A 72,089-nucleotide genomic window follows, 5' to 3' on the forward strand; every position below is an offset into this window, starting at 1 on the left:
GTTACTTGGGATATATTTTTTCACTTCTTTCTCATCCTTTCCCCACATTTTCTAATTCTGAATTTCTTCATTTATAGTTTGTTTGTTTTGGGGGCGGGGGGACGGTAGGCAATGGAGCCTGCTATTTCATCTAATTTTTTCAACAAATATCTCCTGAGCATGTACTATCTGTCAGGTCCTCCATTAGGCTCTGGGGATGCAACAGCAAACAGAACAAACATTGCTCATACCTTCATGGCGCTGGTTCTAAGAAAGAGGGAAGCAAAGAAAGAGAGAAGGCAAAAATCAAGCCAGAGAGGTTGTTAAACATGGACCGTGTAGGGTGACTCAGGCTAGGTTAACAATGTTGCTTTCATACTAGGAATAATTGCAAGACACTGAATATTTGATCAGCAAATAGAATTTTTTAAATCCTAACCCAAGGATGTGTTTTTCTTGATTTGAGAGAGAGAGAGGAAGGGAAAGAGAAAGATAGATGAATAATGGTGTGAGACACAAGTATCAGTCGGCTGCCTTCCATCACAGGGATGGAAACTGCAACCTGGGTATGTGCCCTGACGAGGAATTGAACCCACGACCCTTTGGTGCATAGGAGAATGCTCTAACCAACCAGACCACACCAGCCAGGGCGAGCAGCTGGTGGAGTTTGTAAAGACCACTGGGGAGCGGATTGTAACAGCACAGTGGGGAGAGGATTGTAAAAGGACAACATCAGATATGGATGAGGCAGTGGACATTTGTTTCACGCGTTATCCAGGTGAAATGTCATGGTAACTTGATCAAGGTGATGAAGAGCACTTTAAGAGATATAATAGAGTGGTGATGGATTAGGTAGAAAAGCTTTCAGTAAATGTCAGTGGTTCCAGGGTTGCCCAGTTGTTTTTGGGGCTGTGTTACTTAGTGACATAAATAAGTCTGTGGCTTGGTAAGCCTGGAAGTGAGTACCTTACTTGGATGTTGTACATGTTGTTTAGCATCAGAGAAAGATAACTCTGTTCACCTTTAAAAATGAGGTTAAAATATCTTAAACATTGAATATTAATTTGTATTTGTCACATTAATAGCTAAATTTTGCTGTTTCTTGTGAGATAGTCACCTGGCATCTATTAAAATTAATTAAAGTGGGTCATATTAGAATTCTTGTTTATGGAAGAGAATATTGAGGGTCAGAGTAGTTCAAAAATTAGGTCAAGGTTTTATAAGTAAGAGTAGGAGTGTAGTTAGGAATCACACCCAGACTGTTTAGTATTTGAGTTCAAGTTCATAACAACCAAGGCTACATCTTCCTACTCCCAAAGAAATTCTATTTGGCTCTTTTCTATCTTGACTGATGTGCTAATACTCATACTTTGCTTTCATCAATGTTGCCAGATCTTGATTAACTCTAGTTTCTTTTCTATCAAAAAAATTCTTTAGATTTTCAAATGCAAAGGGATTCATAAATTCAGCCAAACTTCTGCTTTCAGTTATAAGTGTTTCTCCTTGACTTAGCTACAAAGAAATCCCACAAATGAATTTGTAACAAACCTCTCTTATTTGTGTGCTGATAATTCAATTTGAAAGAAAGCAAAAAAGAAGGAAACTTTTATTTTTTCGACTCATTAATCCTCACAAAGCATGTCCTACTAGGACACTGCAGAGTACTTTAAACCAGGTCATTTTAACTAAACATAAATACAGAACAAATTGGATGTCCCCTCGGGCCTTTGAACTGACTTGAATCTAAGATTGTACCCAGGCCTTTGGTTTTATCTGTGCATGTTCTTGGAGTGGAGCCAGATTCTCAGCAGAAACACACATTTGCAGGAATAGGACCAGCTGCAAAAGGTTTTGAAACTATGAACACTAGCACCATATAAAAGCTGAAAAACACAGATGGTCTCTGAGCTATAATTTCTTGACATCTCCAAAGGCTCATGTGTGTGCCTACACTACTCACTGCTATGGGGATGCTGGAAAGAAAGTTAGCTTTGGAGCTTGACTGGCTTTGCTGTCTGGTCTGCCATTCAGTTGTGGCCAATTGATGACGTTTATCCTCAGGTTTATCAGACCTTAATGGGTTTTGTGTGTTCCTGGAATAGAGCAGAATATCAACATATATAGTTTTGTTCTTGTTTTCTTGACTTTGCATTACAGTGTTCAGAAGTATATCCTTCTGGATATTCATTTCTTTAATCAGTTTTAAAGTTATTTCTCCTTCTATAGCTTTCTTGCCTCTTCCAGTGAGAAATAGCCTTCACCATAGCTGTCATTTCAATGGCTGTATCATTTTGCACCATCGTTGTATAGACGGCTCATCTTTTACAGCAAATAAAGCATTCTGATTTGTAGAGCATCAATGAAATAATCTTTCAAATTTAGTCAAGCTGGAGTGATATTGCCTCAAGTACCAAATTCCAAAAAGACTGGAAAGGTTTTGGTGTTAAATGTGTGTATGCGTGTGTGTGTGGGGGGGGGGGGGGGGGGGCGGGGGCGGGGGAGAGGGGGTTTTCCTAAGTCTTATGAAAAGAAATGTATATAAACAGTTCAATTGGGAAAGACATAATAGATTTGTTCTTTCAGGTATGAAGGTGGAAAAGGTCTCTTGCCATGTGGTGTCTTCTGAATTGAGGCATATTTATGGATTTTTGTTTAAGATTAGCTTATCTCACTGACTTCTACAACTATGTCCTGTAATTTCAATATGCTTCCCAGTTTAAGGCCAAGTCATTACCCTGAGGCCAGAAATAGAGAGGGTACCATGTCTTGCGTCAGCAATGTCAACATCCCCCTCAAGCCTACCTGTTTATAACACACATAACAAATGACAAGCGTCAACTTTGGAAGACTACAGAGGAAAGAATTTAAATTAAACTATAGAAAGCCTCTCTACTTTCTTTTTCTGGGTTTTGAGCTAAGTGGGGTGCTGAAAATGCAGACTAAGGTATACCAGAAGCCTTTCAAATCTGTCCAATAATTCACAGTCATATAATAACTTAAGACACCTGAACCAATATTGATTAAAAACACTGGCTTCCTGCTGTACTGAGTGTTCTGGGGGTTAACAGAACTTTCTAGCATATGCAAAAAACATTCACAGCTGAAACCCTGGGACATAGAAGACTTTCAAAATCTGATGAATTATATGCCAACCCAAGGCCCTTGTAGCAGCAGACTAGCTCACACTTAGAGGATAAATCAAAGCATTAATCGCTCTTGCCAGTAAAGCAGGTGTTTTGACTGCCTTATGGTTCATTTTCATGCAAAAGGTTGTGGGATTCAGAAATCACAAGAGAAGGCAAATAAATGGAGTGATAGGACTGATCCCACCAGGCAAGGAGGCCCAAATCAGCTGTGTTTGAATATTAGGAAATATACCTAATAGCAGTGCCTCCTTAAACTCTAGCTCTCTTCCCCCTCCTCCTCCTCTTTTCCTCTCTCTCTCTCTCTCTCTCTCTCTCTCTCTCTCTCTCTCTCTCCCCTTTCATGATAAAGTATTCTGGCAACAATAGAAGGTTTACAGTGCTAAACAACCATGTTGCACAGGACTTGGCAAAAGGATTTTTGTTTTTAAATGATTTTAAAACAGGAGATACAAACTGTGTCATCTGGTTCCAAGATGGAAGGGGAGGAGGAGGAGAAGCAAATTCTCCATCCCACTCTCATTTCAAAATTTAATGATGGCAGATAATATCATCAAAAAGTTCTGAGAACATAAACAACTCTTAAGATATTGGTCTATTAGAGACTTTATATTTTACTAGAGGCCCAGTGCATGGATTCATGCACCGGTGGGGTCCCTCAGCCTGGCCTGCGGGGGTAGGGCCAAAACTGGCTCTCTGACATCCCCTGAGGGGGTCCCAGATTGCGAGCTGGCGGTTCTCTGGTGATATACTCCAGAATTGGGCTCCCTCCTCTCTTCTCCCAATATTATGTCACACTCCCTCTGTATCTGTCTCGCTTCTTTCTTCTCATTTCACCCTAAGTTTGGCGGTAACTGAGGATTTATGGGCATTTAGCTGCAAAATGCAATTATTTAGCAAACAAGATTTACTTAGCCTGGAATTTAGTCGGCCTTGGGCAAGACCCTGCTCAATATCAGGCTCCTGCACAGGCCCTTCTGCCCAGGTAGAGTCCTGTGGAGGTGAGAACCTCCTTCTTCCCACCTGAGCTCCTTCTTCACCTCTTCCCCTACCTGGAGGTTGCCTGCTGGCGCTACTGTCCACCCAGAAGGAGGGAAGCCATGGCCAGTTTCCCAGCCAAGAGTGTTAGCGGGAAAATTCACTGCCTCCAGTGGAAATCGATATTACGTGGATGGGCCGGTGCGGGGTGCCAGACATCGATGCTGCATCCAGTAGGTCCTACATGTCTCATCATTTAGCTAATTGAGTCAAAAAGTTTCTGTAAGGGCTAGGTCCATGACCTCTGCAATGGGCTAGAGGCCCGGTGGAGAGCCAGACCCGAAGTGGGGAGCCTATGGGCAAGAGGCCTGGTGCACGATTCATGCACTGGTGGGGTCCCTTGGCCTGGCCTGCGGGAATGGGCTGAAACAGGGTCTCTGACATCCCCTGAGAGGTCTCGGATTGCAAGAGGGCAGTTCTCCGGTGACGCAGGCTCCCTCCTCTCTGGTTCCGGGTGAATCACCCGAGAACCACAGTTGCCAAGAAACCACAGCTCAGCAGCTCCTGCATTAGTGTCTGCCCCCTGGTGGTCAGTGTGCATCATAACTACCAGTTGGATGGTCAGAAGGTCGGCTGGTTGGCTGGTCACTTAGGCTTTTATCTATATAAATAGTGTGGCTGAATTTGGAAAAATAATTTAAAACTTGAATATTTTCAAATTTATGGTTAATCTGACATCTCATAGAAAAGCAATTTTGATTTCTTACTTTGGAATTTTGCTAGATTTTATAAGTGTATAGTCATTGATGTAGTAAAGAAGTTGAAAAACATAACTAAAATTACAGTTGTAAAGTCTCTAGTAGATGTTATGGTTTTTATTCTGTATAGTAGCATACTTTTGGATAAATTCCAAAACTACATGACAACTAGTTAATAGGCAACTATTGATGCTGGTGCATTTACATTATGAAAGCTATTCGAAGCACTTTATCTGTGCAGTATGTGGCAAATAATGTTATCATCTCCATAAGGAAACAGGCACAGAGAGGATAAGTAATTTGTTCTAATTCTAGAGCCTGTAGGCTCATCTGTAACACTCTCCTGCCTCTAGATAGTAACTTATTAGATTCCTGGACCTCAATATTAATATTTTGAATTTTTACACTAAATATATAGGTCGTTTACAATAAAGATCTTTTTAAAGAAAGCAAGCTGAGTAAGAAGTTAATTTCGTAAGCCAAATTATGTTTCCCACATGACTTTACATAGAACCTCTAGTTCATAATGTAGAATATAATCTTGCTAGAGAGTTCATAATATCTTTCCTAATAACAATTCTTAAAGAAAACCTAATCATTTTCTCATTTTTCTGAGTGTTCTAGAACCTATGGTTCAGGAACAGGAGGTGGCCTTGAGTGAAATAAAGCTTAAAGGTGGTTTGGCGAACACATTAGCTCAACTTTCAATCCGATATAAATCTTGATTAATTTCTATGTTATAGGCTGGCAAGAACTACGAGGATGAGATTTGTATGCAGACTTCTAGAACTGTAAATGTCCAAGGGGATGAAATTGGTCACATCCTCGGGAAGTCCCTTAGTGCCACACAGGCATTCTATATGAGGAATCTGCTCAAAGCCAGGAATTTGCTTGTTGAATGTACATCCCCAGAGCAAAAGTAAAGTTGCTCACATAATACAAATGTTTTGTGATTTTAGGTTAGGAATACACCACACATCCCTCACAACAAAAGGGAGACGGAATTCTTGAGTTGGAGTGATTTCTTCTGGTGTTAGTATTTCACCTTTCATTACCATCTAATGGTTGATGAACCCCCTTTGATTGACACATTAGTTTTAGAGTTGTAAATACATAATATCCAATCATACAGTGATCATGTCTTACTGGTCTGATACATTTTGGCTCCTTTCAAAAGAATTCTTAACACAAGCATTCATGGAAAGAACTCAGAGTTCCCTGTTCAAATCACCTTTAATTGAAATTGAATATGAAGTTTAGATCTTATGTACTTGTGCATTTTTCTGAGAACATGATCTATAAATTGCATATTTTTAGAGAATATATGTTTCAAAAAGTAAGAAAACCTAATGCAGTAATTTTGTAAAACTCTGCTCTTAACCATTTATTCTGTGTTACTAATACATTATAACCCCCTTGAGGGCAGTCTAATGGTGGTCCATTAAGAAGAGACTGCAGTTATTGTTAATAGTGATTTTTCTTTTTTTACTGATGAATAAAAGCAGACAGATATGCTTTCTCTATTTTTTTACTGTGATAAGATGTACATAACATTTTGCTATTTTAAGCATTGAAAGTGTCCAATTCAGTGGTATTAAGTATATTCACATTGTTCTGCAAACATCACCACCATCCATCTCCAAAATATCATCACAAGAGATTATTTTAAAAAAACCAACACTTTGATAGCATTCCAAGTTTTAAGTATGAAATAAATGAACCTTGTTATTTTGGTTAAAATCATGATTTCCTAACTGATTTTAGTGTTTGTTCTTCTGCCAAATAAAGTTTATTCTCATGTATAAATTATTTCTGAGATTGTATTATAAGATGGCCCAATATGAACACTTATTTTTAAAAAATGTTTAAATTGAGCTCAGTTTAAACTAACACTAAGCATGGATATTTTTCTAATAATTTAAAAAGTCAGAATATGACTATGGTTTTAAGAAAAATTCATTCTTTGATTAAAAAACAAAGACAAAGATGAGAGTATATTAATTTGAAAAGTCTAAGAGACTTACATGTCTTCAATTAGCATTATTTGGTATCCTACATCTTTACTCTATATTAAAATTTTATAAGTATATAAAGTTTTAATATCTAATCTGATTGAATTACACAATGGATTCTTATTTAAAAACAAAAAAAGTCTTTTTTTACTAACAAAAATACTGTAATTACAAAAAATGTAAAATATAAATAAAAGTGGAAAGTAAGGGTAAAAGCCATAAGCCTGTCCACACTATCTAAAAGTGTACTTACTTTTAGGTGACATGGTTACAATTTTTAAAAATGATATTTTTATAAAAATTGTATCTTAACTTGTGTGCTTAAACCTCATATTTTAAGTCAAAATTTAAAATTCATATTCACACATTGATGTTAAATTATTTTAAAGTGTGCTATGGACACAGCTACACAAATTGTTTTTCTTCATTCATTTAACAAATATTTATTAAAACACATAATGTGTCCTTCTACTGTAATTAGTACAGAAAACATACCCACTCTCTTTATTGTTTATATAGCACAGAAAATATGGATGTAAAGAGAACAGATCAAGCATTAGTTGACAATTTATGATAATGAATTGAAAGCCACCCCGAGGACTTATGGCAGCGTATTTATTTCTAAATATGATTTAGAATGCTTTCACAGGATTGCACGTGGACACTTCCCACAATTAAGGTTGGTCAGGAAAATGATTTGGAAATTTGCTCTTCTAGAGCATGTGCCAGAGAATAGCTTTTAAGATATAAGCTTCAGGGAACTACTGTGATGCCTCAGCATTTGTTTTTACAGATAGTCTTTCTGCAATTACATTAGCTTTGTAACTTTATTTTTATGCAAAGGCAAATTGGTCAGAGCTATAGAAAACAGAGTTCCTAACTCTACAAATAATCTCTGTAAATAATGCATCTAGGTAAATTAAAATGTGAGTTGTGGGAGTATAGGACAGACATACATTGATTTTTCTTCTAAATTTGAACATTCAGGGAGTAATATACATGTATTAAGAATATTAATATGAATGACAATCCATCCAACTGGGCTTTTTCTAGCAACATTAATAGCCAATTTCAAACTAAAGATGTCATATATTCTTAACAGAAAATTTTATTTTGGGAAGGAAAGAATGATCAAGAACAGTTTAAAAAATATTTACAAATGTTTGGCTTTCTTATAAGAAAATAAAAATCTTTGAATAAAAGCACCAGTTCTCTAGGGGTATGAAAATCTTAAGTAGATTACATTCACAGCAGCCTGCATTTCTCACCGCTATATACCTGCTTCAATGCCTATAATTGTTGACTTACTGAACCAAGAACAATTCAGAGACTGTGTTGTGGGCCAAACAAATACCCCACATTCTAGTTTTTAAATTGGGTCTAATGATAGCCACACATAGCAGTTTAATCAAAAACATTTAGCAGATACAGCTACTAGTCTGTGAAATTGAATGTTAGCTGTTGACTGCCATCAGTTTTGTCTAGGGCAGAAAGGAGAGAACAAAAAGTAATGTACCCTGTATACTAAACGAAGAACCGCCAGTTCTATCTCTGTATTCATTTCCTAGGGTAACTGTAACCAGTCACACTAACTTCCTATCTTAAATAACCAAACACTCCTTATCATTTTGGAAGCTGGAAGTCCAGAATCAATGTGTCGACAGGCTGTGCTCCCCCCCAGAGGCTCCAAAAAAAATCCTGGAAGCTGGAAGATGCAAAAAAAACTCTTCCAAGTTCTGGTGACTCCAGGCGCTCATGAGCTTCTAGCTGCAGAGCTCCAATTTCTGCCTCTCTCTTCACATGGCCCTTTCCTCTTCTCCGTATCTTCTTTTTAACTGTCTCTTCTAAGGACACTTGTCATTGGATTTAGTGATACAAATAATCCAAGATGATCCATCAAAATTCTTCACTTAATTGCATCTGTAAAGACTCTTCAGTAAGTTCACCGTTACAGGTTCTAGGGGTCAGGATGTGGCCATATCTTTTGGGGAAACTAAGGCAACTTCTATCACTACCCAGACTGTTACATTAGGCAATATATGAATTTAATAGTCATGCTACATTGTCTTTTGTAATGGCTACCTGCCTGTCTTCTCCAAGACAGTGTGGTATGCGCAACTAAATTGTTAAATGATAACAATAATAACTGCAGTAATTAATATATATTGAATTTCATTATGTACAGAACACTGTTTTTTTTAAACGTATTTTCTCCTCACAGCTCCATCAATTAAGTATTATTATGCCAATTTTCCAGATTCAGGAAATAAAGACATACAGATGTAAAGTGATTTGTTCAATTTACATAGAGGAGGAGATGTGATTTGAATCCAAGCAAGCTGACTTCACAACTCTTACTCTTCACATCTACATTTTGTAGCATTTTAGGTAATGTAACTTGAAGATTATCTAGGGCGAAAAATTGTATTCCTCTTCATACACTCAGATCTCCAAAATTCATAAAGTTTGAGACCACAATACCTTTATTAAACTTTACCTTGAGAATTAGCCACTATATTTCAACTATGGATAATATTGAAATATCTTAGAATCCAGAGCTAGAAGTGTCATTTTATTATATATGGAGAAAGAAACTTTTACAAAAGCAGAGCCCTAAGTTAATAAAAGTTACAGAGTAAATGAGAAATTCTGGAGAAATAAATCAGTCTCTGGCCTGATGTAGAAGCCAGTATTCCTTCTCTTTGTATTTTCTTTAAAAAAAAATAAATAAAGGGAAGGGAAAAAACACTTACTTTTTATAGTCAGAGGGAATGTGGCAGGCTTTTTGCCCCTACGACTTAACCAATATGCACCTCATTGCATACCCTCAAATGTACAACGTGACATTAACAATTCCCATCAAGAGGCGGGGTCAGTGTTACCTCCCCTGAGCCTGGGTGGAACTTCTATCTCAACCAATATGGCAGAAGTGATGCTCTGTGTGTTTTGAAGCTAAGTATTAAAGGCAATACAGCTTCTACTATCAGTTCTTGCTCTCTCTCTCTCTCTTTCCACCCAACCCCATCTCCCCGCCCCTCTCTTTCTTTTCCTTTCAGGTGGCCATCTACTGTTAGACATATTATCTAAAGAGCCTTCAGATAATACCAGTCCCAAGTCTTTCAGTTTTCTCCCAGACAGAGAAGCCATTCTTACTGTTAAAAGTTCTTGGACCACAGAACCACGAGAAGTATTAAAAGGATCATTGTTGTTTTAAGCTACTAACTTTTGGGATAAGTTATTACACAACATTAGATAATTAACATAGAGAAATATATCACCATGCCATTTTCCCCATCTATATATATAAAAGGATAATATGCAGTGTCCCCTCAGGAGTTTGGGAGAATGGAAATTTAATCACATGTTATGATATGTGCTGACCACCAGGGGTGGCGCAGAACATGGCAGGTGACCAGCAGCTGCAGCAGGGTGCTAAGGGAGTGAGGGAAGGAGGAGGCAGGGAGGTGGGGGGAACCTTGAGGTGGTGGCTCATGGGCAGTGGCAAGGAATGGAGGAGGTGGAGAGGCGGGGAGGTGGGGAACCTGATCGACCCTGATTGCCGGCCAGGCCTAGGGACGCTACCCAGCATGAATTTTGTGCACTGGGCCTCTAGTATTACATATTAGTCTTTATCTTTCACTTATCAGTTTTCTTTTTTAAAAAAATCAGGTTTCTATTATGTATAGCCTTTAATGCATTCAAGAAATATTTATTTAGCATTTTCTATGTACGAGGCCTATGGTAGCCTCTTATGACATGGTGATAAAGAAGACAAAATCCCTGCTATTACAGAGCTTCCATTCTTGTTGGTAGAAATACAGTTCCTCCTTTGACTCTACAGTAGTACATACCTAAATCCAGAAACATTGTGCAGATTCTGCCACCAAGTAGAATATTCTAGTCATGTTTTGTGTCCTAGGTCAAGTTTCCAAGGAGCAGAGCCCAAGAGGTATATTTGTGTGTAATTTATTAAGGAAATCTTCCAGGAAGACCCACAAAGGGAGATGAAGAAACAGGAAAGGGAGGCAAAAGAAGCCAAGCAACGGTTCAGGTTTCAGACCATGCCTCAGCTCAGCCTCAGCTCAGCCTCAGCTCAGCCTCAGCCTCAGCCTCAGCTTGATTCTGCAGAGAAGGTCTCTGGGTACATCTGCACTAAAGAACTTATCTTTCTCAGAAGCATAAGAGCTGGGCCTTTATGCTCTTTCATCAATCACTCATCTTAAAGGGGTGTAAACTGCCAGGGACTTCTGGATTTTTCTGTATTTGGACAATGTAATAACAGCAATGCAAGAGAAGTTTTTGGAAGAGACTATAGCACAATGAAGCCAGAAAAAAGATACACATAAATGATAAAAGTTGATCTCAAGGGATCTGGAATGAGCATGGATATCGTCTCCTTAATTAATTGAGTATAAATTTGGAGGACAGAAAAGGAAATATATTTACAGAATAAAACCTGTAGAAATAAAATTGAGAATGAGGAATATAAATACAGCATCAATCTGCCAGAAAGTAAAATATTTTGCACCTTCATAAGGAAGACATAATTTGAGACCCAAAGTATATTTATTGCTCCATGGATGATTCTGTTCCTTTATTTTTTACTTAAATTTATTTAATAATATAATATGGCCTTAATTTTCAAGTTGAGTCAAAAATAATATAGATAGATGCAGGGGCAAGGCAAGGAGTACATCCACGCTCCTGTGTACTAGGGGTATTGTTCGTTCTTTTTCCAGTTTGGACTAGGCATAGGTAGTTCTGATTATGGTTAGTTTAACTTCTGCTACTGCTACACATCAACTCCTTTCCACACCAAAATTTTTTACCTCTCCATAATCTATGCGCAAGCAAAACTGGCTCCTCTTTTGTTCTGCATACCCGGGATAAGGAGGGGGACCTCCGAAAGTGTGTTATGCATTTATTTACTTATTTTAATGGGGGGTAGTTGTTGTTTTTTAAATCCAAGGCAAATTTAAATTGAGAGGTAGTAACTGAGTATAGAATATTGAGAAATGACCTATAACTAGCTTCATTGGTTTCCAACTCTTCCTGCAGTATGGTAAGAATAAGGCTCAATACTAATATTAGGAATTCATTTGAATTTCCAACCAATGGCCTTACCCATGGTCTTTGCTTGCTTTAATGAATGAAAAAAAATCTTTGTGTCTGACTTTATTGAATGACAAAGAGTTTTATTTGACTATTCATTTGCATCCAAATTAAAAAGAATATATCAATAAAAATCAGTCAGTTCATAAATCCAAGCACAACAGATGGAGCTTAGTGTGACTAAATACACGTAGTTGTGTGAGTTAGCTATGGCTGCTCAAAGGATGGCCACGGTTTTTGTGGGGCAGGAGAGTAGCATGGCTTTCCTGGGAGCTATGCTTTAGCACTCACAGTGCAGCCAGGACTGCGTCTCACCTGACGCTCAATTGAGGAGGGTCCATATCTAAGCGTTAAGTGGTTTTCAGCAGGATTCAGTCCAATGTGTGCTGAGCAGTTGAACACCTCAGCTCCTTCCTTGCTGTCACCTGGAGGCCTCCTCAGTTCGCTGCCTCTTAGGCTTCTCCCTATTGCTTGTTCCTTCACCAAAGCCAGCAAGAGCCGAGAGAAAGTGTCCACTAGCAAGACGGAAGATACAATCTTAGGTAACTTATTGTGGAAATAATACTCCATGTTCTTTAACATAGTCCACTGGTTAGCAACAAATCACAGATCCCACCTACGCTTAGGGAGAGGGGACCATACAGAAGCAAACACACAACAGAAAGCAGAGATCACTGGGAGCCACCTTGAGGTCTGTCCACCACATTAGTTTACATGGCGACATAATGTAAGAATGAATAACTTCCTTCAGTGAATAAAGCCGTTTTTCTGTTCTAAGAGTATAAAACCTAGTAATGAAAACATTAGCAGTACCATAAGCAGTAACTATTGTAGCACCTTCATAATAATAACTCATATACGGACACATTCTCATTTCTCTTATGAGGTATACATACATGCATAACTTCTGAGGGACCGAGCAGTACAAGCAAACCACCTGACTTATCCAAAATGACTGTTAAGCAAAGAAGGCTGATTAGCACTAAGTACCTGAGGCCTGGAACAGTATTGTTGGGGGAAATCAAGAGAGAGGAGCCGCAATTACATGGTTTTCCTGTTGCCCATCATAAGTTAAGGCTGTGTGAAATGGTGGGACTAGAATTCAGATTCTGGCAGAGAGATTCAGTCCCATGGTCTTACACAGCTTCATATGAGAGGAAGCACCGACAGTTCCACAGGCTTGATCAGGAGTGGCATCCCAACCTTGAGCTTGCAGCTCTGTGATGTGCTGTACAGTGGCTTCCAGCCCTGACCCATCTCCTCAGCACTTAACTAGAATGGATTATATTAGCACTTCGGTCTACAGTTGGTTTTAATAGAACAGAGTTCAGTTCCCAAATATTCTGCGAGAGGCCAATTCCTGCTTGGACATGTTAGTCCCTAACTCTCAGCCAACACCCCAGATGCCAAAGGATGACCTCCATGTTTCCCATCCCATCAGCAACCCTTACCATTTCAACCTGTGTTTGTTATTTGCTAACATGGCAATGTTGTACTTACTCATTGATATACTTGAATCTGAGTTCAGTTTAAAAGCAGATTATTTAGGTCATGTTTAGAAGGTGCCATATGATCTATTATTTCTTCTATATCTCTTCTTTTATGGAAGAATATTTTAATTTTAGAAGTTTTTATCATTCTCTATAAACTTATTAATTACCTAAATTTTATACTTTTTCTTTACATCCTTTCCCTTTTATCAGACTCTGCAATTTCTTCTAGAAGTGTTCTAATTTAACTTGAAAAATACCTCTCTCTAACTTTTTATTCCATTTTATTTCATAACTCTAGAAAATGCTTTTTTAATATATTTGTAGTGAGTGGAGTTAATTTATAGATAGGCGTGTTTTATTCTGAAGTTTCATTAGTTTCTGATAAACAGTACTGTTTTCAGTAAGTCCAAGAGATATACTTCCTATTCCAAGTTCTGTCTGAAGCCAGTAATACTGAAGAAAAATTCCAGTATATTTCTTTTTCTTTTTTTGTCTTTTCTAAAGGTTAATGGTCTAGTTTCTGAAATAACCATTTAGGAAATGTTAACGTTATGCTAATCCAAATTATTCTCCAAAATTCTGTCCTGAAATAACCTCTTGCCATTTTTATTCTATGCCTGCAAGAAACAACAACAACAACAACTAAGATTTCCATGGTGGGTCTTGCAAATGGGAAGAAAATGCATTAACTATATATCATGACACCAACTAAAGAAAAGTTAGGATTTTTTTATTTTCATTTTTTTGCTAGAGCTACTTTGGCATATATCTTGACTATTTCTTTTAACTGGAGAAAGTTAAAAGTAATGATTAGTTGTACACAGAGTGAGCCTTTTGCTTTGGTATTGATGCCAGAAGAAAACAAACCCACTTAGGAAACAAATGTTCAGATAAGCAACATGGGGCCTATGGATTGAGTGATAAAGTACAGCAGCCTTGACATGCAAAACTAAAGACCTGGTGACCTAGGGCTGGAGTGGAGTATAAATTTGAGGCGTTTGTTCTTTGGAAATTCATGAAAAAGAGATAAATGGATAGTGATCTTTTCACAAAGTTTCAGGGACCCAGAATATTAAGACAAAATATTGCCCTCAGAGAAAAGGTTAAATTTTCCAGATGGCTTAGCATTAAAATATGAGAGCAGGGAGGCAGAGGTTTTGACAATAATTGCCAACCACCCTTTTCTCTACTACTAGGCGATTTGTATTCTTCAGACATTTCCTGTCCAATTCTAAAGGCTAAATTCATTAACTGCTACCCGTTTTCTTTAGGCAAAAAAATAGGACTATGCATAATATTTGTTATTAATTTCTTCAACATATTGCTGCTTACATAATGTGTACTGTTCTCAAAAAGCAATTAGCCTTGGAAAACAACATTCTTTAAGTCAGTGCTTTTCAAACTATGCTAGTCCATGTCTCATTTTTAAAAACAGACGATAAAAATTAACAAGTAGACCTAGCCTCTCTTATCGTGATTTGAAATTTCTAATACGGATAATAAGTATTAGAATGCAACACCAAAAGATAAAATGTAAAATTTAACAAGAAACATATGAAATCTTCTTTGAAGAAAACTGTACACGCCACTGAGAAACACAAAAATAGACTTTCATCATAAGGAGAGAGACGCTCTTGGACAGGAAAATGCAACAGCATGAGAATGTTAGTTCTCCCTGAAATTAATCTATAAATATAATGTGACCCTAGTAAAAATAGCAACAACATATTTTTGGAAATTAAACAAACTATTTTCAAAGTTAAAATAGGAATGAAATAGTCAGAAATATCCTAAAAATAGAAGATAAGAAGAGAGAGAATTATGTTCCTCTAGCCCTATCATTTTAAACTTACAATAATTAAAACAGCATGATACTGTAAAGAAAGGCAATAAAAAAAAGAAAGGCAATTTATGTACTCTTAAGCACTATAAGCATTGATATTTTTATGTTATTGTTATTTATTTTTTAATCTGAAAATAATCAATGGCTTGACATCTTATGATTATTTTATTTTTGTTTTAGTTAAAAGATTTTTTAAATGAAAAACACAGTTGGGAGCTCTAGAGAAAAATATATATATTATGCAAATTGAAGGAGAATATATTTTTGTTGTTAATCACCTGAGGATGGTTTTCCATTGATTTTTAGAGTGAAAGGGAAGGGGAGAGACAGAGGGAGAGAAACATCCATGTGAGAGACATATCTACTGTTTGCCTGCCACACATGCCCTGGGCTGGGGACTGAGCCTGCAACCTAACTGGCTAGGGCTGACGGAGAATATTTATCAGCAAAAGCTCTTTGCCTGAACTAGAACCAAGTAAAAATGAGGCAAGTGTGAAGAGTCAAGGAAAGATGAGATTAAATCAGATTTTCTTCTCATATGAGGGAGTGATATTCAGGATATGATATCCTGAAGAATGGTTAAATTTTGGAAGGCATGTGAGCAGAAAAAAAGAAAATTGAAAAACAGAATAAAAATTATTTTCTTTAAGAAAAGCTGTTCTATCATGGAATAAAATGGATTATTTGGAGTCAAAGTCTAAACATCAAAACTATGAGTGACTAAATAGTGTGTTCTTTTGAATTTGAATATTTTCATTGAAACTCCGAGAGTTAAATATGGAGATTTTTCATGCTAAATGAGTAGTTGGCATCCCTTTACATTAAAATAAATGATGGAGTTGAGAGATTCTATGGAAGGGCAGATAGTCTGTTCATCATTTGCAATATGCATTCCTTCATCTGGGACATTAGTTTAATGTATGGCATGTCTTTCCTTTTATAAGACTGGATTCATTGTAATAAAAGTGAGGGATATGTAGGAGGAAATTATGATTTTGTGGGGTTTTTTATGTTTGGCTTTGCCATGTATTTGCTTGTTTGTTTTCATAAGAGAGCTAATGTTGTGAATCACAAAACTTTTACCAATGACTCACTCAAACAGGCAAGGAAGGATTTTGCAAACACTTTCCGGTGGTGAGGGGCATCTCTGTTAATTTCATGTGTATCCCCTAATACTCTGTGGGCCAGTTGGATGCCTAACTCATAGTGTAAGCTCTATACTGGTGGGCTGGGGTCTATTGCTCATTCTGCAAGCTTTTCTGGCTGTTTCATTATTGTAATTTGGGAGCAACAATCTTGTTGCTGCTCAACATCTTCCTGTGATAGTTCTGGGTAAGTCTCAGATTTTTTTTTTTATATTATAGCTGATATTAAATACTCCAAAAGTACTTTCAGGAAATTTGGTAAGATTTCTGTTACATACATTGTATACTATATTACAGTATACACACATACATACTTTCCCATAATATTTTCTACCCTGATAATGCACACAGATTTCTCCCCTGTGTGACTATTTGGGTTTCTGTCAAAACAAAACAAAATCACAGGGTTGTTTTTCATTTTTGTTTTTTTCTTCTAAATATGGGAAAGTTCCTTAAATAAGTTTGGTCTCCAGGGTTCACAATGGTTGCTTCACACTGCTGCCTTGGTCACAGCTGATGGTGTAGAGATTGAGAGGATAAAGTCTAATTAGATCCTTTCTTCCCCAAAAGACCTAAAGTTGTAACAGGAAGACAACAGCTAGACCACAGAACTGAGTCACTGCCAATGCAACATCCTATAGGATATTCTGCTGGGGACTTCTCTGAATTGACTTGTTGAATCAGATATTTGACTCGATTCAGTGAGAAGTTCTCATGTTCCTCTCTATTTTTGCTTCTTAGCCATATTTTAAAATTGTGAATTTTTTAATTTTATTGAGGTGTAATTTACAAACAATCAAATGTTGATGTTAAATATACATCTGGTGAGTTTTGACAAATATAATGGACCACCCCCAATCAAGCCCTAAAATCTTGCTTCATTCTGCTTTGTAGGCAATTTCCACCCTCTCCACTCCTCACTCCCACTGTCAGGGAAACACTTTTCTTTTTTCTTTTCTTTTTTTTTTAATTTGTCTTTATTGTTGAAAACAGTACAGATGTCCCCTTTCTTCCCCCATTGACTCCTTCTAGTCCACACCCGCCCCCCACCTACGGCCCCAGGCCTCCACTACACTCTTGTCTGTGTCCATGGGTTATGCATATATGCATACAAGTTCTTTGGTCAATCTCTTCCCTCCCACACACTCATCCCCACCTTCCCACTGAGATTCCACAATCTGTTCCATGCGTCTATGTCTCTGGGAAATACTTTTATGATATTTTTGAGAATTTGAGAGAGTAGTCTTATTTATTTTGAAAAAAGGTCAATCATAATAATAACTACCATCCCTCCCCGCATCACATTTCTTGATCAGCCCTCACCCCCAGCCATTAAGAATAACTTGTGTAGGACTTGAATGTTATTCCTTCCCCCCCCCCCCCCTTTTACATATTCACACTGTGACAGGTTAAAACTGTACTTGTTTCTGGAGATACAAAAATAAATCAAATATAAGAATATACCTTCCCTCTGTCATGGTACCCAGATTCTCGTATGGGACTTGGAGGAGTAAACTGAGAATTACTGTAGAAGTTATCTAAATGACTTGTACTGACTTTTTGAGGGTGTGGAACTCCTAATGATTGTGTGGTGGAGAAGGTGCTGCTCACCAAAGCACAGCAACCAGCATTTCACAGCCTCCCTTTGTGGCTGTTTGACTGTTTGTAGCCAATGAGCTATTAGTGGAATTAACATAAGACACTTTCAGGCCTGGTCCCTAATGACCTTCTAATTGTATTACTTCGTGGCCATTGCCCCTGTGTCTGGCTGGAAAGGAGATCCCTCCCAAAGTAACCTTGGAAATGATAGGTTACTAATGGTGAGTCTCCATGAGACTGATCCTCAAATGACCTTCACCTAAGCCTGACTATGACATCAGTAGGAACTTCCACCATACTGAAGAGGTTATCATTTTGAGCTTTTTTTTTTTTGTAACTGTTAGCCTTCCCCACTAATACCAATGTAAACTATAATTTCTCTTTTTCATTTTTGCTTTCAATCCATCTGATAAAAAGCTCAGTTCAGGAAGAAACTTACTATTTAATTTTCCATATCTGCACCTGAGCTGATGCACACTTCTGCAGGAAAATGATAGAAGAAAACAGATTGTTCCTGTTATAAATTGTCCCATTTTCCTCTTATAATTTAAATGTTCCATTATTTGTTTCATTTGAGGAGAATAGTGTTGCTACTATTACGAACATTGTAGTATGGATGTGGAGAAATCGATGTTCACTTGTTATGTGGCTTATTTAAAGTTATACTTCTGGAAAGGGGTGGCTCTGGAACATTAACGTTGAGATTTTGATTGCTGATCTAGAAAAAAAAAAAACACCCAAGGAAAAGGGCAAAATAGATTTAATGCACTCAGGTCTGCTCTCAGTTTTTCTCAATTTCCATTTCTAATTGCTGATAAAAATACATTAAATTTTATTTTATTTTATGCTATCTTAGTTCCTTGAGGGTTAATACTAAGCATGTTTGGGTAATAACTCAGTTTTTTAGAATGTAGGTGTTTTTGTTTTGTTTTGTTTTGTTTTGTTTTGTTTCAATATTTCTCCCTGGAAGCATATGGGTTCAAGAAAAAAACATGTAATCATACATTCAACAATTTATTGAGTATCTATAATGGGCCAGCTACTGTTTTTGGCTCTAAGGGTGTATTGGTAAACAAAGCAGGCCTCTGTCATTTCTGTTCTGCTGTTGCTCTTTACACCTGATTTGAATTGTGTGCCTGCCCTGATGTTATTCTGTGTGGCCTCTTCTGTCCTGACAGTTAAGGCCTGGTGCTTTCTCCCTGCTGGTTTCTCTCTCTCTCTCTCTCTCTCTCTCTCTCTCTCTCTCTCTCTCCTTTATTATTTTAGAGCAGTGTTAGATTCACAGCAAAATTGAAAGGAAAGGTACAGAGATTTCCCACACATGCAACACTTCCCCTATTAACAATATGCCTCATCAGAATGTTACATTTGATGAATTTATATTGACACATCATAATCACTCAAAGTCCATAGTTTGCATGAGGGCTCTCTCAGTGTCATACATGCTACAGGCTTGGACAAGTGTATAGTGATATGTAACCATCTCTAGAGTGTTATACAGAGTATTTTCACTGCCATTAAAATTCTCTGCACTCTGTCTATTCTTCTCTACTGCTTGACCCCTTACAACCACTGAACTTTTTACTATTTCTATAGTTTCACATTTTTCAGAATGACATGTAGTTACAATCATAGAGTATGTAGCTTTTTCAGATTGGCTTTTTTCACTTAGTAATATACATTTAATTTTCTTCCTTGATTGGAATCGAACCCAGGACCCTTCAGTCTGCAGGCCGATGCTCTATCCACTGAGCCAAACCAGCTAGGGCGAGGAATGTTTTATATGTTGCCCCTCTACTCAGATGTCACCAAGGAGAAGGGAGAAAAGGAAGAGAGAGAAAAAGTAATGAAGGACTAAGTTAGTTATAATGGTTGGTTCTTTGTAGACTGTTCCTACAATGATACTTTGTTCATTTACAAGTGACATTCTTATATATTTGCAACCATACACTCTCATCAATTACTGAAAGTCTGTACAGGCAGCTCACAAAATCCACACTGACAGCCCCCAGGCATGACTTTGCAGAAGAGATCCAGATCATAAGGCATGGACTGGCAAAATATGTTTTCTGGTTAGAATTCACGAAGCATCCCTAATTGCATTTTTTGGGATATGTTACATGGCATGTAACAAGATTTACTGGAAGTTGTGTAGATTATTTGGAACCTAAAACTCTGTCTAACACAAAAGGTCTACTTCCAAAGGAAGAGTCCGGGCTTCCTCTGTCTAGAATATTTTGTGGTTCGTACTTTAAGTTGCAGAATGTGCCTTTTAATGAAACAAGAATGTGCCTTCCTTTCAATTTTACTATGAATCTAACACTGGCCTGAATAAGAATAGAGCTTTTTAGAAAGCCTATCTTTATTTAGATAAAAGAACTCTGAAATGTAATCCTATATAATAAAAGGGTAATATGCAAATTGACCCTAACAGCAGAACTACTGGGGATGACTGGTCACTATGACACACACTGACCAACTGGGGGCAGACGCTCAATGCAGGAGCTGCCCCCTGATGGTCAGTGCGCTCCCACAGGGGGAGCTCTGCTCAGCCACAAGCAAGGCTGAGGGCTGCCAGCACAGCAGTGATGGCGGGAGCCTCTCCCGCCTCCTCAGCAGCGCTAAGGATGTCCAACTGTACCTTAGGCCGGGTCCCCGCTGGCAAGTGGACATCCCCCGAGGGCTCCTGGGCGGCCAGAGGCATGTCTGACTGCCAGCTTAGGCCCCATCCCCCGGGGAGCGGGCCTAAGCCAGCAGGTGGACATCCCCCGAGGGGTCCCAGACTGCGAGAGGGCACAGTAGGGCTGAGGGACCCCCCCAAGTGCACAAATTTTTGTGTACCGGGCCTCTAGTACAGTTTATAAATATCAGCTCCTCCCCATTTGGGGGAGGAAAAACGTTTGAATCTTCTACAGACCATCCCAAGGCAGTGAGGAGGTGAGATGCTACCCCAGAGCCCCACACCTGGGCACCTCTTCCTTTCGGGTGTGTGCTCCTCTGCACAAAAACATTGCTTTGTTCTGCAGCTTCTTCTAAAGAGCATTGGAGGTGGGAATAACGAAGACACTGACATTTGATATTTTACCCTTCCCGATTTACTTATCTCCGGTGCTTTATGCTCTCAGCAGTTACCAAAGTTATCTTCGTTTTTGTGGCAACAGCCCTTTCTTACTTAATATTCATTTTCTGGCACTTCACGTTGGCTTATAGTAAAATTTCAACCTCACCTTTCCCAATCCAACCCTTAATAATTTAATTTAGAAATACACATATTTAAAAAAGAACAACACAATTTCCTCCCTCAATAAGTCAAGTTCTCTACAGTGGTGTCTCCCTAAGCACTCAAAAACTTTTGATTTAAAACATAGAACAAAAGAAATTAAGATTGAAAAGTTATTAGCTTCATATCTCAAAAACATGATCCCTGTCATACTAACAAAGAAAACATACCAAAAAAATGATGAAATCTAGGCAGTTATATAAAGTACTACACACATGCAAAAACGTGGAGGAGATTGCTATAAAATGTGGACAGTAGGATAAATGACCAAGGAGGAGTACCATAAAATAAATAAATTGAATAGATAAAACCTGAAAAAGCAAACAAGAATTAGGAGCAACTTGTAGAAGTCATAAAAGGAAATAGAAAACTATTATTTTAAAGTAGCAGGGTAGTATGTGTTATTGCAATTTTAAAAGTCAGGAAGTATGTAAATTTTGGCAGCAATTTTTGCAATGCCAGCTCCCCATATAATTCTTTTAACAGCTCCACAAATTGTATAAGCTAGAATATAATGAAAATATAAATTAATGAGAAGTGTATACACTCACATTCAGATCTATTATACTGCGTGTATCTATTCAATAATTTTTTGGTTTAGATTACATTAAAGGTCCTATTATTTCTGGCATACAGTGTGTGTATGTATACTTTGTGATGAGCTCAGTTACACGCATGAACAATGAAAGCACAGTTTAGCCAATAATGTTTCTACAATTGCACTGCAGCACTTTAGATATTATTCAGTTATTTCAAAAAAGTGACTTACTGTTTTTGCTATAAACTAAAATGAATGAGATGGATTTTCAGTGGCCCAAATAACCTAATTTATTAAATTAAAACTGTATGTAGCCATAGAGAATTATTTCTATCATTCACAGTTAGAGACATCCTAATATATTAAATAATTACAATCAGTATGGCATCTTATGCTTTTACAATATATAAGACAACATATGCATATAAAATTGCTTTGTTTTATAAATTGAACCTACAATTAAGGAAATAGATCTGTTGGTTCTTTTGAAAGGCCTACACTGTTTTTATTATTTTTAAAACTCAACATAAATTTTTAAGACTTCTGTATGGTTTGAATTTAATTTTTTTAAGTATATTTTATTGATTTGTTACAGAGAGGAAGGGAGAGGAATAGAGAGTTAGAAACATCGATGAAAGAGAAACATCGATCAGCTGCCTCCTGCACACTCCCTGCCAGGGATGTGCCCGCAACCCAGGTACATGCCCTTGACCGGAATCGAACCTGGGACCCTTCAGTCCGTAGGCTGATGCTCTATCCACTGAGCCAAACCAGTTAGGGCTGAATTTAATTTTATAAGGCAATATTTATTGCCTGTCCAGAGTTCATTGTGTCTCTCATCTTTGATACTATGATGTGATACTGCTAATTCCAGATATATTGAATTGGAACGGAAACATCAAAATCTTTGCAATAGTTGGCAAATTTCCTGAACTGTCTTTTTTTAAAAAAATATATTTTATTGATTTTTTTTTTTTTTTTACAGAGAGGGAGAGGAATAGAGAGTTAGAAAAATCGATAAGAGAAAAACATCAGTCAGCTGCCTCCTGCACACCCCCTACTGGGGATGTACCCGCAACCAAGGTATATGCCCTTGACCTGAATCGCACCTGGGACCCTTCAGTCTGCAGGCCGACGCTCTATCCACTGAGCCAAACCACTGAGCCAAACCGGTTAGGTCTCCTGAACTGTCTTGGTTAAGTCCTATGAGTTCATCCATGATTGAAAGATGCTATGTCAGGCAATGCATTTTTTCACCCACACAACTAATTTTTAAATAGATTCACAGTTTTTTGAACTTTAAAAGCTTAGTTCCACCACTAAGACTTCTTCGTGACGCCAGCAGAACAGTAACCCATCTTTTGCCTTAATAGTTATCTATTGGTAAGTGGTAAATTTTATATGTTTGTGACAGAAAGTAGAATAATTTAAATGATCAATAAAGTTATAGGCCCTATCTGCTAAATACCAAGAAGGAAAGAAATGTAAAAGAGAATAACAAAGTTAATAACTTGTAATAATTCTAATCATCCTATAAACAATCTAATCATCCTATAAACAATTGCTTAAAGGGAAGATTGGCTAAGCAAAAGATTTAGTGTTGAATTACATTTTTAGAAAATTATTCCCTTAATAAATGATTATCATTGAAGAGCATTTAAAGGAATTGAATGGGGCCAAAGGGATTAGGAACTAATGAACAGAAAAAAGAATCTCTTTGATTTAGTGCTTTTTGGTTGTTTGAATCCGAGGAGGGGTGTGATATCAAAGACGAGGTCATGTAAATGTGAAGAGAAGCTAGGTTGCTATGACAGTACAAACATTCCAGCTTTCACTGAGATAATATTACCTGTGAAAGGAACAGGAGTGAAAAGCAAAAATCTTACACTAATATCCCTTAACCTGTGGGCATGGAAAGCAATAATTGATGAAGGAGAAGTTATGGGCATGGAGAAGGGTGGAGAAGTTATGGGCATGGAGAAGGGTGGAGAAGCAGCTAGTGGGAGACATGGAGTGCTTACTATATGGACAGTATACAAAGCTTTTGTGTTGAAATAACATTGCATTTTATGTGCTTCACATAAACATTGATTTCCCACTTTGCTTCCTAAATTCTTGTTGGTGCTTTAAGAATAGAACAATTATGAAAGTCTTTTTTAAATGATAATATGTGCTAAAAGAGTGAATTTGAAAGGCAGAATGTCTTTAAATGTGGTTAGCATGTGTGTGTGTAATCTACTGGAAAATAAACGAAAATTTCACTTGAAATTGCAATTCCCCCTGTAAAGGTAAAATGTGCCTTTTGAAAGACCTAACACATCTATTTGATGTGGTTGGTAATCACTTGAAAATTAAAATATCTGAATTAACTAACCACTTTTAGGTTATTCTACTTTCCTGGTATTTCAATTCCCTCTAGTAAGGCAATGAGGATAATATTTTCATCTCTTAGGAATGAGAAGTTTCAGAATGTGTGTTATTTTCAGCTAAAGGCAACTGAGACGCAGTGTGCTCAAGAGACACTTCTGTTTTCCCACCTGCAACCAACCCCAACTACTAGGAGAGTTTGAATTAGGGGTCTTTCCCAAACCATAGTAAGAGATTATTAGATATAACCTATTGGGGGACCTATCTATGGGGCAGGGCAGACTACTAATTACAGCACATCTGTTCTGCTTATCGTCCTATAATGACCCTCTGAAGCCCGAACGCGCTTTCCCTCATCTGTAGTTCAAAATGTCACATATGCCTCATTTTCCCTTTCTGTCCCTGAACCTATATTGTATATGAGGTTCCCATGCACACATATGTAATTAAATCTGATCATTTTCTCCTGCTAATCAACCTCATATAGATTTAATCATTAGACCAGCTGAAAGAGGGTAATTTTAGAGGGTAAATTAGAGGGTAAATTTAGAGGGTAAATTTTCTTTCTTCCCCACAGAAACAATGTAAGTGTACATTTTTTTTCCAACACAACTTAATACAAAATGTTCTGAGAACTTTTATTTTTAATTTAAAAAGTGGTCAAGCAATTACTATTTGATTACTCCATGTTCTTTATACTTCAAGTGCATTTAAATTATTTAATCTACTGGGAATATTATAGACTCTTTTCATTCCCGTTGCAGGTCTCAAATTCAATCCTTTTCCCTTGCGTTTTTCTTGTTAGCCAAGCCAGCTGAATGTTCCCTCTTTTTTTTTTTTTTTTTTTTTTAATTAAATGTGTGGGGTTTTTTAAATTGATTTCAGAGAGGAAGGGAGAGAGATAGAAACATCAAGGGTGAGAATAATGGATAGCTGCCTCTTGTACTGGGGATTGAGCCCACAACCTAGGCATGTGCCCTGGCCTCCTGGTTCATGGGTTGAAGCTCAACCACTGCAACACACTGGCTGGGCTGAATGTTCCCTGCTTACCATTCAAAACCTAACATTGAATTATATTCTCATGAAGGATATGCTTCATGCAAAGCTTATGAACAAATATATAGGAATAGGACTCTGATTTATGGACAGTTATTTAGCTTTACTTTAATTTTTTCTTTTATTTTCATTGACAGTAATATTTTCTGGAGAGTACAATCAAGATGGTGTATTCATAGAAAAAGCACTAATAGAAGCCTGGTCATAAATGAGAACAATCATAATCACAATATCTTTTACCAAAGCATTCCACACAGAGAGATAACAGCACAATAAATAATTTGGCATTTGTCACACAACAAATAAAACAGAATTGCAATAGCAAAAATGTAATTTTATAAACGTTCTTATACTAAATATAAAAGCAAAAATATGGGATCATGCACTGGAGACAAAAGCTAAAAGTGAATACTATAGCAAAAACAACAACAACAACAACATTGCAAAGGTAAAAATGTTCAAGTATTGTGAACGGAGAGGGGAAGATTCAAATAGAGCAGTTTCAGCATAAATCGATTATATTTACTACCCCAGGAGGGATACTGACATAATTGCCTTTGTCCATTAATACTTCATGCTGTTAGAATACATACTGTATCCATTTAAAGGACAGAGTCCATTTCCTTGGAGCACATCTCCTGTTACGAGGATGGAATGAAATTCATTGTTTACCTTGATTATAAATAGACAATAATACTTTAGGAGATATATTCTCAAGAACAGGCCGGTGTGATCTCCTGGAATAGCAGGGGCCTGGGAGTCAGGAAAAAAATGACTCTGGTTCTATTTTCACCATTGACTGTGAAAGAGACTGCCTAGTTCTGAAATGACATTTCACCTCATGTTTCAATTTTGCAGTGAGAATTGAACTACCAGAACTAGCAGAGCAGTAAAAATAATAACAACAACAATAATAAAATAGTTTAACATTTTTATTGATGCTTAATTATAAAAAGTATTGAAGAAAAAGTTGGATCCCTTAATAGAAGAAAGAATTCTATAATGCTTTAGTGGGGCTGTTCCTATAGCATAACAATTTCTCCCCCAACATAACTAATCTAAGCAGTGCCTTTATACTTGATGGTTGAATAGTATATCAGAATTGAACAGTGGCTACTTTCTACCTGATTAGGAAAGACATGTTTGTCATGGGAGTAAAAAAATAAAATTTGTCTGTTAAATTACACATAAATATAAGGTACAAATGTATTTTTAAAATACAGATTGAAATCATCACACTTGCATTGTGTACATACGAAAATACAGTATTTAATATTCAATATACACAGACACATTTATGATAAATGCAACAATTTGGCAATGCCAGTTCTCTCAGGGTTTTCTCTGTCCCCTACTTCCACGTATCTGGAAACCAAAACGCTTGGCCCAAATCACCTAGCTCTGGCGGACATCCTGAAGCAGCTTGTTAATCTCAGCCACTAGCTCACTGGCATCCATGAGTTCATGCTTCCCATCGTTGAGGTGGTTGAGCACGTTGTCAAAATCATCTTCTTCATAGTTTTCGGGGATCTCCTCCATGGCCGGCAGCCATTTAGCAGATGGCTGCACACTGGAGTGGGTTCCCAGGGGGGGCCCAGAGTTGGTGGTGGGATTCTGAAAATGCGTACTGGCCGCCCAGGCCGCCACGCCCTGTGGGTAGCCCCCAGTCTTGGCTGGCAGGGGTCCCTTCCGACGTTCCAGAGAGTTGGACCGATCCACCTCACTGGCCTCAGAATAGGTGTCCAGGGAAGGGGGTAAGAGACGCTGGAACACGCTGCTCATTTCTGAGAGCAGAGATGACGTGCCTTTGTCCCCGGGGTCCTCCTCTTTCGGGGAGTCCTTCCCAAAGGTGGAAAAACTCTTCTTCTTCTCACCGGAATCCGCAGGCTGGGTGTCATCCTCAAGACCCTGGTGCGGATGCTGCTGCTGGGGCTGCGCTGGGAATTCTTCCCCTGGAATGAACATGTTGCTCCTATAGTCAGAGGATGGTGAGGGCAGAGGTGGCATCCAGCACTGGTCAGAGTGGCCCAGGACCCTGCACTCCTCCGTGCACAGCCTCATGGCTGCTCTCAAGGAAAACAATGGGGACTCATGAGTACACTTACTATGACTCAAAATGTTGGAAAAATGTATTTTATTAAAAAAAAATAGAATGAGATAGTTTAAATTCCTACCCTGATATCAACCCATTATTTTACACATTAGATGAACTACAATTATGGCTTTGATTTGAATGCTAGTTTTATGGACCCAGCATATATATTTTCTTTCTTGCTCATCAAATAGGAAAAGGAAGATTATGACTCATATTTCTCAGGAATATTATTTCTGCTACTCAAGTAATGAGACAATGGATTAATAACTTATACATGAGAATGACTGAAAAGGAGTTAAGGTGAGGATGAAATGTTTGCTGAACATAAATTCTAAAGAACACCAGAGCTGTAAGGAGAAATCCATAACTTCATAATGCAACACGATAATCCTCAAGTAATACCTTTGAGTAGCTTTCTAGGTAGTGAAGTCTATCTGACCTACTTTACTTTTAATGCAAGCATCGAGAAGATAGTGAGTTATCAGGTCATTATATTATTGATCTCTCTTAAAGGTATTCTGGATTATTTATTGACTTGTTATTTAAACTAGCAGTGCAAATTATCTGCAACTACCAGGCATCTGGTTTGAAAATCAAATAGATGGAAAAGTCATCAAAAGATGAAGATTATGAAAACTCCACTGATTAGTTCTTCCAGTTGCTATGATGTCCTATTGGAATGTGAGTGACCACACTCATAGGAAGAATAGATGATGAGAAAAGCAGAAAAATAAAGAGGAGAAAAATCTCTAAATTTGGAAAATACAATAACTAAACTACATAACAACCAGGAAATATGAAGATGTCAATGATAGTCCAAAAATCATCTGCCTCTTTCAGTGACAATAAGGTCTCTTTAATATCACAATTTTCATTTTAGAGCAAATGACAGAATGCAGAAGATCTAAAGTATTTTCTTAGATTTGAATGAAAACTGAACCATTATCAGCCATACTTACATATTTAGAAATGATTCTATAGATTTGGCTACTTAAGACATATTTCTCTTCCTGTGAAATTTTTGCTAGAAAGGATGACTCTTAAACAATGCCAAATACCTTGTCAGTGGAAGCAAGTTGCCTATTGTGTTTATTGCTGTATCCTCAGCACGGGGTAAACTGTCTGCAGAGAATAAGCATTCACTACATATGTTCTAATCATCATGGAAATACAACTCAAAACCACAATGAAATTTCACCTCAAACCTGTCAGGATGGCTGCTATAAAAAACAAAAATAGCAAGTATTGGTGAGGATGAGGAGAGATTGAACGCTTGTACACTGGGTTGGAAACGCAAAAATGGTGCAGTCACTATGAGAAACAGTAAGGAGGTAGGTCAAAAAAATTTAAAATAGGACTACCATATTATCCAGCAACCCCACTTCTGGATATTTATCCAGGAAAATAAGAGCAAGTATTGTGAGTGAGAAAAAAATGTGTGATTGCTAAAAAAAAAAAAAAAAGCTGAAAATACAAAGGAAGTAAAGAAAATGCAGAGATAGTATGAATACTGATTCCATAGGAGTCAATGTGGGCCAAGAGAAAGAGGGCGAACATTGAGAATCCTTGTGTAATTTTGCTATGAAGAAAAGTTGCTTAAATGAGGAAGGATGATTTAAGAATAAAAGCATGTGTAGATGTGCTGACCTCATGCATTATTGCAACTTGAAAATACCAACGATTGTTCAGCAATGAATGTGGACAAAACCAAAAGGAGTTGAAAGTAACTGGAATACTTTAATAGCAATGAGGTTTTCCAAGCAGTGAAATAGCTAGCAAAGTGGTAATGAAAGTTTTTCTTCATTCCCCAGGTCTCTGAAAATGGAAAGGAGACTTGTCTATGTTGTCTTATTCACATCCTGTTACAAAGAAGGCAAACAGACCTGATGGCACCTTTCATTCATTTTCTGGCCTTTAACTCAGTGGGAAGGGCTTCATTGTTTGACTGACTTTATTTTATTTTAATGTTTAATGACAACGGAGACAAAAATTACACAGGCTTCTAAGAATCCTGAGCATGAGCCAATTTCTAGAAACCTGAATACAACCTGGGTGACTAAAATGATAGTTCATGTTTACAAATTACTTCGGTCATAGGGTGTGTTTTTTAAACAGGGAATGCTATTTTACAACTTCACAATAAATGGGGCTTTAATTATAAAATAGTAAATTAACACAAATTTAAAAATTCAGAAAATATGAAAAATTGATAAAGAAAATTTCATGGAGGGAGAGATGGCAAAAAAAAAAAAAAAGAAGATGGAAGGGCAGGGTTGCAGAAGAGGGCATTTTTCAGTTTCCCTGACATTTTCAATATTTTCCCTGAAGACTCAGTTATTTGAAACATTTCCAGTGCACATGAACTCAGTGCTATAGAGGTTCCATACCATGCCCAATGAATAGGACTTGTTGGCAAGTGTGTAAGTGGCTGATCTCTCTGTCTTCCTTTAAAGCTTTGCCTGGTGATGCAATTTCCCCTGGGGAGGGGAGGATGTGAGGCAAACAGAATTCTTCTTTCCCACTACATGACTATCAATTTTATCACTGAACTATATGAACCTTATAGGTAGGGCAGGAGGTAAGCATCAAATAGTAGAAGAAAAAATGTGTGCCTAACTTCTTCCACGCCATTCGTCAGTGAGTGATCAATCAGTTCTTCATTAAGAGCCTCTCCCATGTGTCCTTCCATGGTTTCAGATGTAGTTCTGAGTCAAGGGTAGCAAACAGGGCCCTAAATGTCCAATTAGAGTGCCAAAATATGATGCTGAGAGCATGTCAAGAAAAGAAAAAATAGTGGACATGGAGGTTAAAGTCGTTAAAGAGAAACATGAAACAAAATTTGAGAGATGATAGACAAAGTGAAGAGAAGCCAGTGTTTTAGGTAGAAAAGCCCATGAGCGAAGGATTGGTGTGTTATACTAAGCAGTAACCCTACCTATTGCAAAAGACACCCCAAAAAGCCAAAATTGAGAGTTAAACTAGGAGTGGATTTCACTGGCCTTAGAAGCCAAGATAAGTAGGTTTCATAGATGTTGCTGGGCCAAAAAAGTCAATTATTGATTCTGAACCAAAAATATAAATTAAAATGCTATGAAAAATGTGATCAAACTCTATGAAAGATTTAGCAAAGAGAGGAGTTACTAGAGAGAGAATATCAGTTCATATGCTTGCATAGTAATTCAGTCATGCAGAAAGGTCAGAACTAGGATACCAGCCATGAAAATGAAGAGAACTCAGAATTAAACAGGACTGTTTGAATTAAATAATCATTAAGGGCAGATTGGTGAAAAGTGGAATGAGCTCAACCAGGAAGGAGCATCACAAAATCAAAAGCCTTTATAAATCATCCTGGTGCAGCTTAATACACTGGAAAAATGGAGATTTTGCAGGAATGTGAATAGTACGGCAGTTCAAAGTTGAATGAATCAGGAAGAAAATATGTTGACAAACATGAGCTAATAGACAAAAATGTATGCTGATTTTACTGCTCAGAATGCAGGACATGTCTGTGGGAATTAATAGAAAGAATGACCAGAAATGACCCTGTTGGCAGGCAATGCAACACAACATGATCTATATTTGATCACAGTTTAATGCAGAAAAAAAACGTTGAAATAAGACACTTAAGGCCTAAAAATACACATGCTTTCGAAACTGCACTGATTTCTACTAATGGCATTCAGATGTGGACTTACTTTTTTCCTACTTTGGATATTTCCTGGGAATATAAGTTCATAAGACACAAGTTTTATACCCCAAAGTGCTGGCAAAAGCTTTTGGGGTGAATAATTAACCAGAAAATTGGTGAAGTATCATCAGGAAGATGGTCGTAATGAAAGGATGGTTATCTCTGTATGATACTTAATATGCATATTTCTTTCCCTACTAGCCAAACATGAGTAAAGCTTAAAACAGATTTATGTATCATTAGTGAAGTCCTGGCACTCTACACCTGCCACCATACCCCACAGGGAGGCAGGTAGGTAGTCATGCAGAAATGTATCTACTGTAACACAATTAGTTGTCATACAACGCCATACACCAGCAATATAGCTCTTCCACTACACACCTGGATTAGTATGATTGTGTAAATATGGAATTGTTTCTTAAAGGCTGCCTATATATTAAGTGGTATTATTAATGACAATATAAAAGTGAGCCATTAACTTTGAAAAGAAATGTAAACTTAGAAGAGATCTAAAGTCAGCCACTATATAAGACTCACTAATATCTAGGCTTTATATCTATCTATTGTTCCTCAATGTCTTTATTCTTTAACATTTATTTTAATTTTAATTTTTTAAACTCAAGTGCCAGATAACACTTCTGTCATGAACATATCTGATGTTGGTAACTTTGAAAATACAGAAAAAGTGAAAGAGAAGTTTTGATCTTTTTTTTTTTAAGTTAGACCATGGTTGGTATTAGAATTATACAATTTCAGAATTTAAAAAGACTTTAGGCAGCATTTAGGCCCCCAAATGGCTGGGTTATATAAGTAAAGGTAGTTATTCTCTATTTAACTATGCTGCTAAATTAAAATTTCAATTAATAGACTTCATATAATTAAAAAATAACACATAAGGAAATATTGACATTGTGCCCATGAAGTTACTTTTATGCCTTATGAAATAATGTAATTTGGTAAATCAAAATATTCAAAATTAGAGAACAGTGTTCAAAATTAGAGTTCTGTCAGTGTCATAAAATCATGGAAATTCAGCCATTTTATTCATATATATAGACAGATAGATAGATATACACATTTTATACACACACACACACACACACACACACACACGCATCCATTTCATGGGTAAGAATAATAAAACTGATTTTCTTTTAGCAAGTTGTCTGAAGCCATATATATCCCACTATATTTCCAGAGCTTTCTCTTTAAATTGGTCAAGGAAATCTATGAATTAACAAAAAAACAAAGACACCTGGGCAAACGGGCTCTCATGTAGCCCCGTATGTAACTAGAAGTCCTTTCCATAAATCCATCCTGCCAGAAATGCAATATCTATTAATGTAATAACAATGAACTACTGTTACTAATTCCTTTGTCCAAGTAGGAGAAGCAGTGCAAGTGTAGAACACCTGTGGATCTGGTGTAAGCATTGGGACATCACTGGCAACTACTACTGTGACTGCTGTGACTAATGCTCCTGCAGCTACTGCTACCACTGCTACTATAACCATGAGAGCTAGAGTTTCTATTTACTAATTTTGCTTGAATTTCTGTGGCTCTCTGAAGCTCCCACATGTCTAGTCCCAAAACTCTCTTACTGAAGTAAATTTAGGAAATAGATGTTTTATGGAACTCAGACGGGTAATATAGTTGTCTTTTGCCTTTCATTTACCAAACGGCAGTCACTAGATCAACACTCAGTAGAATTTAGAAACATACATAGCCAAAGGAACATCTGTGTGTTCCTAGGAGTTGATTTAACATTACAGTCTTTAGTCACAGGGTTGCTTCAATGACAGTCAGTATTTACCCAGTTGGCTCAGAGAGTTGCTACTGCACAATTAGAGAGAAGGGATGCTAAGGAGAAAGTGGCTCATAACTGACTAGGATTTCCTCCATTCAGCTGTATCCTTATAAATTCCTCTCTTGAATTCCTGTTTCTCTTGCACTCCAGTGTAGACATAAAATGAAAGGTGGTGAAAAATATTCTATGCATACCACCTACAAAGATGTATTCTCTCTTCTATTTTTAGTGAGTAAAGTATACCATTTCCTAGTATATTTTCATCTCTGATTTTTGTGAGTTGGTTTCCATCACAGGAAATGTGTCCTCCAAATTATAGTCCATTTCACCACCATGCACCAAAACAGACTGTCTCAATGAAAACAGCCACCCCATAATTTTATAGAGAGTTGCTCAAGAGTGTCCTCTGACAGGACTGGATGGGGTAGGAAAAGGAGGAAAGCAGTGTGGTTTTCTATCCCTCTCTGCCCACGCCTTTCTTCTTGTCTTGTTAAGCTTTCATACTTACTCCTTCTCTACCAACTGCTTCACATGAATTTTAAGAAAATAACTTGAAAGTGTTTCAGTCTGTGTTCATTGCTAATAGTGTGCAGGTTACAGAGACTCAGTGCAAAGGACAAAGAGAATATAAGCGTGGGAGAAATTGTTCACCTCACTGGTACAATAGATATGAAAATAAGGATTGATCTCTCACTACCCCCTTACCTGCTGGGATCCTTCCGTCTGTAAGAAACAGGTCGCTGAATCCTTCGCCCAGCAGCCTATCTATTGGAGAATCTCGCCCTAAATCATAATCACTGTCTCCCGCTTCACTGTCACCACGGCCACTGTCTTTCAAGCTAAATTTGTCCATGTCTTGAAGGGCATATCTAGAAAGATAAATCAGGGAAGGTACAGTGCTTATTCTTTAGCATCCATGTTATTTGACACTTAATAGGCAACACAAGGGTAATTCATACCTATAGCTCCTAGAATATTTGTTTCCTCGAAAGCTTGGCCTTGGCTGATATTGCCCCTGGTGAAGCATTGAAAGAAGCTGGGAGACCTGCTGGAAACCAAATAGACAGAACTGATTCCTGGAAACAAACCCCCAATACTCACAAGCTTTCAGCAAGGAAAAACAATGAACATGTCCTCTCCCTTTTAAACACTTACATGTGCTGAGCTGTGGCAGACTATGCAGCTAGCCACTGGATATAACTGAATACATCCCAGAGAGATTTGAATGACCTAATACAACGGGTTTCTTTTTCTTTTTGAAAGAAGACTCCTTTATAAATTACAGGTCTATTTCCTTTATAGTTCAGCTTAAAGTGACCATTTATAAAAATTCGGAGAAAATACTCTAACATACAACATTGTAACACATGCAGTTAAAATAATGTCAGAAAAATTTCAACTCAGGTTTTTGTTTGTTTGGGTTTCTTTTTTTTTTTTTTTTTTAGGAAGAGACCACACCTATGACAATAAAGCAAGTCCCTTTATTTTTTGCTTCCAGTATCTTAATCTTGGAAGTATGGGGATTCTAATCAGTCCTTTGTGAGCTTCATTTATTTTTCAATATTATACATGCAAGTAAATTCTTTAAGAGAAATCTGAAACAGTATGCCCAGGTGTGGGTATTTCCTACATATGCATAATGTAACTTTGAATCCTACTTAATTTGCATATTGTTAGAATTGTTACTTCTTAAAGGAAACACTCCAGAACTAACACTTACACAACTTCTGTGCACTAGCAGCTACTTTGTCAGTGAATTGGTGCAGTGTATGATCTTACCTCAACAGCCGGAGTGGCATGGGTGAGCTCTAGTGAGAAATTTTCTGGCACGTGGTTCGATGAGATTGTCACCAAACTGTTGAGGGACTGGTGACTGTTGTGACTCTGCCGGCTGCCCATTTGCCCTCTTTCTAAGGTAGGAGATGAGGATGGAGACGACCTGTGATGAGATCTGATAGGTAGAGTGCCGTTGATGGTAGGCACCAGTGTAATGTCCCCTTTGTGTATCTGCCTGGATGGTCTTTTGGGGTGGTGCTGGTAAGTTGATTCTGCTACCCTGCAGTTGTAGGATCTCGTGTCTTTCTTTTCTCGGTTGCACCTGGTTGCAAACAGCACCATAATAACCAACAACACTGCGCAAATTGCTCCTAAGGAAATAATTATAATCATGGAGACATCCAAAGATTCCTGGCTTGCTGGGGTCTTTGCTGTACTTGTCACTGACTCTGCGTATTTAAAGATCATACACTTCAGAAGGACTTTGGTATGCAGCTGAGGATTGCCTTTGTCCTGGATGATAACTGAGAGCTCCCATTCTGTGGAGGGAACGGATTCCATGCTCACATTGGTGTGGATGTCACATGACCGTGGATCAATTATAAAGATATTCTCCTCATTACCTGCTACTATGGAGCAGCTGAGTTCAGCATTCACACCAGAATCTCGGTCAATTGCCCTTATTCTTGTGACATGAAAGCCACTTTCAGCCCGTTTGGGGATGGAGATTTCTGCAGTATTGTTGCGCAGTGCGGGCCCTATGACCACAGGGACATTGTCATTTTCATCAATGATGGTGAGCACAACTGTAGTATTGCTCACAAGTTGCTTTGGACTTCCTCCATCTCTTGCTTCAACCACAAAAGTTATCTGACTCACTTCTTCGTGATCAAAGTTTCTGAGGGCATAGATGCCTCCATTAGATGGGTCAATGGTAACATATGTAGTTATGGAGCTTCCCAGTATAAAACTCTCCAAAATGGTATATGTAACTTGCCCATTTTCTCCAAGATCAGGATCTGTGGCTGTAACAGTGGTGATAAATGCCCCTGGCGAGTTATTCTCTGAGATTGCTAATTCATATCGACTTCTCTGGAAGTGAGGTGGATTGTCATTTATATCACTGATTTGAACAGTAAAATGTTTTACTGTAGAGAGACTGGGAGTCCCCTTGTCCTCAGCAATTACAGTCAAACTGTATTCAGATCTCTTTTCTCTATCCAGTGTGGCATTGGTCAAGATTAAATAGTTGTTTTCATAACTCTGCTGAAGTTTAAAGTGACCGTGTCCGTGAAGCTTGCAAACTACTTCTCCATTCAGCCCAGAATCCTTGTCCTGAACCCTGACCAATGCAACAAACGAATCAACAGGATCCCCTTCAAAGATATAAGATATTTCTTCTTTCCCAGGGGACATGAGATTTATGTTAATTTCAGGCTTATTGTCATTAACATCCACAACCTTAATTACAATTTTGCAATGCGCTGGAATTGAATTTGGACCCAGATCTTGAGCCTGAACATCAATCTCATAGGATTTGGTAATTTCATAATCCACTTGCTTGAAAAGAGTCAAATGTCCTCTTTCTGAATCAATTTTAAAAGTCTCTATAATTTTGGGAGACACATGACTGCTGAAGGAATATACAATTTTCCCATTGGCGCCCTCATCTGGATCAGTGGCGTTCAGATCTAGGAGCAAAGTGCCAACGGGGGAGTTTTCTAAGAGTTGTATTATATAAGACTGCTGCTCAAAAACAGGGCTGTTGTCATTGGAGTCCGAAATGCTGATTTTTAGGATGGACGAGCCGGACCTCTGAGGCACCCCCATGTCTGAGGCAGTGAGCTGGAGCTCATAGCTGGACTTCAGCTCCCGATCCAGCTCTCTGACCACTATGAGTTCTGCATACTTGGCTCCATCTGTCCTGGTCCGGACCTCAATACTGAAAAATTCATTGGCCGAGAGAGAGTATGTGTGGAGGGAATTTTCCCCAACATCTGGATCAAATGCACTGTCCAGGGGGATCCGAGTGCCAACCGCTGCACTCTCTGATATCTCAATAGGGATGAGAGGTCTTGAGAACTGGGGAGCATTGTCATTAATATCCAGCACTTCAACTTCAATATGGAAAAGCTGCAGATGCTCAGTGGGTAGGGTGATCACATCAAACTCTATGGAACAATTCAAGTTTTTCTGGCATAGCTGTTCCCGGTCAATTTTCGCGCCTATGCTGATCTCCCCTGTATCCTCGTTCACTACCAGTAGAGGAGAATTCCCCCTCTGCATGGCTCGAAAACGCACGTAAGGATACGGTAGCTTCGCTAAAACATCCGCCACATCCTCGGATAGTCTTGCAATTACGGATCCAACCCTCTGCTCCTCATAAATCCTGTATTTCAAGTTCTTGCCCCATACATCGGGGTTGAACGACACCACCAGGAGTGCAAAAACGAGTCTAGAGTGCATCTTAGCATTCATTTGGCACACAGATCGGTTTACGAGGTTCCTTTCACCAAGCAAGTTACAACAGCAAAGCAATTCCCCCAACTTCCTCTGGCAACTTACAGCTAAGCTACATCTGGTACTTGAGACTTGCAAGCGGCTCTTAATAACACAGCAGCAATGAACAGCTCGCAAACTTTTGTTTTATACACACCGTGTCGCGGCTTCCAGATACGGTCGGCATGGAGGCCGGCGCTCGCATTGGCTTGGCTGGCTGGCTGGCTGGCTGGCTGGCTGTCCGTCCGCTTGGCCGGCGGATCCTTGTGTCAGCTCCGCGGGGTTCCCGGCGCGTCTCCCGAATCCATCCAGGGCGGGTGGCGGCAGCGTCCGCGGCGGATCCTTCCCCGGCGATCCGGCCTCCGTTCTCCGCTCGGCTGCAGACTAAACAGCCGTGATCGCTGACTCCGGTCTCAAATCTGTACAACTTCACTTCAACTCAGACAAAGCGCTCTTGCCCGGCGTGTGTTGAACCGCTTCCAGCCAATCAGCGTGCTTTCCAAATCCGAGGCTGATGGAGTCCCCAAAGCGAGGGCGGCGGCTGGGGAGGGAGGGGGAGGGAGGGGGGCGCGGAGGGGGAAGGCGAAGGCCGGGGGCGCGGGAAGGAGAGAAGGGTGGGAAGCAGCTCCTAGACTGCGCTTCCCCTGCCCTCCCGCTCCCTCCTCCCCTCCATCCCCTGCATGCACTTTCTCTGAGCGTGCCACGACAAAGGGGAGACAAATTACAGAAGAAGAAGAAAAAAACTTTAAATCAACTTCTGGTCGCCAGTATTTCTATGGCATTTTAAATGGTTCTGGTTTTTTGTTTTTTGTTTTTAATTGGCTTTCTACTTCCACCAACATGTAATCATCTTGCTTTTCATAGTCGTTAAGTACTGGTTTAACTTACAGTACCTCTAAGTGCATTTTGTTGGTTGAGGGATTTAATAACATTTGAAAACTTGCTTCTAATTATGCTTCTCAGCCCGCCTCCCTCCTCTCCCCCCCCCCCCCCCCCCCCCCCAAATACTTGGATCTTCTCTGTGAGCACAGGCAGAGTGTCTTGGGGCTGTGTTTTAAGGAACAGAACCAATCAAGATGTTTCATTCTCTGTGTTTCTTTCATCTTTATTCTTTGAAGATAAGAAAAGGGTTATTTTTTACTCTTGCTTAGCAAGACGTAAAGGAACACCTTAGGATTTCAAATTAATTAACAATGTGCTTCTACCTTATATCACTTATTTCTTTGAGTTTGGGCAAAATTGGCTATGATATTTCTTTGTCCTGTACTTTAAAAAAAATCCTCCTCCTTATGTTGGGTAAAAGACATTTCATGCTTTAGCATGCCAATGCCTACCAAAAGGTGTTGTGTATACATGGTGAGTCTTCACAATGAATCCTGGGGGGGCGGGGGGAGGGGGGGGAGCGCGACACAGGCTCCATAGTTTAAAAGTCAAATGGTTATAATAATATGCATTATTTATGAAAACACTTTTCAGATATGTGGGGTTTTTTTTAAACCCAAAGCTTGTTTACATTGAGAAAAATAAAATGCCTGAGCTGAAAATTGCATTTTGTGTGCATCAAAATGCTAGGCAATATCACGGGAGGCTGTGCTCTATCCAGGTCACAGGAACTGAGATGGTATTCTTATTTGAAAATATGATTATTTATGATGTTCTTTCTGCTCTGCAATTCCTTTTAAGTTTATCATCCGGGCGCTATTCTTGCTGCTTTTCCCCCCATACCTCTTGCATTATTCCTCAGCTGTCTTGATCCACTTGCATATTTGCTGTTTCACATAATCTCACTGCCACTTTTTTCCATTTATTTTCTCCCACCCTCTATTTTGCCCCCCAGAAACATGTATAAAAAAAGTAATATTCTGATTTTTCCACTTTGGTTACTCTCAGCAGAGCTCAGCTAAAGTCACTAAGAAGGTTCTTTCCCAAAAAGAAAGCAGAGGAGTCTCAGCATGAACTCGCCTTCGTTTGTAGGCATTCAGAGGCATTTTATAAGCCATTGTCTGCCCCCCTCCAGAAACCAGTGCTGTGTGGCAAATTGTGCAGAATAGAAATGCCTATAATGAATGTATTTAGTACTGGGTCACGCTGATGAACACTCTGCCCCTATGAATAATACTGTTTTACAAGTTTGTAGCCTGTTCAAACTGCTGATCCCCAAACCCTATAGGCAAACTAGGAAATCTACCACAAGCTACTGGGACTTCAGAAACCCACAGCCATCTGGCCCAGATCTCTAACAATTTGAGCCAATAATTATATCAATTCAGGCTTTAGTGAATCTCTTTGCAAACACCAAAAGAGCAAAGAAAGGAATTAGTGACTATTCAAGGTTGGGGTGAGAATTCAAAGGTAATCTAATTCCATTGGTTCTAGGAGAGTTTTCTTTGTGGATTTGATAAGCCTGCCTCCCGCCCCCCCCCCCCCCCAATGGAATGATTACCTTAATGCAGAGGACATTTTTCCTAATGTTTAAAAAGGAAAAATAATTTAATTTTTTTTTTATTTCTGACAGTGAGCTTGAACAGAATTAATCAATGCGAAAGAGCTTCCAATTAACTTACTGAAATATTTAAAATAGGTTGTAAATTATTATCCTATATAATAAAAGCCCAGCGACTGAAATGGCAGAACGACCCCAACGACTAGAGACCAGAACAACCATGGCCTCTCACCCCAGCCGGCCACCCCCCAACAAGCCATTAGGGGCGATCAGGCAGGCAGGCAAACAGTTAGGGGCGATCAGGCAGGCAGAGTGCTTAGGGGTGATAAGGCAGGAAGAGGGGGTTAGGGGTGATCAGGCAGGCAGGCGAGCAGTTAGGGGCCAGTGGTCCCGGATTGTGAGAGGGATGTCCGACTGCCGGTTTAGAGCCTAAACCGGCAGTCGGACATCCCCCGAGGGGTCCCAGATTTTGAGAGGGTGCAGGCCGGGCTGAAGGACCCCCCTCTCCCCCCCGCTCCTGTGCATGAATTTCATGCACCGGGTCTCTAGTATATTCATAAAGAATGTTTTCCTATGAGTCAGTCTCTGAAGAACTTGGAATCATTTCATGGAGCATAGCATTTTTCACTTACAATATCATCCTCATCAAATATTTTATGTTTATCTTGCCAATCTCTCCCTGAGAAATAATATATGACTACTTGATAGTGTTGTGCTTTGATTTGTCCTTAGTATATAGCAGTCCTCTGTTTTCAAACTTGTTTTCAAAAAGGACAAAATAGAAAATGAATCTTTCCTTTGCATTTTTGATTAGTTCTAGCAATTCATAATATCCTTATTTGGTAGCCCTGAAAAGAAAATTCTGAAAAAAACTCTCTCCCATGTCCTTTGCTGTTTGTGAAAGGTTTCTATTTGGGGAGAAAGACCAATAAACTCTTGCAGGTTGCAGTTAATAGTGATTTGATTGAACTTTCCCCTTCTGGAATTTTACAGTCAGGTAGAAGTTGTAGAGCCTCTCAAACAACTCAGATATCCAGTGAAGGAGAATTGATTCAGTGGTCCTTCAAGTTCATCTACCAATGATATGGAAATGGTTTTACCTCTTGAGGACTATGGCATTCTGATATTAGGCACCAGAACACAGTGATCCTAAGACCTGGAGGAGAATCTTGGCTACTTCCATCCTGATTTTTACCCACAAAGCTCCTTTTACCACTTGAGCCTAAACTGGCTAAACCTAGAGAAAAGATACTAGGTGGCATTTGCAATACATCCCGTCACCTTTAATAACACTTTCATAGTGCCATTTATTTTGATTACTTTTGTTTTAAAGAAAATGAAGCTTTATAATTCTAAATCTTTAATGTTTCTTTTCCTACTGAAGAGCAAGGGAAATATAAAACAAGATTGTGGTTTCCCAGCACATATAAAAGTATGTCTCTACAGGAAGTAAAGAATAGTGTCTTTTTTGGTAGTTGAGTGCAAAATTAAAGACTAAAAAAAAAATAAAAACAAGCCACAGGTGTGGATTTTGTTTTAAATTTCTTAGTAATTAATTGCTGAAATACAAAATAGGTAGAAGAATAAATATTCACTTCAATCAGATATTATCATCTTTCCCATCATCAGAAGAATATGGGACATTACAGTCCTGTAGATTGATAGCACATTATGATTTTTCCTCATAGTATTTGTTGTGAAATGTCTTGTAGAAGGAACTCAGGGTCCTGCTTGATTCCACATGTCCATACAAGCCTAAATAATTGCTATGTGTCTTGGGAAATTAGATAAGAACCACAGTTTTATCAGATAAAGGTTGGCAAAGTTAAGGAATCCCAACACTCTAGAACTGTTTACAATAAAAAGCTTGACTTTTTATATGAGTCTAACACACATATAAATGCAGGTACCACCACTTGGTAGCTGTGTAATCCTGAACAAATTATTTAACTTCCTGCGTCTGTCTCATCCTCTGGGAATAATAATAATTCACTTCTACAAATTCTTGTAAGATTTAAATAGAGGCATACCTCGAAAATAATGTGGGTTCAGTTCCAGACAACCACAATAATATGAATAGTGTAATAAAGTGAATCACACAAATTTTGTGGTTTCCCAGCACATATAAAAGTTATGTTTATACTATGCTGTAGTTTATTAAGTGTACAAGAGGATTATGTTTAAAAAATGTACATACCTTAATTAAAAAGTAATTTATTGCTAAAAAATGCTAATTATCATCTGAGCCTGTTGGAAAAATGGTGCTAATAATCTTGTATGACACAGAGTTGCCACAAACCTTCGACTTGTAGGAAAATGTACTATCTGCAAATTGCAATAAAGCAAAGTGTGATGAAATGAAATCTGCCTGAAATTGGGGGCTTTCCACAGAATTGGGCCAGAGTAAACGTACAACAAAGTTTAGTTTCCTTTATTGGCCCCTGTGTGTCTGTTTCCTCCCTACCATCCATGGAAGAAAAAAACTTTTAGATGCTTATATAGATATAATACTATGAAGATGAAGCTCTCTCTAGTTTTGATTTGTGAAGGTCACCTTTGAAACAATCAACAAAACTAATAGCACTGATCTATGAGGACCCTGAAAACTTGCTGATTCACTGAGGAAAATTTGAAAAGATTTATCAGATCTGGCCAAGTATACCTCCACACTCAAAACCGTAGGAACATATCTAATAGCACAGTTAAGGAAGTCAACTAGGTGCTTAATTATCTCATATTGGGTGTAGGATACACATCTAATATTTGCCTGTTCTCAAATAGTGTGAGATCAACTTTTTTAATACCATGTCACACTATATTGGGAGGATAAAAGGATACAATTTGATATGATACTTGCCAATGACAAGAAAAGATAAAACTTGTCAAATAAGATTTTCATTTTACAAAAGCACTATTAGACCATTTATCAACCATACTGCATCTCTTTTTGTTGTTCTCCCTGTATCCCATTCACTAATCTATTCAAGAATAGAATAATGAAAAATCACTGAACAACATGAACCCTTTATTGGAACAACATTATCAACATAAGATCAAAAGTTGGGAAATGAGAATGGATCCTAAACTCTCCTTAGACTTGTAAAATAGAAATAGACTTTAGTAGAATTCTGATCAATATGGGATGGGATGAATGCCCACAGGAGGACAACACACCTGGAGGTATAGTTGTGCAGGTGCCAGGAGGCAGTATCACTAGGGTCCAGGAAGAGTTGGAGTCCATGACATACAGTGACAGGTGCTGGGTCAGTTTTGTCTGCCTGAGCAATCAGTATTTGGGATGTCCTACCAAAGGTAGTACATCAACTTCCAGCCGGTGACTTTGGGTCTGGCAATGGGCCATCAACTGAGTCCCTATGCCAGGCATGCAGGTAAGCTACTATGCCTTTCAGGACTTCAGGGTTTTGGAGCCAGGCAGATTATGGAGTTAGAGATTATAATGGAGAGAATAAGGTAGACACCTAAGATCTAATGTTCTGAAAAATGGTGTATACTGGGAGCCTCGTCAAAATCTGAAACCAAATCACAAAGTTAAAGTAGATGGCAGCAATGTTGTTCTCAGCATGAATCATCTGAACTATTATAAACTCACTTAAATTCCTTCTCCTCAAGGTGGTATACTGATTTAGAAAACTAAGCCTCCAAAAGTTGCTGCTAGGAGATTTGAGAGACTTGGAAGTGTGGTTAGGCCTCAAGTGAGTTGGGTCTCAGTTCTTAGTTACAAGCATCGCTACACAGCGTATGGCCCATAGAACAACAGTGCGTCATTATCTGGAAGCTTGTCAGAAATGCAGACTCTCAGACAGCACCCCAGACCTCCTCGAGTAGATTCTGCATTTTAATAAGATCATCGGCTGATTCATAGGCACATGAAAGTTTGAGACACACTGCTGTGAAGAGTCATCTATTGTCTGAAGTGCTGGAAATCCTAACATGATGGTACTCGCATCTTCTGTGCTGTGAGATTTTGCTTCTCAGAGGAGTTTGTGGAGTTTACCATAGAAAGGGCCAGAGCTTAAATACAATTCGTTTGAGAATATAAGTAGAAGTGATGTAAGAAAAGTTCTCTATTAAGTTAAATTCATCCAAAGGGAAGAGAAATTAAGCTTCTCTCTGGGTCCAGTCAGTGTTTTATATCCGTTATCACCCTGTCCTCACCCACTGAGGCAGTACAGTTTTCATTAGGGAGGGGAATACTTCTCAGAAAGAGATCTAATTCTTTTTGAAAAGCTATTTCCACAAGCAAAAATAGTTTCATAGTCATTATGTGTATGTAAATTTGTACATATGTGTATGCTTAGGAAATCCAGCCGAGTGTTTTGCATCTGTCTGGTATACATAAATGACGTTTGCTTTATGTTTTCTTCTTGCCAATATTGCTTTACAGGGGTGTGGTAAAGCAAATTTTTGGTACATTGCTCATTTACCCTTAACTAAGCCTATTACTTGAATCCTTTGTGTTCATGTTAAAATCCATTTCACGTACAATACTTCCAGAGGCTTCTAAACAATATCTAGTTTTATTCAAACATTTTTTTCCTACTGGGAGTATTCCACTACACATAAAGTGGTGTCTGTTATTAAGATAACATTTCTAAAAATATAAAGGAAATCTAACATGGCTTAGAAGTATTAGCCTTCATTTAAATAATAAAAGTCAAATCAATGCCATTTTAGGACAGTTTGGATTATATTAAAACTTTTTGAAAGGAAGTTTAATATAGTATGTTAAGCTTAAATAAATGTCTATTGAATATTAGCATCAATTGTGTACAAAGAATTTACTGTTAGTAAACACAACTAAGTTCATTGCAGCTTCAGTGTCCAGTTGCTTATTCACAGTTACCATCCACCAGTTGAAACACAATCAATGAAGGAAAAGGTAGGATTTGTAGAGCAGTAAGAGCAATGTCATCAAATTGTAAGATGCTTAAGGAAAATAAAAGATCCAAGGTATTCTGTCAAATAGCAAGTTTTATCAAGACTAAAATTTCATAAAATGAAGTACATAAATGATCAATAGACCATATATACAGCTCCACAGTTGGTCCCTGGAAATGTGTATACTTTCCATTCCTTTACCAACTTTTAAAGGAAATAAATAGTTTGCATACTTTTATATAATAAATGTATATTAATTATATAGAAAATGTTTCTATTGAAATGAAGCTAAGGAAAGTTGCAAACGCTTCATTGAAAATAGTGTCTATTTTAGAGGCTACCATTTGTGACAACATTGTGCCTCTTTATTACCTAGTATTTATTTTGAATTTGGATAATTTAGGTATAATAAACTAATCAATTATAGCTGATATTCTCTATCTACAGGCATCTAACTCCCCCCAAAATTTCTCATTCAAACAAGGGAATATTTTAGAAAATATCTGGTCCCAGAGTGAGTTAAACATTATAGCAAATACATACACCAAAATGTAATAAAGTGGGCAAAGTTAAGAGTTTTACATTTAGATTGAGTTCCTCATAAAAACACACACATTTAAAATAGTAACATCTCACATAGCAATTAAATGCTAAGATCTTGGAACACAGTAAAAATAAAGGCAATAGTTAATTAAAAGTTATGTGCCAAGTGCTTTATGTATTTTTCTCATTTAATTCTTATAGTAATATTAGTAATGAAAGGTTTATAATCACTAGAAACATGTGGGATACAAGGCAGAGAACCCAGCCAGTGTCAACCCGAAGGAGTTTATTATCTCAAGACACCAGACACACAGAGAGAAGATACAGTAGGGCCTTGACTTACGAGTTTAATTTGTTCTGTGACGGAGCTCGTAACTCAAATTACTCGTATGTCAAATCAAAAAGTGAACGAGTGAGACACGTGATGCTGGGCTGATGTTGTGGCGTTCACTGTGACGTTCGCTGCGCCAATTAGCGGTGGGGTATCTGAAGCTGGTTCATAACCCGAATTTTAGCTCGCAACTCAAAGCAAAAAATCGGCCAAGAGATGGCTCCTATCTCGAAAAACTCATTAGTCAGGACACTCATAAGTCAAGGCCCCACTGTTTCTGACACTAAATGATTAAGCCCCTCAGTAATACCACCGTGAACCGGATTTCTCTCATCGTCCTGCTCTTTCCTCTTCAATGTGCTGCCTTAACCTTCTTTCGTGGGTTCCTCATCAAGAAAAAAAAATATGTTCTAGGAACCTTCCACTGATATCCAGTTAAAGTTTATTGGTCAGATTTGTGTCACATGACCATTCATCAGTCTCTAGCAAGGACAGTGAAATTGTCATGACTGGCCCAGTAGTCGGCAAACTTATTAGTCAACAGAGCCAAATATCAACAGTACTTCTTCAAAATAGACTCACCCAGGCCGAAAACCGACTTCTGCCCATGGACCATGAAGTTTCAATCGCACTGTACGCCCACCCGCACGTGTTATTTTGTGGAAGAGCCACACTCAAGGGGCCAAAGAGCCGCATGTGGCTCGCAAGCCGCAGTTTGCCAACCCCAGGCCTAGACTAAAAAAATTTTATCCCTGAGTTACAGGAACAGCGCCTTCACTTCATACAAAGTACTAAAATTGGGGGTTTAGTTAACAAAGTGGAGTAGAAAGTGGATGTTAAGTAGAGAGCACATGTTGTCTGCCACATTAATCCTAGAACCATTTTATGATAAAGCAACAGACTCACAAAGTTTACATAAACTTTCACATGGCTAATATATAGTTGATACTGGATATGTGCATCTGCCTCCAAAAGTAACACCTACTTGTTTCTTAGATATTAAATTAAAAAGTCTGCCCCTTTTTAAAATTCTTTTCTTTTTCAAAATTATGAAGCTATGGGGAAAGATAACAGTATGCATCAAGGTGAAATTGTGTCATGGAAAAATATTGCATCCCATGCAACACAAAAATCATCACTGCTTTGTCCTTTAGATGTTATCCTTGAACATGATCAAAGCTGCAGGATTAGGGTTTTTAGGCAGATCTGGGGGAAACAGGAGATAAAAACAGAGGTGATATTTTTCTAACTGTAAATATCCCAAATCCCTTACGACATCTTCACCCTCCCTGTGATATATCTCTGAGACCAGGCTCATCCAGAAAGAAACACAATTGAATCATCTGTAGATTAAAAGATGCAACTAGAAAGTCTAGGAAACTGAGAAAAGGAGAGTAGACATTCAGATCCTTATTTATGTTATAATTAGAAACATTTCAGTGTTTGAGCCAAAGCGAACTAGGGACTGACACAAAGAGTGATCTAATGCAATACAAGAGATACTGACCTGAGGTCAAAGATACCCACTCCCCACTCAACAACCCTTTGATGCTGCATCATTGTTCATACCAATGCATCTTCCCAGCAATAAGTCACTCTCCACAAATATACATATATATATATATATATATATATATATATATATATATATTTTGTATATTGAATCCTATATTTTAGTATTGAATCCTAAATTTGGGAAGAAGACATAAAAAGTGCACCTGGATATCCTGCTAACATTGAGTACTCAAGAGTATATTATTCATTTTGACACTCTTTTCTAGAAACTCTGCTTTCTGTTGTGAGACTAAATGAAAGACACTAACATTCTGGCAAAGAAAGCAATATAATTTAAGGCAAGCAAATGTGCTTTTTCTTGTGCAGCCAAAGTACTGAATGTAACCATCCAAATAAATAACAACAGAGAAATTTTTCTTTAAATTTTAAGACACACATATAGTGTGCAACGTCATGAAATCTGCACAGAATCTCTAACGTTGACCTAATGAAATAATAAAATATTCACTTCCTCCACAACCTCCAATACAGATTTTCTTAGACAAAATGGTTGCACATTTCTGTTCTAAAGTGTTCTTTCAGCAATACTAATAGAAATCTGAAAAAGCAAATCTTACCCCCCTCATTTTTATCCAGAGCAGCTTACCAAAGCACAATAAAATTGTGTAAAAGTGATTTTGCTGGGTAGTGTTAAACTTATAAAAAGCCCTGATTTGGAAAAAATTAAAGTAACATATTTGAGCTTTTTCACAATCAGCAACTATAATATTTGCTGTGGTTCTTTCTGTTTTGCTGTAACTCTGCAATGTTTTAAATTCAAAAGGTTTCTGCTAGAATTGGATTATGATTATTATGCAGGAGTGTATCCCAGTATAAACAGCTTGCCTGGCATTTACATATTGCTCCCACATGCTTCCATATCTGACTTCTCAGTAAGTCAAAAGCACATATTTTATTATGATGAAAAGAACACAGTTTTTTATTTACTATAGGATCTTGTGTCTTTACAAACAGAATAATCCAGTGCTGTAGAGCTTACACAGACCAAAACCTGAACTTATAATAATGATATAAACTTACAAAGCATGTAAATACTTCCATCTAAAATCTGCATTATTAATGCAAGATCACCAAAGGTTGTCCGCAATGAATTCAGAAATTCCAGCCCAACTAACTGCCTTTATACTAATGAGGGTCAACCAGCTGAACAGAAAGTGAGAACCTAAGCAGCTTTTATTTAATCTCCAGAGAGACATTGAGCCTCTCTCTCAGGGCAGCGTACACATGACAAATCTTCCCTATCTGCAGTCGCCATTGAACCAAACCGGATTTTCCAATACTAGAAATAGTGCACTTTTTCCTACAAGGAATACAATATCATGTTTTCAGCAAAGCAGGCATAGGCGTCCTCAAAAGGTTAAGTGACTGACATATAACAGAGTTTGTCACAGTCATGCCATTTTGCTGCCCTCCTGGGGAGCCCTAAACAGCCACATGGAAAACAGTGCCAGACAAACCTAAAACACCCAGTATGTGAGGGTCACTTCTGATTTTTCTTGCCTCCATTCTCATCACTCATCTTCCTAAAACAGGGCATTCCAGCCTTCCTAGTCTTAGCTATTTAGCACATTAGAATAACTCAACGATCAGTGACCGACAACCAACTCTAACTCGGTAAAAACACATCATTTTGGCTAAGACTAATTCAAAAGGTCAAAGGGTTTTCTTTTCATTGAGAAATAAATATTCATTGCAATTCTACATCCTAACCTACATTCTCTTTTGATTTTTCCATAGGGATAAAAATGGCTGCTTTTTCTCATTGATAACAGAAACCATGTGGCCTTGTAAATCTGACGTAGAATAAACAGCTCAGGAGGAGTTACAAGAGGAAAGGCAGGCATGATTTATCAGAAGAATATGCATCATATACTGAACATCATTCTTTCCATGTAAATCATTAACTGTGTGGGTACAAATGTTTCTCCATAAAGAATCAGATGTTCCTTTTCCTTCCATTCCACTAGTATGATAAAACCAATGCCATAAAGTCATTGCAATAGACAGCAAACAACTTTGTTATTGTAATGGGCATTTTTTTAACAATAGGTCTAGCAGGTGGCATGTGGCTATAGCTGGGTCTATCTCCATCTCCAGGGTGCCAAGATGTCCCTCAAAATTTCTGTGGGAGGAATTTGTTGGTGGGATTTGGATTGTAAAGGCACGCGAGCATCTGCTGCCTCCCTGGTCTCATTACCATTCACACAATTAACTCCTGTGGCTCCCAGCTCAGCAGCCAGAACCAAGGACTCAATTTCACTGCCTCTTTGACAATGCGCATTATCATTCATCTGAACTTAAGAGTTCTCAGGCTTTCAACTCACTGGAAAGTTCTCTCAGGAAAATAGATCACACACAGGAAAGCACGAGAAATTAAAAGTGAAGGAGCAGAAAAATGGCTAAGGACCCAAACCAACACCTGGAAGGAACTGAAGTTCCGGCATGTGGAATTTTATTTCACTTTATAATAGCATGGCACATCTTTCAGGACTGTATCATATTTCAAAAGCCTGTGTTTGGTCTAATATTTTCAATTAAGGAACCATGATCAGTTAACAATAGTTATTTCAACTGTCGTCAATGATTCCAGCTCACATTTTGCAACCTGTAGAAGCTTTGGTCAAGACCAAAACTCTGTCTTACAGAAAAGGTTTTGAGTAATTTTCAGTAAAGTTTGTTTAAGGCATGTTGAAATGAAAGGAGCAAAAGATTCACAAAAGAAATGACAAATTCAGGCAAGTCTATATTTTTAAAGACTCAGTCAGATGTATCTGTTGTTATTAGAAATGCTACCTGAAAATTGAAGCTGTACTGTCCCTTTAAGCACTTTGTCTCATGATAAATATTCATAAACTGCAGTTATTAACAAGTGTATGTTGGGCCAGAATGAGGTGATAACATATGACTTTTTTTGTATCACAAATAGCAGAAGTCTGTTCTTTATTTTAACTACAAAGTGGTTCAAAGAAAACCCCCTTTTCTTGTTACTCAGTAAATGATTATAAAAACTGCACCTTCTCTTAATGATAAAACTTAATTTTGAAAAAGAAGCATATAAAACAATCTGGCTCAAATACAAGAAGGCTTCTTTGTTTGAAACAACAAAAGAATGATTAGGCTGTTAAAAACTAGGAAAGTTGTGTTATGTGGTGAAAGCTTTGAAGTTTTTTATTTGTACTTTATGAAAAACTTAGGTTGTGAAAGAAAAGGTTTACAAAACTATCTGCAATAAGTGAAACTTTACTCCAATGACTACACTTGGGGAAAAATTATAAACATTTGTTATGTCACTGTTGAATATTTGCACTTATTGAACTTTATATTTTCTTAGAAATGGAAACCAATCTTATTGAACCTGATTTTACTGTTTTCCTTTGAATTGTATAAGTCAAAATATACAATTTTATTAATATATAGAGTGTCCCAGAAATGTATAAATACACTTTGAATAATTATAAAGGCAGTGTTTATTAAATGCATTTCCTTTCAAAATTGATCTATTAGCTTTTAAAGCATTTATACATGTTTTGGGGAATATATATATATATATATATATATAATATTTGATATTAAAAATAAGGACATTTTCCTTAAGATTATAAATTTCTTATTATAAATGTGTTACTTAATTTTACATATCATTCTATACTGTTGGACAAAATGCATGGTTTCTCAAGTAAGACACAGGAGAAAATAAAATAATGTAATAATGTTTGGGATGTGAAATTCAAACTGACATCCTGTGAATGGAGAAAAAAACTACTTGAAGTGTTCTAATGCTTATTGTTTGTTGTAATTCATGTTTGGAGGATAGGTAATGTGTAGTTGAATCTCAGAAAAGACATTGCGCCCAGGCTATTTAGACAAAAGAAAAGTGAGCATGTGAGTTCTTTTTATCTTGTCTTGATATATGTGATAGCACTCCATCAAGAAACTTCATGTATGCCCTGACCGGTTTGGCTCAGTGGATAAGGCGTCGGCCTGCGGACTGAAAGGTTCGATTCTGGTCAAGGGCATGTACCTTAGTTGTGGACCCATCCCCAGTGGGAGGTGTGCAGGAAGCAGCTGATCGATATTTCTCTCCCATCGATGTTTCTAACTCTCTGTCCCTCTCCCTTTCTCTCTGTAAAAAAACAATAAAATATATTAAAAAAAAGATACTTCATATACCTAAAATTTCTTGGTGGCTCAGAGTAAAACATTTGGTTATTTCTGTATGCTACAGGTCTAATGCAAACATCTCTGATACTTAGAGTGCCCACATAGGTTCTGAGGGGAAGGCTGGAGACCCAAATCCTGACTGCTCTTTACTCTACAGGAGGGTGGTTGCAGATTAAGTTGCACCCATGTTTCTTGAATTCTAGTATCTTATGAAATGCTGTCTGATTCACAACCTTTGTATCTCTCTTCTTTCCCACCCCAGACCACTTGAACTTGGCCCCTTGCACATCCAGAGCTCAGCCCCAGTGTATTTGGAACAAATCTTTTCTGAGTGAGGAAATATGTATGAATGTATGTGCTCACCAATAATTGATGCTCTATTGAGTCTGAGCCTAAGCCTGGTCCCTGACTCTAATTAGATTTCTTCCTTATACCTGATGTATCATCCTTACTTACTGTCCCAATTCTAATAGTTGACCTTCAGACGCTCCTTAATTTTACTGGTTTTAGTCTCCCATTATTCCAAATCCAAGTTGCTCAATTTTGGCTGTTGCTTTTTTATCATCTGGTGCTGTGCTTATGAATTCTATGCTGTGCTCACTTCTTTGGGAATTTTCTTTGGAATGCTCATTGTTTCCGCCACCTCCCTATGAAAGTCCTAAGGATCTCATGTTATGCTGTTAAGCGCTCCTGGAGTGATAGTTTGTGGTCTGCTGCCAGATCCTCTGAGGTTCTGCCCACTGCACTGGACCTTCTTTCAATGCTCTAGATGAGCCTCCTAGCATTTGCTTTGTTCCAATAAGAGGTTTTATTTACAGATTCTCTCTCCTCTTGGCCTTGTGCTGTGACATCATCAACCCAACCCTGTTTGTCATGCTTGCCTATGTCCAAAACATGAATGTGAGTTTAGCAATATTTCTGCTTGTAATTCATTACAGAAAATGTGAGCTTCATAAAAACTGAACATATACCAACTACTTAAATTCAATTTTAGGTATTACATAAGTCTAAAGTATAGAATATTAATAAATAATAGAACACAAGCATATGTGGTTCTTCAAAAGCATCAAATTGTGTCTTATCTTTATGACTATGTTAGTGATGTTTTAGGTATTTTTTTTTAATTGTAACGAAACTAAACCTACATCTAAACCCAGCATATGTCAATTAAGTCAATTTCAACAGTTGATTAAATCATTACTATTCTAAAGGAAATAAGAATCGGGTCTAACTGTTATAGCAAACATATTTGCTTATATTTTCTTTAAGGATTTTAATATGAGCATATATTTATACATATAGATCTGTGTGTATTCATATATACTTTCATTGTTTACTTATATATCATAGTCATACATCAATATAACTCTTAAAGGAAATATAATAACATAAGCCACATGCTAAAATATAATTAAAACAATAGAGTGCATTTTCTCTCCAGAGTTACAAGTATGACAACATCCAAATGTTTACTTAAATGTTTTCCAAAAAGCATATGCTCTCAGGCATATGCGTTAAGTCCCTGAACACATAAAATGCATAATGAAGCAGCTGCTATCACCTCTTACAAATTAAAAATATATAAATTTTAATATTTTCATGATGTGAATTGTAAGTAACTTGGCTTTAAAAACTTTAGCATACATATAAACATACACAAATGCTACCTTATTCTTCATGTGTGAAAAAAATAACTTTCCTTATACAAAATAAAGTTAACATTAGCTTAGGAAAAAATCTGTGTACATCACTAATAAAATTGATGTGCTGAATATAATTTTTTGATGGAATATCTGCATTATACTCATGTTACTAATCAATGTTAAAATGCCATATTCACATTTTTGCCTTTGAGTGCCCTTTAAAAACCACCATGTTATTAAGATATTGTTTGACTGTTTTGCCCTTTCAAAAGTCCCCTTAAATCATAGAATAAAGCTGTTAAGCAACTGTAAAATAAGTCAACCATGTATTGTATGGCATATAGGCAATTTCTATTAAAGAAGTTTGTATGTGGGTAAAAGTAAAACTTTATAAAATGGAATATCATAACTATTATGAATGCTACACTAGTCAAATTCCTTGGATAAGCTGAATATTATTTCTAGGGTTTTAATTCTGTATCTTGAAAAGGTAGTTTACATATTAACACTTAACTCTCTGGAAAAAAATAGACTATAGATGCAGTTTATATTTTATTCTTCAAAATAGTATTTTACCTTATCTATTTTTTAATTATAAATAATGGATTGGTTAATGAGATTTTAATGAATGATCTAATGACACTGATTCACAAAACTTTTTCAGGGTCATGACAGATTTCCTTATTAGCCATGGCTTACTTGCAAAGTAGTGATGCTCAATGTATGAGCTTTAGAGAAATTCATTTTTTTCAATGGTTCTCCCCTTGGTTAAACGTTGGAATAATCTCTAGAGCTTTACAAAATATTGATGCCTGGATCTCACCTGCAGAGGTTCTGACTTAACTAACCTGTCTTGCTTCCTGGGTTATTGAAAAGTTTCCCAGGTAATTATACCATGCAGTTAAGGATGAGAATCATTTCATTAGACTCTTTCTAAAAACAAGCAATTTAAAAATAAATAAATAAATAAATAAAACAAGCAACTTGACCACAAAGAATACTATTAAGAATACTATTAAGTCCATATTATGCATGAAATATTGAGACAAGCAAAGTGGTTTCTGATTTGATAGCTAAATTGGTGCTATTTATCTCTCTTTTTACATTTGAGTATAGCAATGGAAGAGACACATACATGCCTCTGGCCCTGGTGAGGAAACAGAAGGGGAAGGACATGAACATCTGCAGGAGGGCAGGAAAGGAGAGGGAGCAGGTGTGAGAAGGAGGCAGACAACAATATGGTAAGTAAAAGTGTTTCTGTGCAACTTTTCTACCTTACAATCCTCAATCGCCTTATTATTCACATAAGAGTACAAATTGTGTATAATTATGTATAATTGATCATATAATGGAAGGAGAAAAACAACAACGTACCAGCATTAAACATTACCTATTTGTTGCTCTGTTTTTAAAAAAAAAAAAAAAATTGGATACAAACCCTGCCTTTAGTGATTCTCTAGAAACGAATTGCTGCTTGACCAAGGAGAAGTCAGGGCTCACAGATTCATATATGATGTCTCCAATTTCCATGTGAGCACTCTAACAGTATGAAAATCAGATTCTTGTGGCTTAAAAGTCACCTTTGCGCTCCCTGAAAAATGAACTGTCAATTCAAAGGCGATCCTGAAGAGATAAGGTGATAGATGTTACACTGCAAATCTTACACTCTAAATAATTTAAAATGTCATGAAGGGACAAATAAGGACCCTCGGATGCAAATGGGGAAGACATATACACAGCCCTATGAAACATGTATTCAAGCACAATGGTTCTTTGAGGAAACTGGATTATGCAAGGGAGAAGGACATCTGGGTTAGGCTGGGTGAACAGGATAGCAGTCAGGTGAGTTTTAAAGACTTAAAGAGATTTTTTTCCCCATCACTATGGGGCAGTGCCTGGAAGATTGTTTAATACCTTAAACGTGTGCCAAGTTACTTGAGTAATGTGAAATTATGCCTCACTCTATAGCTCAAGTACTAAAATTATTAAACATTATTTTTTCTCTTAAATGATGTGTTATAGACAACATTGACAGAAAGCGCAAGGGGCAAGTGTTAAAGAAAAAAGACAAAATAGAAGAACACAATGAAAGCAGAGGCATTATAGCAGAGAAGTAGAGGTGTCAGCCTCAGGAAGATGTGGGACACCATGCCCAGCGTGGTGGTTTGCTTTATCACTGGCTTTGTCACTGATTTGAGATTTGACCTTCTGACAGATTAAATGTGAAGAGATGTTACCCCTTTTCTGTCCTAATTGCTTTCATCAGTATGCATTACAATTACTTGACTGAATTGATCAATCAATGAGTCAATTAAAATTATATTCTTAGCACTTCATTTTCTGGCCAATAGTTATCTTTCTTTATTAACTGGAGTAATTACCTATGTTAAAATGATTACTACAAAAATAGTCATTGAATGGCAATATTAATACAAAATAAGTTCTTTGGATAAAGCTATTTATTTTAACACTATTTACAATATCAACAACAACAAAAAGTAAAGTGGAGATCATTCAAATACCTATCAGGAATGTACTGTTAGAGTAAATGATGAAAAAACCCACCCTGCGTAAGAACGTGGAGCTGGGATGAGTACCAATTCTATGGAATGACCATCAGAACATGGAGAAAGTTATATAGGTTCTGTGGCAGGTTGTCTCAGAGGTAGAAGTCATAGAATTTTTAAAAACTTACCAATGGAGGAGGGAAGGAATAGGTTAGAGGTGAGAAGAAGATGAGATAAGTTTCTTTGCATACATCCTACTTATATACTGAACTTTCAAATTATGCAAGTATACCCTATAATTATAAAACAGAAGTATATTTTTAAAATATTTAAAAATAAAGTATCCAATAAGTGAGCATATGTATTTCATTTTTTTAAAAAATACACACATACTCATTCATACGTATATTTTCTATTTCTTGCCACTGAAAATATCTAGACTCAATGACCAAGCCAATAGGAATGCGTTCCTTTAGTGTTCTAATTGTGGTCTTTCAATATTATCTTGCTATTTGAAAGGACCTAGGGTTCCTTGGGGAAAAGGTTGCTTCCAGGTCTGAGACAGAGAATGTGTAAGATGAGCCATCTCGTCATAACATAAAGCAAAAACGTCCGTGAAGCCTAGGATACTGTCTTTAGGACTCGGGGAAACTTGAGTAGACCCCCACTAGCCAAAGATGGAATCCTTTGAGCAATGTTACAGATAACTGCAATGTATTAAAACACATTAAAAAATGCTTAAATCCATGAATTCATAATGATAATAAAAAACAAGCAAAAATTTTATTGGTAACTTTTTAAAAGTGCTAAAGAACCAAATATCTTGTAACTAAAGGGAAAGAATTGGTGTCTATTCTGCCCTTTCTAAACAACTTCTAATTAACTAGAGGTGAGAGGGGGATGTCCCTCCTTTGAAGAACTATTCTCTCTGATAAAAGAAGATGAATTTTAAAATTAGAATATCATTATTTTTCAATCTATAATGAAATAAAGGACGTAGGCAATGATCATCGGTGATTGACAATATGACAAAAAGACAAAGAGGCATTATGCGCCTTCTTATGAGAATATGCACCACCACTCAGAAAGTGCACTTGCCAAAGATACTGAAAGGAATATGACCAATCCTCTGGATGCCAAATCACATGACATACAGGGAAAGAAAGTCAAGCTAAAGACACTGGTGGGATGCAATCAGCAAACCCCGTAATGTGGAACATGCTACAGAAAAAAATAATATGAATCTTCAAAACAACAAAATTCAGAAACTTTAAAGAGATGAAGTGGTAAACTGTGGATGAAAAAGACATTTCAATTAATCATTGTTCTCAAGTGAACAAAGTAAACTTAAAACAATTAAACATTTGGGAAATTTTGATAATATTAAGGGGTTATCCATTTAACATGTGATAATAATATTGTGGTTTATTGTTTAATTAAAGAACCTTCATGAAAAAAATCAATTTGGTTAAAAAAAGTATCACTTCAGCCTTGGAGTTTTTCTGGGAAGCACCCTAAAAGATAATTTCTATAAAAACAATTAAATAATTGTTTGGTAATAATTTTATATCTAAAAAACCTACCTGCACAAGTAATAGCACCGGAAATCACCCTTTATTTCAGATGCCACTTAAGCTTGCAGATTATTGTTGTTGTTTCGATCAATAAATCAATGTGGCAATATCCAGTGCCAGTAATTCATAAATTGTTCCAAGCAATGTGGCTTTCTGGCAACTGTCCTTCCTGAATCTGACTTACAACCTGAAAGTGCTAGGAATTTATCATCTTTTACTGGTCTGTATGCTGACAAGTAATTTTCAGGCTCTTGGTGCCCATATTTGTGTTTTGGTCAGTAGGAACATGAACATTGGATATTGTGAATTAACAGTTCCCAGAGTAACCAGTATACAAAAGAGTGAAATGATGAATGATATCTGAAGTATATTCATTTTCAATTAAGCTCATTGTTTCTATATTTCATTTAATAACCCAAGGTCATGAGCTTATAAGACATCTATTTATATTATTTTCAGATGTTCATTTTTTATGAATATATATATATACATATTTATAAATATATATATTTGTGTGTGTGTGTGTGTACATGAGTGTGGGTAGAGGGAGAGAGAAAGAAAGAGGGAGAGAGAGAGAAGCAGGCATCTTACGTTGGTAAAGAGCACAGACATTAAGTTACATTTTCCTGGGTTTCATTTTCGTTCTGGCTCTGGCACTCACTAGCCATGCAGACTTGGCCAAATGACTGAAACTCATTGATTCTCAGTGATCTCATCTTAAAATAGGAATAATCAAAATCCAACCTCATAGTTTTGCTGTGACTATTGAGCTAATGCATGTTCAGAATATAGCACAATTCCTGGCACCCAGCAAGTATACCGCAGGTAAACTAGGATGAACCATTTACATCCCAGCTTTTAAAAATAAATTATTCGAGTACAATACAATAGGACACAGAATGCATAGAGGAGAGGGTTAAAATCAGAATAGACTCTTCTCAATATTATCCCTTCCTTTCCTTGGATGCTCTTTATGGAGCCTGAAAAATTCTATTACAAGCCCCTAATGCTGTAAAGGCGAGTCTAGAAGCCTGTGAACATGCTCCCCCTTACTGGAGGTGCATACTTAGTGATCAGCCTCCTCTTTAGGCTTGCCAGAAACCAGGACCCTCAGATTAGAACTGTCCAGATATTTTCATAGGAATATACATGCTTTGCAACAAAGGGTCTCTAAGGACATAAAAGGATCAATATCGAGTCCAGTGTTTCATGTCATAAGTTATCAAGGTGTCTGGAAATATAAAAGTTCTATTCACAAATAATCTCGAGCACTTTAAAATGGTATCAGCATTACTGTTATTGTTCCATTTACCTTCAATAAATTTGATTGAGTGTAATAAAAATCCCATCCTTGGTGATAAACAATCTCTGCAACCTCAATTCTTTCCTTTAAAAAATTCATATATTAAACTATAGCGATGTTTCACACATTTTAGTCATTTTTGTAACACCTATATGGTGTTTAGCATATCTGAACACCACCTATATTATTATTTACAAAAATAATATTTTCTTTAAACTGACTCAGTATTTCAACTTAAATTTTTTTAAATAAAATTTAGTATATTATTACTATAAGCAGTGGTAGAAGAAAACAAATGGAAAACCAAATCACTTGCCATATATTAAAAATATCCATATACCCAATTAAAATAATCCATATAGAAAAATAAAATGATTAAATCAATATTCTTCCATCATGGGCTTTCATAAGAGCTATCTATATAGTTCAGACCTTAGTTATCCTTCTAGCTTCTTCTTTCATTGTGCTTCCCCTCACTCTCTGTTTTGCAGGAATCTAAGTGTCATTCCATTCTTTGTACTTCTTATGATTCCTTGCCACAGGGCCTTTGCATTAATCACTGCCTCTACTGGGATATTTTTTTCTCCTCTTTATACCTCATTAGCAATGATTTCTTCTTTATACCATTTCCAAAGAGGTCTTCTCTAATTAAGTTAAATCGCCCTATCATAGCTTTTGTCAAAATAGTGAGTTTTTATTTGATTTTGTGAATCTGACTAATCTCTCTTCATTAACTTCTAAGTTTTTAGAGGGCTGTGATTATAAAGGATTATGCACATCATTTTGTCTCCAGCAACTGGTATCATGCCCAGCCCACAATAAATGCAGAATATATTTTGTTCAATAAGTGAATATGATATTTTTTAAAACATAAAGAGGCCACATCACATACATATACTTAGACTATCCACATCCTTTACTCCTCTTGCTCTGCATTTTTTCACACCTCACCATGTTAAATTTGGATTTGATAACCAGTCAAATGACAACTAGATATAGCTTCTGAGGTATTGCCATATTTTTCTAGAGAAAGGCTGTGTTTGCTTTCTCAGGTAAGAGGGATTTTCAAGGTGATTTTGTGGTTCAGAATTTTGATGTTTAGAATTCTTGAGTGTGCCAAATCCTCTCAATCAGTGCACCATTATTTTCACATTAGATCCCCAATTTAGGTGTAAATAATGGCTTTAGATTATAAATTCAACAAGTAACTCACATACCATTGAAATAAAAATCAAAGTTTCTCCATGGACCACCAAAAATCCTATTATATACTTCCACAATGATGAACACAGAACTGAAGGAAAGTTTTTAATGTCATATTACTTTATGTTCATGATGATTTCATGGTGTACAAGGCATTTTCACATATCTTATGTGTTTTTTATTCTCCCACAAGTACTCAAAGTTTGGCAGAGCAAATATACATATCCCTATTTAATAAATGTGAATCCTCAGTGAAATGGCCAAGATCTTATTAATATTTTATAGTAGGCATTCTGGTTCCAAGAACCATGCTATCCTAGGATTTATTAAACTGGAGTAGATGTTAATGAAGTTCAAGGAACTTTGAAATTAGCATTAGGAGGACCTCCATCTCTATATATAAAAACCAAGAGACCGGAATGACCGGTCACTATGATGCTCACTGCAGCTGGCCAACCAGCCCGATGGGGGTGGGGCAGGCCGGCCAACCTCCTGCTGCCCCTTCCCCACGCTGGTCCCAATCAGGTGAGGACAGCCAGACCCCACCTGTGCATGAATTCATGCACCAGGCCTCTAGTATAGACACAATGTTGTGTCTAGTAATGGAAGGAGTTTGGTTAGAAAAGAATCAAAGCTTTAGTGTACCAAAGATTTCAGTGAATGTTGGGGAGTAATTAGACTACTTGCAGACAGTAGTCTAATACTTTGCAGTATAATCAAACGAAGTAAACCTCAAAGGAGAAGTGTTTGTGAGAAGAAAATCAGTGGTGAGGAAGTATCTGTGGGATCTAAGAGACTATCAAGACCACCTCCTGATCAAATGGACATGAGATAGGAAAATTAAGGTTGTAGACTCCCGAGATTTGTAAAGAACCAATAATTTTAAGAGAGAGGCGAGTATTAGTTATGCCAAAAAGTTCAAGGATCCTCCTATAAAATATCTGAGACTAATTACCACACATTCTTCCATTTCTTATCTCCTTTTCAACTGCTGAAATTTTTCTCTACTACTCTCTTTAATTGTGGATTGATAAAGAGCTGGTCTGGGAGACATGCGTTGTGAGGAGAGGACAATTACTGACTGTAAGATTGTAGCTTTTGCATCAGTCTTTTAATCTGTAGAAAAAGAAAAGCCCAGGAATATAGTGATAGGCCATGTAGAAATACATAGTTGGACTTGTGTTACCTTTGTAGCCATGAAAGTTATAGCAAAGTAAAAAAAAAAATGAGTAAGAAATCTGTACTGCTTTCTTTTCATTTTCACATCTGCTGAGATTCTGAAAGAAAATCAACAAAACCAAGCTGTGGCATGTTCAATCTTGTAGATACAATTTGAATTCAAGGAATGAAAAAAAAAACCCACAAAAACATTGCCAAATGTTAAGTTTCCATCAAATAAGTTCTTGTGCTGTTCCATACAAGATACGCGATGGTAGGAAAAAGTAATAGCATTCATAAAAACTTACTCTCCAAAGGAGAAAGTAGCAGAAGAAAAAAAAAGAATTCCTGATGAAGACAGGAAAAATCTGAGAAAGCTTGGTAAACAAGTCCTTTATTTGCTTTTTTCCTTTCCCTCACTTCATCCTGAAATGTATGGAGGGTAGATGGTTTGAAATAAACTGAAACAGTTTGATTTCTCTCAATACATGTGACTTACTGTGTGCATAGTTAGAGACTAGACTTCTGGAGATACAAAATACACAAAGCTTTGTAGTCATTCACTATAGCAAAGGTGGCATAAGAGAGTAATTCAAAACACAGGTATTAATTGGACCATAGTTGGAAAATGAGACTATAGGAGCAGAAAGGGTTAGTTCTTAGAAATGTCACAGACTAATGCATGGAATTATATATAAATTGGACCCAGAGAGTTGTGTAAGGTGGAGAAGGAGCAGAAGGGTGTCAGCAAAAGACCAGAAATATTAAGATGGAAAACAATTTCCAGGAAAGGTGTCTTTTGTGGAGGAGAAAACTGTCAATTCAGGCCAAAAAGGAAATACAGTGGGGCTTTGACTTACGAGTTTAATTCGTTCCATGACGGAGCTCATAACTCAAATTACTTGTATGTCAAATCAGTTTTCACCATTACAATGACACGTGATGCTGGGCTGATGTTGTGGCATTCACTGTGATGTTCGCTCCGCCAACTAGCGGTGGGGTATCTGAAGCTGGCTCGTAACCAGAATTTTAGCTCGCAACTCAAAGCAAAAAGTCGGCCAAGAGACGGCTCGTATCTCGAAAAACTTATTAGTCAGGACACTCGTAAGTCAAGGCCCCACTGTATGCAAGGTCTTGGATGTTAAAAGGCATTTGCATTATACTGGTTACAAACCAATGAAAGATTTTGTTTCTCATGCACATGAACACGTGCAGGGGGTATTTTCGCACAGTGTTTCAAGGTTTCACAGAAGGCCTTGTGCCATCAGTTAAGTTCTGATATTAGGCGATGGGAACTAAATGACAATCTGAAAGAAAAATGATAAAAATACAAACAATTACTTTGTTCCATGTGACTCTCATCATCACCAACTAGAATTCTGGCTACAAGAGGGGCTTAAAATTCTGATTGTACTTCCTCGGTGTGAAAAGATGGAAACTCTTCTCTTGAAGAGGGCTAGGCTACTCCAACGGCAATGCTTCCGAGAAGGAAACATCACCTGTGGGAGCCTATGTCCCTGATTGTGTGTGTTGTATGAAATCGTCCTTCTGAGAAGTGCACTGCTTCAAACAAGAAGAATATATCTATTTTGGAAGCTGAGAAAAATGACTGGGTTTTGGTCCTCCCATGTTATTTGCATAAAGGGATTTTTATCACTCAGACATTTCTTAAATTAGAAAACAGCTTTCACAGATTTTACCCTTTGAAAATGACAATATCTAATCTTTTTGCTTTCATGAGCCAGGCCTGCATTTCCAAATATCTCAGAAGGGGAACAGTAAACTATTTTTCACAGATCCTCCATAATAGATGAGATATGAAATGAATTTCATGGAAGTTGAGCTCCGTGGAGGTTATTACTTTGCCATAATATATAATGTTATTCTGACATCATATCATTACCATTATTATTTTCTTGTGCAACCAACCTAAAACATTGGGAAAATTTATCAATTTTATCACTTATGGATCTTAATAAAGAATGTGTGTTCTTTTCTGAAAACCATTAAGTTATGAAAGACATATTTTAAGTTATAAATGCATGCACTGAGTATTTAACATATCAAGTTAAAATATATTGAGGAAATAATTAAGCAATAGTTAGCTAAAACAAGATGATTTTCTTAGGATAATGTGTATTAAATTAAGATAGTAAATTATTGACATATTATAAACATGTTTAATAATTTATAACTGTGCTATGACAAGTTTAAAAATGATTAGAACTTTAACATCAAAATATAATTAGTGACCATTTTCTAAGTATTATGCTTGCAGTGCCACTAATATATAATCTTTGTTAGTATTCACATATGTAATTTTCTTCACCCCAGTTTTATGAGAGAACTGAAATTGTATAGTAAGTCTCTTAAAGGTCCAATTTTGAAATTCTCCTAAGTACTTTCAGGCAAGCTTCAGAGTTAATTTTTAAAAGTTGGGAATTTAAGATTTTGTCTTTTATTGACAATTTCCTTCCTAAAGACTCTAGAAACCAGTATGAAAATTTTAAGGAAGCACAACTGTGTATGTTTGTTAAAACTAATCCTATATAATAAAAGCCTAATATGCTAAGTGTCCAACCATTCAACCTTTCAACCATTCGCTATGACGTGCACTGACCACTAAGCAGCAGATGCTCTGACCAGTAGGTTAGCTTGCTCCTGGGGTCCGGCTGATCGGGACTGAGTGAGACAGGCCAGGCACGCCCTGAAACCCTCCAGAGGTCCCTTCAGGCCCAGATCATGCACCAGTGGGGTCCCTGGGCCTGGCCTGCGGGCATCGGGCCAAAACCAGCAGTCTGACATCCCCCAAGGGTTCCCGGGTTGCGAGAGGGAGCGGGCCAGGCTGAGGACCCCACTGTTGAATGAATCTGTGCACTGGGCCTCTAGTAGAACTATAAACTTAAAAGGCTAAAAGTTATGTAAATTAAACCTAATTAATGTAATAATGCAATAATGTAATTTTCAATAATGTAAAATTTATTCCTTATTTTAATGCATTTTATTTAAGAAATAAATAGTAGTATTGCTTATAATTGTCAGTATAACCATGAAATAAAGACACTTTCATCAGTCAAAAAGTATCTATCCTAGGGAATACCATAATTAGAAAAAACTTAAAATTCTGCCTTGATCAATGGTATTTTTTCTTCTATTAAAAAACATTAACTTAGCTTTAATTTCACTACAAAAAAAAAACACACACACAAAAAAACCACCTTCCAGTATATTAAAAATTAAACAAATACCTCCTCTTAGGGTTCTGGTAGGAGATGTCAAAAGAGTTTTCTTGATAAATGTACTACATTTTGGGGGGTTTTATCATTTAAAAGATTTATGGTTATTTGTCTACTTAGCTAGCAGATGGGAAGTGATTTTCTGATGTTCTATATTCATCACGGAGTGACTGCTCATTCCTATTTTCTTTCTACTTCAGAGGAAAGAAAAAGTACTTCCATTTATTAGTTTTAGTTTCTTTACTGTGCTATTGTCAGATCCCTTTGCACTAATCCTAGCTATGAGTCTCAGCACTCAGTGGTCATTCAGTGAAAACACAGGTTATGTAAGTATAGCCTGGCCCTAGCCGGTTTGGCTCAGTGGATAGAGCATTAGCCTGTGGACTGATGGGTCTTGGGTTCAGTTCTGATCAAGGGCATGCAAGCTCGATTCCTGGCCCTGGTTGGGGTGTGTGTGGGAGGCAACCAGTTGATGTGTCTCTCTCACATCGATATTTCTCTCTCTGTTTCTCCCCCTCCCTTACACTCTCAAAAAATCATTGGAAAAAATATCCTTGGGTGAGGATTAACAACAACAACAAAAACAAACAAACAAACAAAAACACCCACATAGTCTTGTTGTACTTATCCGGAAGTCTGGTTGTATGATTCTAAGACTCCAGAAAGTGGCTACACAGGACTTCTACAGCACTTGCTGACCCAATCTTCTTTCTCAGAATTCAATTGTCTACCTTCTGCTAATCTTCTATTCTCCTGCTGCAAACCAATTTTCTTATCTTTGAATTTCAAATAAGACCTTATTCTCCATTACCAGCAGCAAAACTGAGACCAAAGAGTCAATGGGTCCAAGGAGTGTTACTCCTTTCAAAAGAAAGATAATGAATTCTCTACTCTTCTCCAACTGTGTCAGAAAAGGTAGGTACATGATCCAGGCATCTAGATGTCCATTCTAACAGAGGCTCTTTCTGCTTCCTGTCAGACACCTAAATAGACTATTATGACTCGCCTTTTTAGTGGAGTCAACTAACTCTCACTTGCCCACCTTATTGTCATCTTACTGGCTCAGTGTTTGAAATAGATGATTTCCACCAACAGATGCTCTGCCAAAATGTAAGGGCATAGAAGAACTTTCAAGTTTGGGGGTGACCAAATTAACTGACAAAAAAAGCCACTGCAGGATGAAAACAAGATTTTGAATTATTAAATTTTTCAAATTCCTAATCAGAAACATAAATTTCAATAAGATTTAGTGTGGACATTCTGAAATTTCATCTCTCATCCCTGAAAGAGAACTCATTGATCTTTCATCTACTTGTCATCACAGACTTCAAAAGTTATACGTAAAACTGTGAGTTTGCAAAATTTCTAGTGTTTAAAACTTCCTTCCTTCCTCCATACTGCAACTCCTGAAAAGCAATATCATATTTCCAAGGGTGAGTTACATAAAAAAGCAGTTATTTATAGAGGCCATCCCTCATGCCATTCTTATAGATTACAGCTTCCAGAGAATGTAAAAAACGTATCTACTGTGGTCTAGGAAACTACTTTCTGCATATCTTTTTATCTCTCCCCTTTCAGTATACTTACATTGTTGTTGTTGTTTCATAGACCACCTCCTCCATCATTAATAGACTATGTACCTCTTTATTATTGTAACCCTGGATTTCTCAACACCAGTGACATATTGAGCAGGATGATTCTTTGTTGTAGGAGGCTGTCCTGCGTATTATAGGATGTTTAGCAGTGTCCTTGGCTTCTACTCACTGGATGCTAATTTCTATAACTCTTCTCCTCCTCACCTCATTGTGACAACCAGATAGGTCTCTACATATTGCCAAATGCCCCCTGGGAGGCCCCTCAATGCGGCTGTCCTAGGTTGTGAACTTCCACCTTAAAGCCTGATAAACTTTCTAAGTTTCCTAAATGGATGCAGGGTCATCTACATACATGGCTTTCAGCATTAGATTTCATTGCAAGGAGAATGTAATCAAATACACAGGTGAGGCCAGGCAGTGACATAATCTGTCATGGACTTCGGATGCAGACTGCTTCTATTAGTTAGTAATTATGTAAAATCTCTTTCCACGGCCTCCTCTCTGGAGAGCTGAGACAATGACCTTGTGCTGATTATTTCCCTTTACTCCCCCAGATTGTCTCTGCCCTTGTCTTCCCTGCCTGGGAGGCTGACCTTCCGGACTGATCCCATTTTTCAGAATAGGAATCTGAGAGCCTATGCTCTTACGAAGCAATTTGCCTGCAATTAAAAGCTTGTAGTTTACAGAAGGTGTGGCTTTCATAACGAGAGCGCTGTCTAAAATCACACTGCACCGATACAGTACTCACTCCCTGTCTGAACAATTCTACTAATTAGGAGAGTGTTCTAGTCTTTCTTTAATGTTTTCTCTGTTTCTAGAACTATGTTTAGTCCTGCATATGTTTTGTTATTTAATTCTCAAAAAGTATGTGTAAAGATGATCAGGGTCCCTCTTTCACAGACGAAGAAATGCCAGCCACAAGGCTTCCTGGTGTGCTTTTCTCCCCCTCGAACATTCTTTCCTCAATCTCTGACTGATTGCTCCCTCCAACAGTGGGGTCACCTCACCTGAGAGGACTCTGCTGGTTACATTGCACCTAAAGCCAGTCTCTTCTATGCCTTAGTTAGCTCCTGTATAGCACTTACCTATACTTTCTAATTATTTTATCTATATATTTGTTTACTTGGTGTTACCATAATTTCTAACAGTGGAGGTTGCCATATAAACAAAAGGATTGTGGTTAAAATAAATCATACTTTTGAAAAATACGTAGGTAAAACATTCCCCTAACCTGCTTATCAAAAATTAATAATACAGAAAACAAATTAAGAGCTATAACTTCCTGAAAGAAAGCATGTTTGAGAAATTTTTTGAAAGATTTGAAAAACATAGTTTCATGGGAAGAGATATCTTGCTAAGCAACCTAAGCAATAAAGTAGAATGAGGTAATTTGTAATTGTTGACCAAAGTTACATAAAGTTTGATTCTTTAAAACAACAACAGAAAAAATTATTACCCTGTATATGAGATATAATTTAATTATGAGATGTATTAAAGATGCAAGTAGATATTGCTTTAATAATGATTAACATTGCAATTTTAACTGTTTCTCCTGACACTGACCTATAGTACTACTCTTTTATTCTACTATATCTTAAAATATTAAATTGAAAAATTCTAATAAAAATAGGATTCAACCCACAATAAGTTAATAGAAAAATATCAGTGGATTCACACTACCAAGCAAACTTATTATTCTATATATGTAAAATATCCTTTTCCCTGAAGTTTTCCCTAAAGTTCCCAAAAGTTAGATCAATGAAAGTAAATGGATCTGCTCTAATGATGCCTCTCTATTTAGTAAACATGAAAAGGTACCTAATAAAGAGGATTATTCACTCTTTGCTATTTGCAAACATCTCTGAATGCTCCTCATATTGATATGTTTAATAATTTAAACAGTAGGAGGTAAGCAGTAAAAATTGAGTACTATATAATGAACAAAAGTATATTTGCCAAATCCAATGGCCCCTTTTTAGTTTTTAACTTCTTAGAATTTTCTACAGTCTTTAATTCTAATAATCTTTTCTTTTTTATCCCCTTTTTCTCCTCTTCTTTCATCCATTCTTTCTTTCTTTTCTCTTCTTTCCCTCTATTTATTTATTTATTTTTGCTTTATCACTTTTTCCCCCCAATTGCTGGTTTCTCTTTAAGCTCCTTTGTTCAAAGTCCAAATATTCCTCTAGTTTTTGTTCTACCTTTGGCTTTTAAAACAATCTATCTATCTATTATCTATCTATCTATTCATTTATCTATGTAGCTACCTTCCTATCAATTAATCATCCATTTTTCCCCATGGAAATCACATTTGCAATGAACATTTTTCAAGCAGCACTGAGATTCTCATGTCTAGAGCAAACTCCACATGGGCTTTTAATATAATTAACATCACAAATGTGTGTAATTTTATATAATATCCATCTCATGTGGATAGTCCCATATGTACAGAACTAAGCTCATCATTACCCCTGAAACCTTTTATCTTCTCAGTTCCCTCTCTCCATTAATGAACCCTTCCTATACTCAGGGGTAAAACCTCAGTCATATTTAATTTCTTACTCTCAAAACAACCACAATGAATCTGTATTTCAATAATGTGATTCAAATTATAAATACCTTTCCCGCCCTCTGTTTATCATTTATCTTCAACATGATATTAGTTACCATACAACTCCTAGTAGCTCATAGGTTCATGTAGAGTTTTGTGCTGTGGGACACCATGGACAGTGCCTTATACCAATTAGGCATGACGTGTCGTGGTTGAAGTAAATGGTTTACCAAGGCTGTTGGTATTATTTGTGGTCTTTGTTTTCAAACGAAATATAAGCTAAAATTTGGAGCCTCCCTTCTAATAAATCACATGATGAGAAATTAATATCCAAGTTAACTTTTACACACTATAGAAAAACATGATGTAATTTTTTTACCCCCCAAAATTTAAACTTTATATTAATGATTACATAGGTTAGAAACACCTTATTTATAGAATGATATAACAAAATAGTAGCAACTCATGGAAAGTAATAACTTCAATTCAAAAATTGGGCAAAGGAACGGTTACTAACATTTATTGAGTGCTCAGTATTGGCAGCTCCTGTGATGGAGACTGCACCTAGACAGTTCAATTTAAACCTTACAATAAGCTGGAGGAGAGATAGCATTTTATGGCATTTTACACATGGGAACACTTTCATATTTTTATTTCTCGATGATCACACATCTAGTAAATGTCTCCCCTGAAACTCAAATCGAACCTTTTCTTTTTAAATCACATTTGCAGGGAGACACCTAATAATATGTAACAGGCTTCTGTCTCACCATGCAATGTAGATAAAATTTAAGAGCAAAAAAAAATGTGTTGTATTGCATTTGGGAACATTTAAATAAGAAATAAAAGTTTTGGTTGAGCTGAAGCACTTTCAGATCTCTAAAAGCATCAATCTTGTTTTACCTTGCCTGCGGGCATTTGTACAAACTGTTTTCTCTGCCTAGAAAAATAAAGCATACTATAGCCATAAGTGAATGGCATTGTAATCATTCGTGTATTTATTAATCTAACAATCAAAAATTGAGCGCATACTGTATTCAGTGTTTCCATTGTCCCTGGAAATTACAATCAAATGAGGGAGAAATGTATTTATCGGCTGAGTATTTTGCTTTTTAGCTGTGTGACCACAGATACTCTGCCTCTGTCTCTGATTCTTAGTGTTCTTGCCTGTAAACAGGATTTAAGAGTTCTTACTGTACCGGACTGCTGTGATGAGTAAATATAGAAACACAGCAATGTGCTTAGCACAGTAACATACAGTCATGTGACATTTGAGTGTCAGCCGAGTTTTTGGTTCTTTTTGTGTGTTTTGCTGCTTCACTTCCCTAATTCTTATTTATCACTTAGCAATCTGATCATACAATGCTCTTTTTTTTCAAGAAAGTTTCCCAGAAATTTTAGCACAAAATGAGGTATTATTTACATATATATTCACATATCGATCTGCAGATATCATTATCATATTACCAACAACATAATTTCCACTTCGTTTTGTAATAACCTACATATTTTTGTATCCCAAATTAAACTGTAAGGTTACTAAAGGTGGGGTAAGTTTGGGGCTGCTCACCAGTGTGCTTTGAGCACCTCCACATTCCTAGACCATGATGGACACCAAATACATAGGTGTTTCTGAATGAATATGCTTGTTGTACAGAGAAGTTATTGGGAGGCAGGCGTGGTGAACTTCATGAGAGTGTTGTTTCAGTATTTCAACACGAATTGGGTCTACAATAGATATCCCAGGAAGGTCATTATCAGCCCAACAGCTGATTCGGTGCTTTCATTCTGTGCCTCCTTTCGGTTGAATAGTGCTTCATGAAGGAAATGGCAAATAGGCTACATGCACTCTTTCTGGGATATTATTTAAAAGGTCCATATATTAAAGGGAATGGTGGACTCAAGAAAATGCCTAGACACCAAACAGAAATATATTACCTAGTTTGATTTTAGTTAGGAAATTATATCTGCTGAATGAAATCTGGAAATAGACCATGAATTGTCTCATTATGTCTAAGGATTGATTAACCCTAATACTTGGACAGAACTTGTGGACTCAGGTAATAATAGTTACAACGTATCATGGATCACATTCATTAATTATGCTACCTATACAGATTTAAAGCATAAAGCTACTGCCCAGCAGGAGTGGTGGAGCTTCAACCTATGAACCAGGAGGCCACAGGATCAGGTTGGGGCACATGCCCAGGTTGCAGGCTTGCTTCCCCCCGTGGGGGGCGTGCAGGAGGCAACCAATCAATGATTCTCATCCTTGATGCTTCTATCTCTCTCCCCCACTCCCTTCCTCTCTGAAATCAATAAAAATATATTTTTAAAAAGCATAAAGCTACTGAACTTACTTTCATTTCCTCCAAGTAAGTCAGTTCACTTTTAGAATGATTTTCAAAGCATTTACCTTTTTGTAGGTTCACTCTTCATTGATAGATGTGGGCTGTTCTGTTGTGATAGAGAGACTTGCCTTTGTGTAAGGTTTTCCTTTGTGTTTCTTTTTTTAATAATTAGGGGTGGAATGTAAGAGGAGAAACTATATATAAAAGCCTAAGTGACTATCCAACTGTTCGACCATCCGACCGGTAGCTATGACAGGAAATGACCACCAGGAAGCAGACACTCAATGCAGAAGCTGCCTAGCTGCAGTGATTTGGCAGCTGCAGTTCTTGGGTGACACACCCGGAATCAGAGAGGAGGGAGCTTGATTCTGGTATCGGTCACCCAAGAACCACCCTCTTGAAATCCGGGACCCCTTGGAGGATGTTGGAGAGCCTGTTTCAGCCCTATCCCCACAGGCCAGGCCCAGGGACCCCACTGGTGCATGAATCCATGCACCGGGCCTCTAGTCATTCATAATATTCTTCCCAACACAGCAATCTAGTAAGGACATTCCTTATTCATAGAAAATAGAAACAAAAAAAAGGGAAAATGAAAAGAACAACAGCAACAAAAAATAACAAACAAAGAAGTTGGAAAAGCATTCAAACTTGTGAAGCTTTAATACAGTGTATTTGACATATCTCAGTTGAGTGTGCATCAGAGGGGGAAAAAGCATGTCATTGCTCTGAAACTGTCTTTTCTAATTAAGTGCATCCATGTATTGTTATAAATCTTTTTCCCAATCTTGCTTTCTCACTGAATGATGCAGACACCAGGGAACGAGCTCCCCTGCTATCTATCAGCTCAGGTAAGGAACAGTTCCTTTTAGCCTGACACTGACAGCTTAATGAAATGGAGGCCAAGACACCTGTAAATGACAGAAAGACTGGTAAGGTAATGACCATACCTGGTACTTAAAATGGACAAGGGGGAGAATGACTTGTAGCCATGTTTTTATTCCCTTAGGCAAGGGCTGTGAGAGTAAGGTAAAAGGATTGCTTCCTAAGGATGATTTATGGAAACTACATTCACAACTTTATATATCCAACTTAAATATGGCCTAGTTATGTAATTGAAGTCAAAGCATTTTTTAAAGAAAAAAAGTGTTTTTTCCCCTCATTTGATAAATGACAGGATTTCAGGTCCTATCATGTAAACTTGCATTATTTATTGGGACTCATACATTTTTTGCAGCTGATTTTTTTTTTAATTGAAGGAGAGATTTACATTCAGGGAACTGCAAATTGACCCAATCCTCTACTCAATATATAGAAATTATTTCGTAGCATTCAATTCTCCATTAGGTGTGTGTGTGTGTGTGTGTGTGTGTGTGTGTGTTTGTTTCCCACAAGCCTCCACCCTTCCTTAGCCTCTACAGGAGAAAGAGAATAGGGGGAAACTCTAGAAAGAACCTCCTAAGACACCCAGATTATTAACTGTAAGCAGCAAGTACTCAAAATCTCATGAGAAAATCAGAATGGTGAGAGAATTACAGTGTCAGCTTTAGTGAAAGAGATGATGGTTTTGTAAAAATGTTTTGATTAAGAACACAAAATTTAGTAATGATTTCATTCCTGATTTGTACCCACTTACAGTGACTATTTGGGAACTGTGCTTCTAAATTTGTTTTTATAACCAGTATTCTCCAAAATACACAAGTCACCTTGTAAAACTATCTGGGACAAAAGTAACAAAGATATTGCCATTTCTAGAATATTTACCCAATATCTAAATGTGTATAATACCAATAAGATTACTAGAGAGGAAAAACCTGATTTTCACAATCACTAGCTGGAGAGTCACATATAAAG

General features: G+C 37.3%; 1 protein-coding gene across 2 annotated transcripts; it reads right to left on the reverse strand.

Moving 5' to 3' along the window:
- Positions 1–24,767: 24,767 nt before the first annotated feature.
- Positions 24,768–37,215, reverse strand: PCDH18 (protocadherin 18). Of its 2 annotated transcripts, none has more exons than XM_070415181.1 (4): positions 34,673–37,215; positions 33,853–33,938; positions 33,599–33,762; positions 24,768–27,366 (listed from the first exon to the last, which is right to left on the reverse strand). In XM_070415181.1, exons 1-4 carry the CDS (start codon positions 37,145–37,147, stop codon positions 26,699–26,701), a joined length of 3,393 nt encoding a protein of 1,130 aa, XP_070271282.1. In that variant the 5' UTR covers positions 37,148–37,215; the 3' UTR covers positions 24,768–26,698. The 2 variants fall into 2 exon arrangements, with proteins under 2 accessions (XP_070271282.1, XP_070271281.1); XM_070415180.1 differs by having other exon boundaries at positions 33,853–33,941.
- Positions 37,216–72,089: the final 34,874 nt, after the last annotated feature.

The sequence above is a fragment of the Myotis yumanensis genome, unplaced genomic scaffold (genome assembly GCF_028538775.1).
Source record: "Myotis yumanensis isolate MYYU_CA2020_CCGP unplaced genomic scaffold, mMyoYum1.0.hap1 SCAF_5, whole genome shotgun sequence".
Lineage (NCBI taxonomy): Eukaryota > Metazoa > Chordata > Mammalia > Chiroptera > Vespertilionidae > Myotis > Myotis yumanensis.

What these genes read in the sequence shown, in the direction of transcription:
- PCDH18 (XM_070415180.1), bottom strand. Translation starts at nt 37,147, where the DNA reads ATGAATGCTAAGATGCACTCTAGACTCGTTTTTGCACTCCTGGTGGTG. An exon ending in ATGCCACTCCGGCTGTTGAG is followed by an intron (nt 33,942 to 34,672) that starts GTAAGATCATAC and finishes TTTGGTTTCCAG; the next exon opens with CAGGTCTCCCAGCTTCTTTC. An exon ending in AAATATTCTAGGAGCTATAG is followed by an intron (nt 33,763 to 33,852) that starts GTATGAATTACC and finishes TTATCTTTCTAG; the next exon opens with ATATGCCCTTCAAGACATGG.